Source organism: Arachis hypogaea, chromosome 6, assembly GCF_003086295.3.
Source record: "Arachis hypogaea cultivar Tifrunner chromosome 6, arahy.Tifrunner.gnm2.J5K5, whole genome shotgun sequence".
NCBI lineage: Eukaryota > Viridiplantae > Streptophyta > Magnoliopsida > Fabales > Fabaceae > Arachis > Arachis hypogaea.
The window spans coordinates 50,276,207-50,348,295 of NC_092041.1; the positions used below are offsets into that span (position 1 = coordinate 50,276,207).

Below are 72,089 nucleotides of genomic sequence, written 5' to 3' on the forward strand. Positions count from 1 at the left end.
TGACACAAGCACATGGTTAGGGACAATTTGATTTAGCCGCTTAGGCCTGGATTTTATTTCCTTGGGCCCTCCTATCCATTGATGCTCAAAGCCTTGGATCCTTTTTACCATTGCCTTTTGGTTTTAAGGGCTATTGGCTTCTTCTGCTTGCTTTTTCTTTTTCTTTCTTACAATTTTTTTTCACAAGCTTTGTTTTTTTTCACTGCTTTTTCTTGCTTCAAGAATTAATTTCATGATTTTTCAGATTATCAATAACATTTCTCTTTTTCATCATTCTTTCAAGAGCCAACAATTTTAACATTCATAAACAACAAGATCAAAAATATGCACTGCTCAAGCATTCATTCGGAAAACAAAAAGTATTGTCACCACATCAATATAATTAAACTAAATTCAAGGATGAATTCAAAACTCATGTACTTCTTGTTCTTTTGTATTAAAAATATTTTTCATTTAAGAAAGGTGAAGGATTCATGGAATTATTCATAGCCTTAAGACATAGTTACTAAATACTAATGATCATGTAGTAAAGACTCAAAACATAGACAAATATAAAGCATAAAATCAAAAAATAGAGAGATAAGAACAAGGAAGTTAAGGAATGAGTACACCTTAGTGATGGTGGCACCTTCTTATTGAAGGACCAATGGTGTTCTTGAGCTCCTCTATGTCTCTTCCTTGCCTCTGTTGCTTGATCCCTAGTGATTTTGGTGCTCCTATCCTTAGTTGCTCCCTATAATTGTGTTGAGAAAAATATATCCCTGAGGTATCTCAGGGATTTCTTGATGAGGGAATTCCTCATGCTCTTATTGAGGTCCATGAGTGGGATCTCTTGATGTGCAGTCAAATGCTCTACTACTGAGCTATGGACCCTTAAGATGAATCTCTCCATCTCCCATGACTCGGAGGTGGAAGCTTTTGTCTTCCCTTTCCTCTTTCTAGAGGTTTCTCCGGCCTTAGGTGCCATAAATAGTTATGGAAAAACAAAAAGTTATGCTTTTACCACACCAAACTTAGAATGTTGCTCGCCTTCATGCAAAAGAAAAAAGAATAGAAGAAGAAGAAGAAGAAGATATGGAGGAGAGGGAGAGATGTGTGGGTTTCGGCTATTTAAGGTGGGTTTGGGTAAGAAAGAGATTTTGAATTTGAAGGTGGTGGGGTTTATAGGGAAGAGTGGATGGATGTGATTGATGAAGGGGTAATGGAGAAGTGAGATTGATTGTTGAAGGGTATAATGTTATTGGATTGTGTGAAGAAGAGAGAAGTGGGATAGGTGGGGATCCTGTGGGATCCACAGATCCTGAGGTGATCCTGTGGGGTCCACAGATCTTTAGGTGTCAAGGATTTCTCATCCCTGCACCTTTTAGGCGTGTAAAACGCCCTCTGTATGCAATCCTGGCATTTGACGCCAAGATGTAGCTTGTTTCTGGCGTTAAACGCCCAGATGTAGCCTGTTTCTGGCATTAAAGGCCAGCTTGGTGCTTGTTTCTAGCGTTAAATGCCAGACAGATGCTTGTTTTTGGCGTTTAAATGCCAGACAGCTCTTCCTCCAGGGTGTGCTTTTTCTTCTGCTATTTTTTATTCTGTTTTTAATTTTTGCAATTATTTTGTGACTCCACATGATCATAAACATAATAAAATATAAAAGAACAATAGAGATATAGATAAATAAAAATTGGGTAACCTCCCAATAAGTGCTTCTTTAATGTCAACAGCTTAACAGTGAGCTCTCATGGACCTTTACATATGTTCAGAGCATTGTTGGGACCTTCCAACACCAAACTTAGAGTTTGAATGTGGGAGTTCAACACCAAACTTAGAGTTTGGTTGTGGCCTCCCAACACCAAACTTAGAGTTTGATTGTGGGGGCTTTGTTTGACTCTGTATTGAGAGAAGCTTTCCATGCTTCCTCTCCATGGTTGCAGAGGAAGATCCTTGAGCTTTAAACACAAGGTAGTCCCTATTCAATTGAAGGACTAGCTCTCCTCTGTCAACATTAATCACAGCTCCTGCTGTGGCTAGGAAGGGTCTTCCAAGGATGATGCATTCATCCTCATCCTTCCCAGTGTCTAAGATTATGAAATCAGCAGGGATGTAAAGGCCCTTAACCTTCACTAATATGTCCTCTACCAATCCATAAGCTTGTTATATTGACTTGTCTGCCATCTCTAATGAAATTCTTGCAGCTTGTACCTCAAAGATCCTCAGTTTCTCCATTACAGAAAATGGCATAAGATTTATACCTAATCCCAGGTCACACAGAGCCTTCTCAAAGGTCATGGTGCCTATGGTACAGTGTATTAAGAATTTACCAGGATCTTGTTTCTTTTGAGGTAAAGTTTGCTGAACCCATGTAATTAGTTCACTAATGAGCAAGGGAGGTTCACCTTCCTAAGTCTCATTACCAAATAACTTGGCATTCAGCTTCATGATGGGTTTTAGATATTGAGCAACTTGCTCTTCAGTTACATCTTCATCCTCTTCAAAGAAAGAATAGTTCTCAGAGCTCAAGAATGGCAGAAGGAAGTTTAATGGAATCTCTATGGTCTCTATATGAGCCTCAGATTCCTTTAGGTCCTTAATAGGGAATTCCTTTCTGTCTGGAGGACGTCCCATGAGGTCTTCCTCATTGGGATTCACGTCCTCCCCTTCCTCTTTGGATTCGGCCATTTTGATTATATCAATGGCCTTGCACTCTCTTTTTGGATTCTCTTCTGTATTGCTTGGGAGAGTACTAGGAGGAGTTTCAGTGATTTTCTTACTCAGCTGACCCACTTGTGCCTCCAAATTTCTAATGGAGGACCTTGTTTCACTCATGAAACTTAAAGTGGCCTTAGATAGATCAGAGACTATGTTTGCTAAGCTAGAGGGGCTTTGCTCAGAATTCTCTGTATGTTGCTGAGAAGATGATGGAAAAGGCTTGCCAATGCTAAACCTATTTCTTCCACCATTATTAAAGCCTTGTTGAGGCATTTGTTGATCCTTCCATGAGAAATTTGGATGATTTCTCCATGAGGAATTATAGTTGTTCCCATAGGGTTCACCCATGTGATTCACCTCTGCCATTGCAGGGTTCTCAGGATCATAAGCTTCTTCTTCAGAGGATGCCTCTTTAGTACTGTTGGATGCATTTTGCCATCCATTCAGACTCTGAGAAATCATGTTTACTTCATGAGTCAACATTTTGTTCTGAGCCAATATGGCATTCAGAGCATCAATTTCAAGAACTCCCTTCTTCTGAGGCGTTCCATTACTCACACGATTCCTCTCAGAGGTGTACATGAATTGGTTATTTGCAACTATGTCAATGCGTTCTTGAGCTTCTGCAGGCGTTTTCTTTAGGTGGATGGATCCACCTGCAGAATAGTCCAGTGACATCTTAGAGAATTCAGATAGATTGTAACAACCCTGGTTTTCGAGTACGCGAGATCTTTTTTGAAAGTACGGATTTCTCCAGAAGATCAGTAAGGGGAGAACCTCAGCTATATCATCAAGCATTTCAATCCTCATTGTCATTATTTCATCTTTAAGCTAGGACTCTTTTGAGGCAAGATCAATAATGTAGCCACGTAGAACCTAGTTTTTGAACCGTATCGATTAGGAGTTTTGATTCGATTTTTCATAAATAGTCTCAATTTGACGAACCGAACCCAATTCATGAGAGAAGAGAGATAATAGGGTAATATTATCATTATATTAGTATTAGAAGCTTCTTGAATAATATTATAAGTTTACCTGGTCAGTTTTAGTTAAAAACAAAAAATCGGTTTAACCGGGTTCACAGTTTACTGGTGCAGCTTAACACCAGCACTCTCTGATAATGTTTTTGCAAGTGTTCCGATACATCTAGTTTTAGTAGTTATACACCTGAGATATTTTAATATTATTTTAATCCACCTCCAAGCCAAATCACAACACACCCTACACCCCCAAGACATTCCAAGGCTGGTCATTTACTCCCTTTGGCCGAAAATAACAAGAGAGAAAAGAGAGAAACTTTCATGAACACTTAATCTTCAAAGCTTGATTTATTCTGAACTAAAACTCAAACCAAAATTCCGATTTCACCAAAATGATCCTCTCTTCTTCCGCTACATAACCATGTAACTTATTGAGGCTAGAAATAAGGTGAGATGGCTGTTCCTTTCCCCTTTCAATTCGGTTTTCAAGGAAACATGCTTAAACATGTGTTTTCTTAATGTTCTTCCTTAGGAATCATGCTTAACTTGACTTAAGGGCCAAGAAATGTTAATTTACAGCAAGTCTAAGGTGAGATATCCCTTCCTAATGTGCTGAGAGAGATTTGGTCAGTTGAGGGTTTGTGGATTTAAAGTTGTTCTTGATGTGATTTAGGAGGGAAAGGTGCTTTAAGAACACTTCAAAAAGTAATCGGATTTGGAGCAGCAAATCAAGGTAGGGTTTGACGAATTTAATCTTGATTGATTGTGTTTGAGTTGTGTGATTATGATATGGTTTGGCTGTGCTTGAAATTGATTGTTTGTCTGAGTAATTCTTGTTGAAATTTTGGTGAAATTTTGATGAAATTTGATGAAATTTAAGCTTTAAAGTTCATGTTCTTGGGGCAGCTGGAAAAATGAACACTAGAGCTTAAATTGAGGTTCAATTTGTGTTAAATTATGTAGAAAATATGGGGTTTTAGTGGCTGGGAATTTATTTTGAATTTTGATAAAAATCAGTTGCTGAAAAGACTGAAAAACGGGTAAAAACAGAGAAAAAATCTGAAAAATATATGAAGAACATGAAGAACAATTTGAGTGTGATGAAGAACAATGAATAACAGGTTTTAGATCTTAGAAAGGGCAAGGAAGTAATTATTTTGGTGTTTGAGGGGTTATTTGGTAATTTCTGAAAGTTAGGGTGGTTAAAGTAGAAATATTAAAAGTTACGGGTGGTAAAAAGTAAATTTTAAAGGTTAAAAGTAAAAGGTAAGGTAATTTTCGGAAAAAAATAAAAATAATTAATAAATAATAAAAAAATTTAAATAATAATATTTAATTATAAATAATATTTTAATAAAAAATAATAAAATAATGCGAAAAAAAGCAGTTTTCTTTAAAAGCTTTAGAAAGACAGCTTTAAGCGCAGGATCTCATAATTACCTTCATAAGACACATAGGGAGTGGTAAGAACATATTAGTGAGGCAAAGATAAATAAAAGATAAAAATTTGAAGAAAAGATAAAAATCGAAGTAAAAGTCTGTAAAGTATTAATGACAGAAAAACAGACAGAGACTAGCGAACGAACTAGGGCAACATAGTTAGTCCTTGTGTTGCGACTAGGGTTAGGTATTATATGAAAAGTTAAACTATTTCAGTATAGACTTAATGAACCTATACTTGGAACAGGCTAACTATTCATACCGAAATTTACATAAACTTTAAATACATACGTTAAACAGAAATCAGAGAAAAGTAAAAAGATACAGAGAAGAGAGTAATCAGAGCGGAGTAAAGAGAGAAAGGGAAAAGAGTGGTATGATAAAAGGTAGAGAACCTGTTGAAGGGTCATTTGTTGCTTAAAGCAACCCAAGAGGTGCTTGTTTGTTTATTTGTTGCATTAAGGCAACTCCAGAGTTATTTGTTTGTTCATCTGCTGCATTGAGGCAGTCAGATAGATGGTGGTGCGACCACTGAGAACGCTTTTCTGCGGTACAGATCCATATTTTAATTCTATAAGGCAGAGGGATTATTTTCTGCTACAGAAGTACCGTGACCACCTGTTCCATTTCTGTAGTGGCAAAGGGGTTATTTCCTGTATATAGAAGGTGTGTCGGCATACATTCCTGCAGTGGCAGATGTGTTATTTCCTGCGTGCAGTAGACCCTGTGGTGGCAGAGGGGTTATTTCCTGTACACAGGGGTATAGCCAACTGGAAAGCCATACCCATTTCAGCTGCTTCGGGTTACATCGGGAGCGGATAGAAACCGATAGATGAGCTCATTACCTGCACTAGGGCTAGACATACATCATACTTGGTTGTGTATTTTCTCTATTATGATTGTTGCATGAGTGTACGCTTTCTTTGTTTGTATTCTATTCTCCGTGTTTGTGTTTGTGTTTTACTTTCTTGTATTCTTCTGTTTGTGATCTGTTTTCTGTTTTCTCTATTTTCTCTATTTATCTGTCTTCTATTTACTACTTCTCTATATTTTGTTATTCATCTGCCAAACAACACAGAATTAATGAACTTAACTAATAACCCCGACCCTACTAAGAACTCCCCAGTTCTTACCCCTTCTCTCTCCCTTTTCCCTCCAGATGGAAGCATGAGTACCCTTCCGTAGTTTGCTGATGACCGTTCGTAAAGAGGATTCCGCTCTAGGTAGTCTTCTGAGTCTAGGAAGAATCTCGTTCTCTGTTCATATGTATATACGGTGAGACCAGCCAACGTCTGCATCCCGTTTGAACGTGAACTTTAACCTAAACCTTGTGTACGAGACTCTTGTTATGTGGCTACTTGATGAGGTACTAGAGTGACGTCATATGGCAATGACTGATCATGCATAGGAGTGATAGACGACCTTCCACCTTTTGATGACGTTCCACCTGACTTGAGTTTTGAAGACTTAGAATGTACTTTCCCTCACTTTAGTAGTTTAGAGGGACAACGTGAGTATAGAGTCTAGGCTAGCCTGGGTGCCAGCTTAGGGACTTCTTGAACAGGTCAGGGTCCGGGATGTTGAATGTATATATATGTATATAGATATTATTTAGCTATATCTAGGGGTGTTCTAACTAAAGATCTTTACTCTAATAAAGGCTGGTTCACGGAATGTTATCAATTGCTTGAGATGTATTTATGTATGGTTGTTTATAACTATTTATTCTATTATTATTTGTGAATTGCTTATGAATGATTCTGTTTATTAATCCAAACATTTTTTTTTAAAAGTACCTCGCAAACAAATTATGCTTTTAACAACGAATCAGGCTCATATAATAAATAATAGATAATAATTAGGATGACAAATTGGTAGCGCTCAGTTTCCAGTATGTCCTAGGCGTATTGAAAATTGGGTCGTTACATAGACCATCATAGAATATATCCAAAGTGGTCCACTCTGAAAGCATGTTAGAAGGACACTTTTTGGTCAACTGCTTGTATCTTTCCCAAGCTTCATAGAGGGATTCACCATCTTTTTGCCTGAAGGTCTGAACATCCACTCTAAGCTTGCTCACCTTTTGAGGAGGAAAGAACTTGGCCAAGAAGGCCGTGACCAGCTTATCCCAAGAGTCCAGGCTATCTTTAGGTTGTGAGTCCAACCATGTTCTAGCTCTGTCTCTCACAGCAAAAGGGAAAAGCATAAACCTGTAGACTTCAGGATCTACTCCATTAGTCTTAACAGTATCACAGATCTGCAAGAACTCAGTTAAAAACTGATAGGGATCTTCTGATGGAAGTCCATGAAACTTGCAGTTCTGTTGCATTAGAGCAACTAGTTGAGGCTTCAGCTCAAAATTGTTTGCTCCAATGGCAGGGATTGAGATGCTTCTTCCATAAAAATTGGAAGTAGGTGTAGTATAATCACCAAGCATCCTCCTTGCGCCTCCACCATTGTTATTGGGTTTGGCCATGTCTCTTTCTTTTTCGAGATTCTCTGTAAGGTTTTCTCTGGATTATTGTGCTTTAGCTTCTCTTAGCTTCTTCTTCAAAGTCCTTTCAAGTTCAGGATCTGCTTCAACAAGAATGTCCTTATCCTTGCTCTTACTCATATGAAAAAGAAGAGAACAAAAAAGGAAGAGGAATCCTTTATATCACAATAAAATAAAGAAGAGAAAAATTTGAACACAGAAGAGAAGAGAGGGTTCGAATTTTAAGATGAAGAGAAGTGTTAGTAAATAAATAAAATAAATAGAAAGAGATGAGAGGGAGAGAATTTTGAAAATTATTTTTAAAAAAAAGTTAGTGATTTTCGAAAATTGAGAGAAGAAATAAAATTAAAATTAAAATTTGAAACAATTAGTTAATTAAAAAGAATTTTGAAAAAGGGTAAGGTGATTTTCGAAAGATGAGAGAGAAAAGTAGTTAGGTGATTTTGAAAAAGATAAGAAATAGTAAAACAAATAAAAAGTCAATTAGTTAGTTGAAAGAGATTTAAAAATCAATTTTGAAAAGATAAGAAGCTAGAAAAGATTTTGAAATTGATTTTAAAAAAAAGATATGATTGAAAGGATATGATTGAGATTTGTTTTGAAATAGATTTGAAAAAGAAATTAAAAAGATTTTATTTTTAAAATTAAAATTAATTACTTGACTAACAAGAAACTAAAATATATGATTCTAGAATTTAAAGATTGAACCTTTCTTAACAAGAAAGTAACAAACTTCAAATTTTTTAATCAATCACATTAATTGTTAGTAAAGTTTTTGAAAATTATGAAATAAAATTAAGAAAAAGATTTTGAAAATCAATTTTAGAATTTTCGAAAAATAAGAAGAAAGATGAAAAGATTTGATTTTTGAAAGAGTTTTGAAAAGATAAGATTTTTCAAAATGAAATCTTGACTTGACTAACAAGAAACAACTTATTTTAAAAATTTTTGACTAAGTCAACCCAAAGATTTTGAAAATTTATGAGTAAAACAAGGAAAAGATATTTTTTATTTTTTTGAATTTTTAATGATGAGAGAGAAAAAGAAAAGATATCATTTTTGTGTTTTTCTCTTTTTTTTCAGTAAATAGCAAGATTGACACAAGACATGAAAAATTAAGATCAAAACACATAATGCATGCTTATTTGTTTGTGTTGTGTATAGAGCGATTGGCTTGTCTCATTTCTCATCTTGTGACTAATGAAGCTTGGAGTCCAGTTGCTATTTCCAAAGGAGGTCATCGAATTTCACACTTGATGTTTGCTTATGACCTTAGTCTTTTCTGTAAAGCAACTAGATCACAACTCACAATGGTGATGCAAACCCTGTGATGCCAGGGCATTTTGGCCAGTTTCACTGACCTTTTCTTTACTGTTTTTAGGTAATTTCATGCATTTTCTTAGGAAATAAGTTAGTTTTGGGCAAGTATTCACTCAGACCTTGATTCAAGCATACATTGTGCATTTTACATTATTTCATGAGGATTTTGCATGATTTTAATGACAAAATTGTATAATACATTACCCATGACTTGGACTAGAACTTTGATGCACTCTATTGCTTGATTTCAGGACCAAAAGGAAGCAAGGAATGGGAGGTAACTTGCAAAGTTAAGGAGAAAAGTAATTGCCAAAAACACTCTCAAAAGCCATCAACACCCACGTTAAAGAGTCACGTTAACTAAGTTAACGTGAACTCTAACGTGGAGAAGAGAAGTTGAGCCAACGTTAGGGACACTTAACATTGTCACTAACGTTGGCAATTGCTCATAAATGGCCACGTTAGAAGCCACGTTAACCTAGTTAACGTGGCCTCTAACGTTAAAGGGGGAAGAGAAGCCAACGTTAGTGACACTCAACATTGTCAATAACGTTGGCCTAAGATGCAAATAGCCACGTTAACTCCCACGTTAACTTGGTTAACGTGGGAGCTAACGTAAGAGATGGAGAGTTGTCGACAACGTTAGTGACACTCAACATTTTCACTAACGTTGGAGCAACCACACAACCCCCAAGAGCCACGTTAACCTTCACGTTAACCTGGTTAACGTGGAAGCTAACAATGAGGAATGAAGAATGAGCCAACGTTAGTGACACTCAACATTGTCACTAACGTTGGGATGGCTAAGAATGGCCACGTTAGAAGCCACGTTAACCTAGTTAACGTGGACTCTAACGTGAGACCTAGGGGCACAATTGAACGTTAGTGACAATGTTCAGTGTCACTAACGTTCTCGAAGGATGGCAGAAGCCACGTTAGAAGCCACGTTAACCTAGTTAACGTGAGCTTTAACGTGAAGCAAGAAGGGGCACACTTGAACGTTAGTGACAATGTTGAGTGTCACTAACGTTCTCGAAGGCTAACAAGGCAACGTTAAAAGCCACGTTAACCCAGTTAACGTGGGCTTTAACGTGAGGCAAAGGGGTGCATGGCAACGTTAGTGACAATGTTAAGTGTCACTAACGTTCTCGAACTTGTATTTTCACTAACTATTAAACACCCCTAACGTCTTGAGCTAAAGTCTCTGCCCACTTCACACTTTCTCTCTGCAAGTAAGCCAAGCCCAATTGAAGAAAGGAACTGCTTCAAAGATCCAAAAGCCCAAGACTTGGAGAGCTAACTAGAAGCTGAGAAGAGTAGTATATATAGGAGTAGTTTTGAAATAGAAAGGAACTTTTTGGGAGGAGAGAGAACTACTCTTGTATTTTTACTTTCTCTGCACTTCTAGCTTTATCATGTATTCTCCATCTTTGATTTTGATTTCTAGAGCTATGAACAACTAAACCCCTTTCATTGGGTTAGGGAGCTCTGTTGTAATTTGATGGATCAACACTAATTTTCTTCTTCTTCTTCTATCTTTCCTTTTGATTTTACTTGAAAGCTTTCAATCTTCATCCAATTGGATAGTGATCTTGGAAAAGAAGCTATTCAAACATGGATCTCTTCGGATCCTTGAAAGAGGAATGAAGAGATTAGCTAGAAATGCTTTCTCATGCTGGACCAAATTGAGTGTGGATGGGTATGTGGCTATAACCCTCTAAGCATTTGATTTGGGAAATGCATGTGGTATAATCAGTGACCACACTTCATCTCTTCTCATGAGCAATTGACCAAGGAATTGGCTATTGATCAAGATTTGAGAGATTGAATTGCAAGAAATTGTGATTCAATCACTTAAAATTGCCAAGGAGATCAATGAGTGCATTGATTGAGGAAGAGATGAAAATGAAATTGATCCGGAGAATGCAACATCTCCTAAGCCCAATGAACTCCCCATTTCTGATCTTACCCATTCTCTTTATTTTCTGAAATTACTTTTATGAGCAATTCCCCCATTCCCATTTACAATTCTGCTATTTACTTTCAGTCATTTACTTTCTTGCCATTTTAATTTCTGCAATTATCAACTCTATTCATGGATTCGCTCAACTAGATCATTCCTCTAATTAAAGTTGCTTGATCAATCAATCCCTGTGGGATTCGACCTCACTCCATTGTGAGTTTTTACTTGACGACAAACTCAGTACACTTGCCGAATGGGAATTTGTTGAGAGACAAGTTTTTCCCCGATCACCCTTGATCTATTTACCAAAGCTTCGGGGTTGAAAGTTAATCTATCTAAGTCTAAGGCTTTCTGCTCTAAGAATATTTCTGAAAGGAGAAAAAAGGTGTTGTCGGTGTCTCTCATATTCAATTTACTCAAAATTTGGGAAAGTATTCGGGTATCAATATTGGCCATGAGAGAACGACAAAGAGGATAGCTCATGAGGTAAGTGAAAAGATGCATGGCAGGCTAGCTAATTGGAAAGGACATCTTCTCAACAAGGCGGGTAAACTGTGTTTGGTATAATCAGTTCTGTCCTCCAAACCAATTTATCAAATTCAGGTTTCTTATCTTCCAACCTATGCTTGTGAGAGAATTGATTCGATGATGAGACAGTTCTTTTGGAAGGGTCAGGCAGATAAGAAGCGCTTAGCTCTTGTGAAGTGGGAGAAGGTTTTAACTCCTAAAAAATTTGGGGGGCCTAGGAGTTCGTGATTCATAATGTGTTGACATAGCTCTTCTCGAAATGATTGTTTGGAAACTTCTCCATAGCAAAGACAAGCTTTGGACAAAACTCCTAACCAAAAAATATTTTTCTCCTTCCAAAGTTTGAAAAAATACGAATGGAGCATCTCAGGTTTACAAGAGTTTAATGAAGGCTTATAATCACTTAAAGCATGGTTTTGTGTGGCATTGTGGGAACTTGCACTAATCATTATGGTCTGAACCATGGTCCTCTTTTGGTACTCTGGCGGATGCCTTTCTTTATGCTTATATAGCTAATCTCCATCTTTCGATTAGTGATGTGATACATAATGGAAGTTGGAATTTTAGCAAGCTATATTCTCTCCTTCCAAAAATATCAAACAATTTTTAAAAAAATTTCCACTCCTTAGTCTTTGCCATGACATTTCAAGTTGTTTCTGAAATCATTCTTCCTCTACCAATTACACCACAAAAAGTGGATACCTATGGCAAGCTAAAAGAAAGTACCACCGGGATCAGAATGCAACTGGAATTGGTTGTAGAGGATGTTTATTCCAGAGATGATAAGGTTGTTGTTGTGGCAATCCCTGCATGATGCGGTCCCACTAATGAGCTTCGGTGCACTCACAACTTGGCCACAAGTAATTCTTGTCAGTGATGTGAAAATCATCCTGAAACTACCTTGCATTGTTTCTGTGATTGTGACAAAGCATAGGCTATTTGGAATAGTCTTGGTCTATCTAATATTGTTGATGCATGCGCATCATGTATGTTTTCTATGATTTTTTAGATAAAAAATTAGTTCATAATGCCTAATCGTTGAGTATTTTTTGTGCTTAATTCATATATTGCTTTAATCTTTTTTTATTTCATGAATTGTGTAAAAAATGGGGAAAAAAGAAGCGAAAAGCACAAAATAAGTTCAAAAGAAGAAAAGATATGCTTTTGGACACGCTTTGTAGCTTGGATACACTTTGGAACTTAGGCCATGCTTTTAAAAGCTTGGCCCATGACCCATGAAAGGAAGCAACAATATCAGGGCCTGACATTTGGAATGGGCACTGGATTGAGAATTGGCAAACCCAATGGCTAGCAACGAAGCCCTGGATCTAGATTGGACAGCGGAATTGAAGTTAGCAAAACTAACGCCCAACAATTAAGCCTGGAGCTAGATTAGGCGCTGGAATGGGCACTAGAATTGAAGTTGGAATGGACAACGCCAACTACTAAGAAAGCTTTCAAAAGGATTTGCAACCTTGACCTCTTAATACTCCAACAAAGATAATTTGAGCTACAAAGCTCCAAATGAGTTGATTTCAGTTGCATTGGAAAGTAGGAATCTAGAGCTTTCCAACCATATATGGCACTACATGGTGGACACTAAATGTGAGGGAGAAAATTCTTCCCAAAAGTTCAAAGATGAAGCCCTAGCGTTAGAATGGGCATTGGATTGAGAGTTGGCAAAACCAAAGCCCAGTAATAAAGCCCTGGAGCAAGACTGGGCGCTGGAATGGGTGTTGGAATGGGCGTGGCCCTCAACAATGCCTGCGACCCTGCTAGCATGACTTGAGTTACAGAGGTCCAAATGATACGCTTCTTATTGCATTAGAAAGTAGACATCCAGGGCTTTCCAACAATGTTATACTTTATCTTCGCTTCTGGTGCACGAAATTGTGATCATCAACAATGGCGCCAAAGAATTGGAGCTCTTAAACGTGAATCATACTTTGTCAAAACTTCGCACAACTAACCAGCAAGTGCACTGGGTCGTCTAAGTAATAAACCTTACGTGAGTAAGAGTCGATCCCACGGAGATTGTTGGTATGAAGCAAGCTATGGTCATCTTGTAAATCTCAGTAAGGCGGAATCTAATGGTTATGATGGTTTTTTAATATAAAGATAAATAAAGCATAAAATAGAGATAGAGATACTTATGTAAATCATTGGTGGGAATTTCAGATAAGTGTATGGAGATGCTTTGTTCCTTCAGAATCTCTGCTTTCCTACTGCTTTCATTCAATCATTCTTACTCCTTTCTATGGCAAGCTATATGTAGGGCGTCACCATTGTCAATGGCTACTTCCCATCCTCTCAGTGAAAATGGTCCAAATGCTCTGTCACAGCACGGCTAATCATCTGTCGGTTCTTGATCATGTTGGAATAGAATCCAGTGATTCTTTTGCGTCTGTCACTACGCCCAACACTCGCGAGTTTGAAGCTCGTCACAGTCATCCTATCTCAGATCCTACTCAGAATACCACAGATAATATTTAGACTTTCCGGATCTTAGGAATGGCTGCCAATAATTCTAGCTTATACCATGAAGACTCCGATCTTTCGGAATGGAGGCTAAGAGACACGCGCTCGATCTAAGGTAGAACTGGAGTGGTTGTCAGGCACGCGTTCATAGGTGAGAATGATGATGAGTGTCACGGATCATCACATTCATCATGTTGAAGTATAACGAATATCTTAGAATAAGAATAAGCTGAATTGAATGGAAGAATAATAGTAATTGCATTAATACTCGAGGAACAGTAGAGCTCCACACCCTAATCTATGGTGTGTAGAAACTCCACCGTTGAAAATACATAAGTGAAAATAAGGTAGGCATGGCCATGAGGCCAGCCTCCAAAGTCTAAGGACTAACAATAATCAAAGATGTTCCAAAAGCTTGTCCAAAGATGAAAATACAATAGTAAAAAGTTCTATTTATACTAAACTAGTACTAGGGTTTACAGGAATAAGTCTAAGTGCAGAAATCCACTTCTTTGGCCCACTTTGGTGTGTGCTTGGGCTGAGCTTGAGCTTTACACGTGCAGAGGCTTCTCTTGGGGTTAAACGCCAAGTTGTAACATGTTTTTGGCGTTTAACTCTGATTTGTGACGTGTTTCTAGCGTTTTAATCCAGAATGCAGTATAGGACTGGCATTGAACGCCAGTTTGCGTCATCTAAACCCGAATAAAGTATGGACTATTATATATGGCTAGAAAGCCCTGGATATCTACTTTCCAACGCAATTGAGAGCGTGCCATTTGAAGTTCTGTAGCTCCATAAAATCCATTTCAAGTACAGGGAGGTCAGAATCCAACAACATCAGCAGTCCTTTTTCAGCCTGGATCAGATTTTTGCTCAGGTCCCTCAATTTCAGCCAAAAAATACCCAAACTCACAAAAAAACACACAAACTCATAGTTAAATCCAAAAATGTGAATTTTGCATAAAAACTAATAAAAATATCCCTAAAAGTAGCTAGATCCTACTAAAAACTACTTAAAAACAATGCAAAAAAGTGTATAAATTATCCGTTCATTAGTTTCCGAAACACGCTTTGTCCCCCTTTCTTTGATATGCGAGTGTTTCCATTTGTGATTTTTCTTTTACTCCTTTTTAGACTTCTCGATTGATAATTCCTTTAAACTATATAGATTTTATGAATCCACCTTGAGTCGTACCACCTTATTATCATTGACTTATGACTCGAACATAAGGATTTGAATGATAGGGTATTACAACAATGGGTGTGAGGATGCTGCTCCCACAATTTCTTGGATTGAGGTTTATGTATGATCCCAATATTCTTCTAGCATGCTGAGCATTGTTGTCATTGTGATTCTCTCCCATGTTGTGCTCTAGTTCTTTCTTAGCTTCTTCAAACTCTTCAACCTCTTCCACTAATTCAACTTCCTCTTTCTAGTTCTTTGGCTTACTCTTTCTTATCTGGTAGAGAGTTCGTTCAATTTTAGGATCAAAGTAAAGAGGTTCTTTATCTTTGCTCTACTTAAACACAAGCTACAAATAAAATTGGGATTTCCTTTATCAAAGTGAGAGGAATTCCCAGTAAGGTAATAATACAAATAGTTAAGTAACTAAAAATAAGAAGATAACAAAAACAGGTAGTTCACTAAAATCTAAAGAAAAAGTGTCTAACCTAGGTAATCAACTAACTGGTAGTTGTCAATTACAATTGATCCCTAGCAACAGTGCCAAAATCTTGAGATGGATAAAATCTGCAAGTGTACCAAATCGCATCAAGTAATACCACGGCGAGTAGGTTATCATTCCCACAAGGATCAACAGATTGAGCAAGCAATGATCAATTGATTATTCTAGTTAGACGACTAAAATTTTGAATGATGATCAATCAGTATTATAAGCTCAAATTTAAATGACTTGGTAATAAAGTAAATGTAAACAATAAATAACTGGAATGTAAATGACCGAAATGTAAATAACTAAAAAGTAAATGATTGGAATTAGTAAAGTGCAGGAAATTAATCAATGTAAATGTGCATTAAGTAAAGGCAATTATAAAGCAAGATAAGAAAGTAATGATAGTAAGAGTATTGGGTTCAGAGATGTTGAATTCTTAGGAGCAATAAATCTTATCTCTACCTCAATCATGCAATTATTGATCTCTGGCTAATCATAATTGAATGAATCCTAATTCCTTAGTAATTCAATCTCTCTTGAATTAATCAATTGTCAATTCCTTGGTCAATTACGCAGGAGAAGAGATGAAGTGCATTCTCTAATTTAGCACCACACAATCCTTAAGATCTAGAATTGGTTGATTATATGTCACGTATCAAATCCAAATCTAGAATCAGAAGAATTGAGCGAGAGAGTTTTCAAGATTAATTAGTATGATCACTCTTCCAAGTATCTCATATAATTCAATTCAGATTCAAAATATTTTCCAGCAGATTTGAACCCTTGAAATGAAGAAGAAAAACTCTTTCCTAAGAAGCAATAATGCATAAATCAAATATAGAGAATCAATCACATTAATCCATTGAATTTCAACAGAGCTCTTCCCCCAATAGAGGAGAGTTAGTGACTCATGATTAAGAGAAATTACAAAGATGAAGTAACGTGTAAAAAATGTTAAAGCCCCTAACAAAGTGTTTCCTCTAGGCTTATATACTCCATCCTAAATTACATACAAATTCAAAATTGCCAAATTCAAGTTAAATTCAACTCTAACTCAACTAGATCTCATGGGCTTTGTGATAGTCTTCAATCCTCCCATTAGAAGCCTTCATCTTCAAGAATGGCCCAAAATTTGCCTCTATTTTAACTTGTCGTGGGACGGCAAGTTAATGGTGTTGGACAACATTAGCTTTCTTGCTTCCAAATTAGCCTCAGTTAGCATTTGCCGTTGGACGGCATGAACTTGCCATTGGATGCCATCCATTCCTCCAAGACTTGTCTTAATTTTCCTCTCTGTTTAGATTTGTTATTGGATGCCACTAATTTGGCGTTAGACGTGAAATGAGTATCGTGCGTATACATGTGAAATGCATATGCATGATTTTTATTTTGACATTAGTTGTGCATACGCGCATAGGATGCGTACGCGCAACAACCTCTAAACCTTTGAATGCAAGTTAAAAACATACGTACACATGTGAAATGCGTACGCATGACATCCTTTCCTGCCACGGTTGTGCGTACGCGCATAGAATGCATAAGCATCAAAGTGCGTCATAAGGTTCAAAGTGTATCATAAGCTTTTTTTTCTACTTCTTTTGATCCTTGTTTTATTTTGTTTTTCTTTCAAAATCTCTTGAAAACCAAAATATTCAATACACATTAAAGTATTGCTCACTAATCTATGAAATCATTGCTCATAACACAATAACTATTGACTTATTGCATGAATTGTAAAAGAAAAACAACTAGAAATGCAAGTGCATCAAGCACTAACATCCACCTCACCACTTTAACCATCCGCCTCAATAGTTTAACAAGTCACATAAGCAAGTTTCGTTATTCCTTAACAGTAAATATGACAGAAGTACAGCATTGGCAGATGGAACATAGGGTCAGGAGTCAAAGTGGATCATTTTTTTTCAAGGATCACGTGGTTATTTGGGCAAATGGACAGAGATTGTGTCGGTACTTTAATCGGATAAATTAAACTTAAAGGATTTTTACTACATTTAAATAAAAATGTTTTATATAATAAAAATTAGTTATTATGTATTTATATACGTATGTTATTTTATTGATTTTTGATATATACTACATTAAAATCATGAAAATCCTTTTAATTCTCCAAATTTATGCAATGGAATCTAGGGAGTAGTTTTATTTGTAGCATCTTCTGGATTTTTTTAAATAAATAAAAAAAATTTAATTATGAAAATATGTAATTTGTAACGTTTTTACCGATTTGCACTCTATTACTTATCTCATTTACAGTGTAAACAAAACAACATTGTGTATATCTCATTTATATTGTAAACGAGATAAGACACGATATGTGAAACATGTATATCTCGTTTACATTGTAAACAACATATACACAGTGTTATTTCGTTTACACTGTAAACGAGATAAATGATAAGTTATGACGTTTACACTATAAACGAGATACGATACGACAAATTTTCAGCAGCTATAAAAGGAACTACAACCATTTGTATTCTCCAAAAATATTTCACTTCTTCTTCTCTTCCATTTTTCTTCCAAAAATTAAGAAAAAAATGTCTAGTAGTAGTGGATTTGTGGTTGTAAGTGTGTATCCCAATTGTCATATGAAAAATAGTGACACTATATGATATTTGAGTGTGATAATCCCATTCTGTTGGGCACTCGGCGAGTAAGTTCTTTGTCTGAGCTAAAGAGTCTGATATTGAGGAGCGTTTGTGCTAGAGGGAGCAAAGAGATTGGATATAGGTTACTAGCTTCAATGAAAAATGGAGTTTTTGGTTTTGTCTATTTTGGGTCCATGGCAACGAGCATGTGCACCTCATGCTTGACATCTATGGGAGAATCATGGTGAAACAAGTGATAGAACTCTCTGCAGAGGTTGGGGATGTCGGTGGTGGTTGATCTGGCCACTCAAATTTTGTACAGGATGATCCACCTTTTGCACCAACACTGTTGCACTATGCTAGTCCAGTTGAAGACATGGATGTGGATGGTGAAGAGTCCGATGAGGAGTATGTTGCCAATAGCAATGGTAATGGTTCCTAATGAAGATGATAATGAGGAGTTTATACCAGAGATGCTGATGGGGAGATTAATGTTGGTTTAGAATTTCTCAATAGAAAAGAACTTCTTCGTTGCAAGTATAGTCTAGACCGATAATTAACTCTCAATAAAAGTTTAATTTCAAGATTGTCACAATCAAGACAAGTAACCAGGAGTTTTTAAATTCCGGGTTGTTCTCCCTAGGAAATGCAATCAAGTACTTAATTATTGGCTAGGAGGGAATGGGGGTTTAGATAGCAATTAGAAAGGAATGTAAATCACAAGAAATTAAAGAAGCATGCAAGAAATTTAAACTCAAACAATTAATCAAAGGAAGGGAAATTCAAATGCTAAAAAGACCTCTTGGCAAGGATTGAGAGTTAATGGTACATATCCTAGCCATTGACCACAAACATGGATGATTATGAAGTGTTATCCTACTTAGTCAACCCTAACATCGAGGATAAGTCAAATAGGCATAATTGATCTCAATCCACAAATTTAAGCCAACTTACTAATTAACTTAGTCAAAGACTAGCATTAGTGGAAACCAAACCAACTAATAATCCTAGCCACAATCAAGAATGGAAATCAATGTCTCAAGGTCACCTAAGTCTTCAATTCCAAGCCAAGAGTGTGAAAAACTACTTTAAAACTAAAAGAGGCATTTTATCAAACACTTGAAAGGCATAAAATGAAAGCATGAAAAAATTGCAATAATAAAAAAATCTAAAGCTACCAAATGCAAGATAACAGTAATAGCAACTCAATTAAACATCAATTAACATAAGAACATCAATTTGCATTAAATGGAAATTAAAATCAACAAGGGTTCATAAGATCAAAAATGACAAAATAAAGGAAATAACAAGCAAAACTAAGAAATCAAGGATGTAATGATAAGAAATTGAAAGGAAACCTAAATCAAGACAAGTATCAAAACCTAAATCTAAGAGAAATTTAACTAATCTATCCTAAATTCTAGAGAGAAGAGAGAGTTTTTTTCTCTAGAAAATGACCTAAAACATGTTCTAAACTAAACCTGATTTCTCTCCCCTTTGTTCCTTATTGAATTAGGCTTGAAATAGCTTCAAAAATAAGTTGGATTGGACTTTGAAAGGCTAGAAATCACTACCAATATTTTGCATTTAATGAAGTCACGTTTCAGGACTTGTGCGTACACACAGTTGTGTGCGTACACACACTGGCTGAATCTCCTCTCGTGCGTACGCACGCCTGACCATGCGTATGCATGGTTGCACTAACTTCCAAAAGTGTGTATGCACGCATCACTGTGCGTACGCACAACCCTGAAAAGCTCCAAATCCTATTTCTTCATGAATTCTCTACTTTTGCATGCTTTTTCCTCACTTCTTTAATCTACATTTGCATTATAAGCCTGAAATCACTCAACAAACACTTCAAGACATCGAATGGTATTAAAGTAAATAAAATTTAGCAATTTAGGGCCTAAAAAGCATGTTTTTACTTTCAAGCACAATTTAGGAAGAAATCATGAAACTATGCTATTTTAATAAATAAATGCTAGAAAAGTCAATAAAATCCACTCAATTAAAGCAAATAAATACAATGAAATGTGGATTCATCAAACGCCGATCGACGCATCAGTTTAGTATCCTCTGCCTGCCCCGCACCCAATTTCAACCTTATCAGTTGTACCCAGTCATTATCATACATTGGATTTGGATGCGATGTACGCGAAAAATCTATTTTCCAACATGGATGGAGACGATTACAACATCGATGATGGTGTGGAGTTTAAGGTTGGTCACAGATTCAAATGTAAAGAGGAGATAATGCAAGGTGTGAAGAATTACCGCATTCCTAAAAGTACTGAGTACCAAGTTGTGGAGTCGGACGGATGGTGGACGAAATTGTGATCAACAATATTGGCTCTTTGGCATGTGCCAAAAAGACTAACTCAGCACTTTTTTTTCACAACTCCGTTCAACTTAACCAGCAAGTGTACTGGGTCGTCCAAGTAATACCTTACGTGAGTAAGGGTCGATCCCACAGAGATTGTTGGTATGAAGCAAGCTATGGTCATCTTGTAAATCTCAGTTAGGCAGATTAAATTGGTTTATGGTGAGTTCGAAAATTAATAAATAAATAGAAAATAAAAAGGGATAGAAATACTTATGTAAAGCAATAGTGGGAATTTCAGATAAGTATGTGAAGATGCTGTGCTCCTCTCGTATCTCTATTTTCTTATTACATTCATCCAATCCTTCCTACTCCTTTCCATGGCAAGCTGTATGTAGGGCATCACCGTTGTCAATGGCTACATCCCATCCTCTCAGTGAAAATGTTCCTATGCTCTGTCACAGCACGGCTAATCATCTGTCGGTTCTCAATCAGGTTGGAATAGAATCCCTTGATTCTTTTGCGCTTGTCATCACGCCCAGCCTTCAGAAGTTTGAAGCTCGTCACAGTCATTCAATCCTAGAATCCTACTCGGAATACCATAGACAAGGTTTAGACTTTCCGGATCCTCATGAATGCCGCCATCTATCTAGCTTATACCACGAATATTCTGTTGGGAAATCTAAGAGATATGCGCCCGGCCTAGAGTAGAACAGAAGTGATTGTCAGTCACGTACGTTCATAGGTGAGAATGATGATGAGTGTCACGGATCATCACATTCATCAAGGTTAAGTATAACGTATATCTTGGAATAAGGATAGAAGAGAATTGAATAGAAAGTAATAATAATTGTATTGAAACTTGAGGTACAGCAGAGCTCCACACCCTTAATCTATGGTGTGTAAAAACTCCACCGTTGAAAATACATAAGTAAAAGGTTCAGGCATGGCCGAATGGCCAGCCCTCTCCATGATCAAGTGACCGAATAGTCAAAATATTAAACTGTCAAAAGATGTCTAATACAATAGTAACTTATCCTATTTATACTAGACTAGCTACTAGGGTTTACATGAGTAAGTAATTGATGCATAAATCCACTCTCGGGGCCCACTTGGTGTATGCTTGGGCTGAGCTTGATCTATCCACGAGCTGAGGCTTCTCTTGGAGTTGAACTCCAAGTTATAACGTGTTTTGGGCGTTCAACTCCGGATCATGACGTTTTTCTGGCATTTAACTCCAGACAGCAGCATGTACTTGGCGTTCAACGCCAAGTTACGTCGTCAATTTCTGAATAAAGTATGGACTATTATATATTGCTGGAAAGCTATGGATGTCTACTTTTCAACGCCGTTGAGAGCGCGCCAATTGGAGTTCTGTAACTCCAGAAAATCCATTTCGAGTGCAAGGAGGTCAGATTCCAACAGCATCAGCAGTCCTTTGTTAGCCTCCTTCTCAGAGTTTTGCTCAGGTCCCTCAATTTCAGCCAGAAATTACCTGAAATCACAGAAAAACACACAAACTTATAGTAAAGTCCAGAAATGTTAATTTAACATAAAAACTAATGAAAACATCCCTAAAAGTAGCTTAAACTTACTAAAAACTACCTAAAAATAATACCAAAAAGCGTATAAATTATCCGCTCATCAACGGATTAAAGTGGCATGTGCATTAGTGGCAATTTGCAATAAGATGTCCTTGGAGTCTTCATGTTGCCCTCTGACAGAATCTCGAATATTGGCGAGGTTAAGTTTAATTATGGTGTAGTTTCTTATTTGTCATGATTATATTTGTTATAAATGCCTACTATGTATATTTTATTTCGTTAGGGAGATGCATAGCTTTAGAGGTGCACATACATGTTTAGCACCCACTATGTCTCAAGACCATCGACAGTTGAATAGCAATGTCATCTGTAGTATCATCCTGTCCTTGATACAGTCTAGCCCATCCATCAATATCTGTGTTCTACAAGGTGTAGTTAGGCAAAGCTATCACTTCAAACCTTCGTATAGAAAGGTCTGGATAGCGATGTAAAAGATAATTGCACAAATATACGGTGATTGGGAGGAGTCATACAATAAGGTGCCGAGGTTGCTCCAAGCATTGCAGAGTTGTACTCCTAGAACAATATGTGATTTTAGGGTTGTACCGTACTATGATGGCACTTGGTGGTACGCGACTGCAGCAATTTGATAAGGTATTATGTGCCTTTCCTATCTATATGAGGCTTTCAAGTATTAGAAGTCCTTTGTCTTCATCGATGGCACGTATCTGAAGAATTTCTGTTCGTGTTGGTCCCTACTTTGCTGAGCTATACCTATCAACCTATGGACATATGTAAGAATAAAAGTGTATCAATTTATGAAAGAGGATCTTCTTAATCGAAGAAGAAGAAAACTATAAGTACTAATAGTTACCTTGCAGCCATGGGATACGTCAGAACCTGCCTCTCAGGTGGACACCATTGAAAAAATCTATGGTATATCCAAGAGACTACAAGTGGAGTGCATCCAGCAATCTCAGTGGTGTCTCGATGTGCTGCAAAGTATAAAGAGTGGTACGTCCATGCAAACACAACAAATTCCCAAGACAAATCACGACACCTCTAAAAGTCATCCAATAGTGGCAGCTACCGGAGATGGACCTAATTATTTGACTTGTCAGTTATCAAGTAACCCCCAATCAGCATCAGTATGTAACACCTCGTGTACTTTTGGAGGGTGGCTAGATCAATGGTATCGGACATATGCCAAATCCGGTCTTAAAGCCATATTAGTTTGATGGAGAAAGACTCCTTCTTCCATACACCCTGCTGTCCACCATGAGGAGGTTGGGCATCAAATAGCTGCTCCACCCAATCCCAGGTTAAGTGCTCATACCATGTTTGAAAATTATGGAAGTACTCACCCATTAAAATATTGAATAATAATTAGAAATTGTTATCTATAAAACTATCAAAATTAAAATTAAAAATATTAAAATTAAATTATATAAAAATAAAATGAAATAAACATTTATTTAATAAATTAATTTAACTAATACTAAAATCATAGCTATCCATTAACACTGACTAAAAAAAATATCTACCAAGTTATCAAAATTAAAATTAAAAATATAGAAATCAAATTAAATAAATAACAAAATACAATGAACATTTACTTAATAAAATAATTTTATCTAATAAGTTAAACCAATCCCTATCAATTAACACTTACTAACAATACATTCTACCACCTAACATATATAACATCTATAAAAGTACGCTACCTATGATTATAAATATATGTTTATTTAACTTAAACATAAAAATAATAATACTAACCTGCCGATTGTCACGGGGATATGCCATGTCGCTTTCAGGCGGTTGATGTCCTCATCCCGTGCATCTGCACGCACCATAATTTCCGAATACCTCGATAATATGATTAAAAAAAGATAAAAGAGGGAGAAAAGTAGAAAAAATAGATAAAAAGTGACTTCAAAAGGCATTATGAACGAATTTAATATATAAGTGTGCTTCTTACTTATCTTATTTACAGTATAACAAAATAACATTATGTATATCGTGTTTTAATGGTAAACGAGATAACCACGCTACAAATCACGTGTACAAACATTATATGACCACGTCGTATCATGTCTTATCTATTTTATAATGTAAACGAGATATATACAAATAAGTAAGAGTTTAAATCGATAAAAATGTTACAAATTACATAATTTTTTTTAGATAAAATATTTTTTATTTATTTAAAAAAATTCAGCGTCTCCTCCTGGTCTTTCGTTTTCTTAGGATTTTATGCAAGCCGATACTTTCGAAATACTGCTAAAAATTAAAATGTAAATACATTTTTTAGTTGTAAAGCAAAATAAAATTCTGCAATGGACACTGTTCATATAAAAATAGCAAAAATAACTTTTCATAAAGTTATTTATTTGATCACAGTTCAAAAACGGCTATCAAAAATATAGATTAATAATAAAAAAATAAATTATGAATAAAATTTAAAATTCAAGAGAAGAAATAATTATATTAATGATTTTAATTAATATTTATTCAAACGATACAAAATTTTTTAAATTAATATCAAATAAATTTTTTTAAATTTTAATTTGACAATAAATTTTATTCAAAGACTTCAAAAATAAATAAAAATTATTAGAGTAAAAATAGAATAATTAACAATAAAATTGTTAAAATATAAATCTTTAAAAATAAAAAATATTTAAAAAGTTATAAAAAAAACTCAATTCGTAAAAGATTATTAAATTTGTAAAATAAAAAAAGTATTAAAATGATACTAAAATGAAAGTAAAAAATAATATTATAAAATTTGTAAAAAAATATCAAAATAAAACAAACTTTTCATAAAATTTTATTTAAAATTTAAATTTTAAAAAAATTAACAAATTAATAATTTTAAAAATATAATAACATTTTTTAAGAAAAATAATATTTTTAGTTTATATTATATAAAAAATTTAATACATAGTAATTTCTTTATTAAATAAATAAAATCAAAAATTTTTATATAAAAATATTTTAAACGTACTTGTTTGAGTGTTCTTATACAATACGATGAAATGTTGGATTTGTCATTATTGCATGCCAAAGGAGGAGTGCGTGGAAAGAGAATTTCCACGTAGGTTAGTTCGGTTAGTTCCTTACCTGAATAATACAGTCCTCGTTTTTAATTGTGGAGGTTATCGAAGAGACGGCAAAGCCATGCATATTCTAGAAGCAACTATCTAATCTATCTATAATATAGAGTAAGCAATCTCACACACATGTGACATGTCAGGCTTCCCCCTTTTCTGGTTTTTTTTTTTCAATTTTTTTGGTGTGTCTTTCTGAATTTGGTATCAAATTTATTCAATTTCTTAAAAATAAAAATTAAAAATTAAAAAATTAATTATTTTTATATGTTAAAATTAAATATTAATTTTAAATTTTTTTAATAAATTAGACAATTATTATTTTTATTTTTACATTTCTTTGACTGAATCGAATCTAATCACGTCACTTCTTTCTCTTTTGTTTGTTTGCATCTTGGCGCACAAAATTAAAAGAAAATTGCGATGTAGAAGGCTCTGTTACGATGTCCATATGATTCTAGTTCTATCATCCTTGTGCCCACCAATGCAAGTCCTCAAATAATTGATGATAATCTCCACTGTAGTGCCATTTTGCATATGCTCTTACATCATCAATAGCAAATTTCTTTTTTATGAAGAAAAGTTAAATTTAGGTGAGGTTTAAACTATTTGTTTTTATTAGTAAAAGTGATGTATATCCTAATTTAACAATTGTAGAAGCATATTTATACATTGTTTGTTAAAACAGTCTTTATAACGATAGAAATGACTCAATTTACGTACTTTTAGAATATATAAGTAGATATTTTAAGTTTTTATATGAGGCTATTTTTTTATATGAAAATATTATTGGTGTTTTTAATAGAAATTAGTGTTAGTGTATTTACAAATCAGTGGATATGATAGTTAGACAGGTGTAACATGTGAAGATTATACTGACTGAGCATGTGGGAAGTGTGCTGACATAGTACATGGGAGTCGTTCTGCCAGCATATGGAGAGTGTGTTAACTTAGCAAGTTGGGTGTGATATCGATGTGTCACACTTTAATTTGTTGGCAATGTAACATATGATCTGTGTGTTAAGTGCTCTTCTTATATAAGGCAAAGTTTGGTATCATTTCATCGCAAAGAGAAGAGTTCTCTGAGTGTATTTTTGGTGTGATGAGAGTACTACAAATTTGGTAGTGTATCACAATAGTGAGATTATACGAAGTACTCATGAGAGAGTGAGCTTTGTATGTGAGAATTGGTTTTCGTTTGTGGTTTCATGCACCATGACATTCATAGAGTTTTAAAATGGTCTCTGTCAAAGTATGGAGAACGATATGTTGAGGAGAGTGAGTAATATCCTATACCAAAATCTCGTTATAGTTTTCGGTGTCTAATACAGTTTGATATTATGCCGATCATTGACGAAGTAAGTATACAAAATATGTTCTATATTCACCGGCAGACTCAGGTTCGACAGCCAAAGATTAAGCTGTATGTTGTGTTTGAAAATGATTATGAATGAGTTGGTAGGATAATGAAAATGAGCTTGAATTTGATTGTAATATGCCTTCGGGTAAGATGTAGTGGTATTATCCACTTGTTTCGGGTAAGAGGCGAGAATACCAGGTAAGATGCGGTGGTGTTATCTACTTGTTCAGGTTGAGAGTTCAAAACTCCGGGTAAGATGCAAGGGTGGAATTCTATCGCTGCTTGTTTCGAGTTGAGAACTGTAACACCACTTAGGTAAGAGACAGGGTAAAGTTGTCCCCTGCTCCGGGTACGCGGGTAAGATGCAAGGATTGTGGCATTGTCTCACTTGCTCCGTATTTGGTGTTCTGTCCAGAGTTGGCTATCGAACATGTCGGGTTTGGCTTTATAACAGACAGATGAGACTCATCAGCCATAGGACAGGCATGCATCATATGCATCTATGTGACATTGTTTGAGTGTGTATATTGTAATTGGTTTGCCTATGTGAATAATTATGTTTAATTGCTAATTTGCTCTACTTGATGTAACTACTTGATTGTGTTTGAACTTTCTTACTTGTGTGTGTGACTGAAAATTGGTTGGATTGTGATAGATTGACTGTTGATTATTGAGTTATTTGGGCCTATGGCCAATTTTTGTGATGGGCCGAAGGCCATGTTTGGTTTGTGTTTCTAGTTTAGAAAAGTTTGAAAAACTAAACTGGTTCAGCATAGATTTAATGAATTTATGCTTGAAATAGCTTAGTCATTCATACTGTCTAGGAAAGACATTTAAAAAGGTTTTGGATTTTTGAAGAATTAACGGAGGTCGCTTTTAAAAAGGATTTCAAATTTTTGAGTATGAATCTTTGGTTTGGAAAAGATTCATAAGGCGTATGTTAATCACTATATTTTTAAAAACAGTTTTTTTTTTACGTATCTTATTATAACAATTCTCTAACCCGATAGTGAGAACCAGCGAAGACGATGTTCTCACTCTTCTATAAGTCTTTTCTCTTTCAGGTTATATACGACGAAGTTCAGAAGAGCTTATTTCTTTTCTGTTTAAACGATAATTTTGTATTGTTTTAGTATTTATGTTTTTTTTGCCTTTTAACTTTTCATAATTTGTAAGAGGGATAGGATTTGTTTTATGTAAAGCTTGTAAGTTAAAAATATGTATATGTATGTATATGGTTGTAAGTATGGATTTATGTTTTATTTTAAACGGTCTTTCTAAAAATACGATTTAAGTTTTAAACAGGCTCATATTTTAATATTAAATATTTTAAGAGTCGTCATAATTCCTGAACTATCAGAACGGCGCAGTCGGAAGCGTGACATTTTGATAGTTAAGATGTTACACTTTTCTCCCATCCAAAGGCGTTGAAGTAGCAATAACTTTTCACCTCCATCCATCAACGCTGGAGCAATAGAACTGTTTCTCTTCTACGCCATCAACTTCGAGCAGCAGTCGTTCTATTCATTCCATCCATTAGCATTGTTCTGTTTTGAAAAAAAAAAGCTCTCTTGTGGTTCTTTCTTGCTCTATTTTGATCGTTTACGCTATGTTTGTTTGAAGGGAAAATAAAAAGAAAGAAAAGGGAGAAAAAAATGGAAAAAATGATTATTTTTCATTGTTTAGTTTAGAAGAAAAATTAAAAAAAAAAAGCAAAAGAATAAAACCTACCAATTTTTTTTCTCCAATGTTAAAAAGAAAAGAAAAAAAACTTATTTCTTTTCTATACTTTTAATATTATCCCTTATTTTTTCTAATATATTTTATAATACAAAATAAAATTATTTTTATGATATTTTTTTATTTTTTTATCTAAATATATCTAAAAACTAATTTTTTTATTTTCTTTTTTATTTCTTTCTTTCTAACCAAATCTAACTTTAATAGTTAGGTAAAGGAAGCGATAGGAAGGGGGTGCAATAGTTTGAATTAGAGAGGGTCCAATTGGTTTCTATCTCGGATTTGGGTCAATCCTGAATGTAGGTCAGGTTTGTCTGGCTCATGCCATGTCTAAAACGAAATAGAATAGGTGATTTCACGTAGGGGTGTGCATAAGTCGGGTGAAACCGGGTTTGATGTGATTTAGATCCGACCCGAAATATGTACCAAGTCCATTTATGAGTCTCGAACCCGACCTTAAACTCGATGAAACCTATACCCTTTCGTACCACAATTATACCGGGCGAAAACCGGGCCGTTAACATTATATTATCTTGATACCTTCTTATAAGTTAGCATGTAAAAGTATCCAAATTTCTAAGACTCCAATCATTATTTGACATGGTAAAATTCACTTAGAAAAATATAACAAGAACCAACTCTTCTCTAAAATTAAAGCATAACCATAATCAATACTAATATTGCCTAATAACACCAAATATTTAAATCAATACAAATAACACAATATTATGCATTAGTCTAAAGTCTTATGCATTTTAAATATAAAACATTAACTTATAGTCTTATATATAATAACTAATAACACAAAATATTAAGGTTTACAATACTTAAATTCCACATAATAATAGCCATCATTCATCACTAATAATACAAAATATTTATTGTGTATGGTGACCGGGCCACCGAACCCGACCCGAAATAATGACTGAGTCTATTTTTGAGACCCTTACCCGGTCCTAGACCCGATGAAATCACACCAAATTAATCCCTAAAGTGTTTAGAACCAGGCCGGGTCTTCGAGTCGGGTCGGGTCATGCACACCCCTAATTTCACAAACAAAAATCGGTGCTCAGGAGAAGAATTCTTTCTAATTAATAGAAGGGTTAAGTTCGATTTTGGTCCCCAACGTAGAGGCTGCAAATCGATTTCGTCCCCAACTTTTTTTTTGCTACAAAATGGTCCCCAAATTTTCAGTTTGTTTTAAAATCGTTCTTTTTACCAATTTTATTTCTTTTATTACCAAACTACCCCCTCATTAAAAAATCATAAAATAAAATAAATATAAAAAAATAAATAAGAAAGCAAAGAAAGGGATATAGAGAAAGAAAGGGGGGAGTTGGGGCTCGAGAAAGGGGGGAAGGAGAGGGGGAGGGGGAGGGGAAGGGAAGCCGCACCGCCATCCCACCGGACCACGCACCATCACACCGCCGCCCTGCCACCTGTGATCTGCCACTATTCCTCCTCCTCACCCTCATCGGCCGCTCCTCGCCCTCACTGCCCGCCGCTTCTTCTTCTTCTTCTTCTGTGAACTGGATTTTTTTGTAGAATTTCTGAATTTTTTGTGAAATATTGTTGTTACTAAATTTGGCTTGAATTTGAAATATTGTTGGATCGGGAGAGAGAAAGAAGGGGGGTTTATGCGAAGAGAAATGGGGGGAGGGGGAGGAAAGGGAAGAAGGGGGAGGGAGGGGTGTTGAGGAAGAAGAGGGGAGGGGTTTTATGCGTAAAGTAAAGGGAAAAGGGGTTATGCGAAGGGAGAAGGGGGGAGGGGGTTCGGGAAGAAGAGGGGGAAGGGTCTTCGCCGTCGTCGTCGCCATTCTTCGCTCTTCTTTGCTTGATGGTCGTTGCTCGTCGTCGTTCGGGTGGCTCGCCGGATTCTGCTTCTGCTTCCGTCATTCTTCTTCTTCTTTCATTATATTTCTATTATATTTTTTGATTTTTTTATTATTGTTGTTTCTGGTTGATTTTGATTCTGATTGATAATATTGTTTCATTGTTATTGTTGTTGTTGTTCTGTTTTTGTTTCTGATCCTGCTTCTTTTATTTCTACTTGATTCCATTGTTTATTCATTGGTGATTTATTGTTGTTGTTGTTGTCTTGCTGCTGCTTCTGTTTGATTAATTGTTGTTATTGCTTTTGGTTCTGTTTCTGTTCTACATAATTTTGGGGAAGAAAGGAAAGAAGAGGGGAGGGAGGTGCTTCTGCTAGTACTTCTGCATAATTTTGAGGAAGAAGGGGAAAAAGAGAAGAGGGAGGAAGGGAAGGAGGAGTATTTTTGTTCGAAAGAGAATTTTAAAATTAACTAAAATGTTAGAAACCATTTTATAACAAAAAAAAAATTAGAAATAAAATCAATTTTCGACCTCTACATTAAAAACTAAAATCGAACTTAACCTTTAATAGAACCTGCAGTTAGCGTGGATGATTATCAAATTTATTGTGTTTAGACTCAATCAAATAAAAGTCAAACAAAATACACCTCTCCACATGTCAGCAATTGATTAGTGGACAGAAGATAATCATTGTAGCCATCCAACTTTAACAATCACCACAGACCGCGCACACAGTTATATATATATATATATATATATATATATATATGAATTCTCACGTATTTGTATGAGAAATAAAATCAAACACCTGCACGCCTCCACCCCAACAAAAAAGCTACATTCCCTAAATATATATATAATTAAAGATAAAGTCTATAATAACAATAATTTTATTAAATTTTGGTTAATATATAACTAACAAAAAAAATGAGTTATTAAATAAAATTTTATATTAATCTTATACCATTAAAATTATCATTAATAATTATTTGATGATCACAAATTATAAAAATTACTGCCTTTAGCACTCCTCTAAAATATATAAATAGAACCCAACATATGTAGCATACGCACAACACGTATCATTTAGTCATTTACTTCTAATCATTATTGTAGCCATTAGCCGCAATATCAGCCATGGTTTTCCAAACAAATCAACCTCACTTCATCTTATTCCCTCTAATGGCTCAAGGCCACATCATCCCCATGATGGACATTGCAAAACTCTTGGCACACCGTGGTGTCATCGTCACCATCTTCACCACACCAAAGAACGCTTCCCGTTTCAGTTCAGTTCTTTCTCGCGCCATCTCTTCCGGCCTTCAAATCCGATTAATAGAGCTCCCATTTCCATCTAAGGAAGCAGGTTTACCTGAAGGGTCTGAAAGCTTCGACATGGTGACTTCTTCAGACGCCATGGTCAATTTCTTCCATGCAATCACGTTGCTCCAAAAACCAGCAGAGGAGTTGTTCGAGCAGATCACACCGAAACCAACTTGCATTATCTCTGATTTTTGCATTCCTTGGACTTCTCAACTTGCTCAGAAGCATAACATCCCAAGAATCTCTTTCCATGGCTTTTGCTGCTTCTGCCTCCATTGCTTGTACAAGATAAACACTTCCAAGGTGCTTCCTATAATGCACAAACACTTCATTTATATAATAACTTCTGATTTTGATAGAACTGTTCGTGTATTTGTTATTAAATATAATTATTTACGTAATTCTCTATCTAATAAATTAGGTTTTGCGATAAATAGTTTTAATACATATAATTTCTCAGAGTTTCTATAATCAATATATTTAGAATTGGAAAATGCTACGTGTCCTTTAAAATTCAGTCTTTATTCAGCCTTTAAATTTAAATAATATTATTTAAATAAATTTTAGTTAAAAAACATTCTTAATTTGTAGCTAAACATATTGGTAATTAAAATTAATTTAAATTTCAAATACTAGAATTTCTCTAACTTCCTACCTATTTCATAAAATAGTTATTTTATTAGTTTTTTATTTATTTGCACGTCCCCCTCCCCTCTCTCGTGTACGTTCTTTTTTTTTCTTCTCTCTCACTGTTCTTTACAAAAATTTTTATAGAAGGGTATTATTTCTGTAAATTTATTATTTCATATTTAACATTTTATTATTATTATTATTATTGTTATTAGATGAGTCGTGCTATTTTGTTTCTATTTCGAGTGACTTACATACTAACTCAAAACTCATTCATCATTATTTTAATAAGATTATATCAACATTTGAATTAAATAATAAATAATCAGTGTATATATCAATATTCTTTTCTTCTTCTTTATTTTTTTCTTTCTTTCTTTCTTTCTTTTATTTTTTTTGAATTTTTTCATTTCTTATTTGAATATTAACGCTTTTAAAATTATTAAAATGTATGTTCGTAAAAATTAATTTTTTTCAATTGTAACACATCTAAAATTATTAAATTATACATAAAATATTTTTAAAACACATCCAAAATTATAAATCTAAAATTTAAATTTAAGCATTAAAAATAAAATTAATTTTTTATATCTTATTCGAGAAAAACTCATCTAATATTTCTCTTTTTTTAATAGTTAGATTTTTTCGTTACTTATTTTAATATTAATGCTTTTAAAAGTATTAAAATGCTTGTTTGTAAAAATTCAATTTTGTTTTCAATTGTAACACATCTAAAATTATTAAGTGATACAAAAAATATTTCTAAAACACATCCAAAATCATAAATCAAAAATTTAAATTTAAACATTAAATATAAAATTAATTTTTTTTATATCTTATTCGATAAAATTCATCTAATATTTCTCATTTTTTTTATTATTTGTTGAATTTTATCGTTACTTATTTGAACATTAATGCTTTTAAATTTATTAAAATGTATGTTTGTAAATATTGGTTATTTTTCATTTATTACACATCTAAAATTATTGACTTATATACAAAACATGTTTGAAACACATCCAAAATTTTAAGACGGTTTAAGATTTATTTTAAAATTTTAAATTCAAAATTTTGAATTATAACTAATTTGATTTTTGGATGTGTATTTAAATTGTAATTATAATATATTAATAATTAAATATATTAAATTTGAAATAGAAATTTAAAATTTAAATTTAAATTTTAAATTTCAGTTTTATTTAGTTTGTATTTTGAATGTGTATTTAATTTTAAAAAGACACTAAATCTATTTAAAATTTTTAGATATGTTTGTTTTATTTTTTTAAAATTATTGTAATAAAAGGCTGAATATTGTACAATTTTTAAAGGATACCTAGTTGAACGGTTTAGAATTTTAATTCTTGTTACGTTTAAAAATAATAATTTTAACATAAAATTAAATAAAAAACAAGATATATGTAAGTATTCAAATTTTAAACTTAAAAGAGGTTTACTTGATTTACATTTTTAAAAAAGAGACGGTTTATGATATATATGAAACAATATTTCAGCCACTTTTCTATAAATCTTTTTTATATTTCTTTTTCTTTTCATTTATAGTTTAAACAATGAATTTTTATCTTCTCTTATTTATTATCAATTACTTTAAATATTGAAAATGAAAGATATACAAAAATAGTATATAGATAGATAGTGCATATAACCTAGGCGGTGCATATATAACATTATTTTAATAAAAATATAATGGGTGATTAGAATATATTGTTTTCGATTATCATTTAATTATCAATTCAATTTTTTTAGTTTAATTTGTTTTAATAATCCAACCACATATTTTTATATTATATTTTTAAATTTTGATGATCCTTTAACTTTTTTTTTTTAACTTTAATATGATATGACCTGATATTATTTTTAATTCTTGTGTTTTGTATTCGTGTAACATTTATAGGTTGCTGCGAACATCACCTCAGAATTTGAGTACTTCACTATTCCTGGCATACCTCACCAAATTCAAGTCACCAAAAATCAGGTACCAGGGCAAATGACAGATAAATTGAAGGATTTTGGTGAGAAGATGATGGATGCTGAAATGAAGGCATATGGTGTGATCATAAACACATTTGAAGAGTTGGAGCAAGATTATGTAAATGACTACAAGAAAGAAAGGAACGGTAAGGTTTGGTGTATTGGCCCTGTTTCACTATGCAACAAAGATGAAATAGATAAGGCTCAAAGAGGTAACAAGACTTCAATCAATGAACAGAACTGCTTAGAATGGCTTGATTTGCAGCAACCCAAGTCTGTTGTTTATGCATGTCTTGGAAGCTTATGCAATCTCACCACTTCACAGCTTATAGAATTGGCATTGGCCATGGAAGCAACAAATAAACCATTTATATGGGTCATTAGGGATGGAAAGAACTTGCATGAATTGGAGAATTGGATCGAAGAAGAAGGGTTTGAAGAAAGAAACAAAGATAAAGGTCTTATAATTCGAGGTTGGGCTCCTCAGGTACTAATACTATCACACCCTGCAGTTGGAGGATTCGTAACACATTGTGGTTGGAATTCTACCTTAGAAGCGATAACGGCTGGCATGCCAATGATTACATGGCCACTGTTTGCAGATCAATTCTTGAATGAGAAGCTTGTTACTCAAGTTTTAAAGGTTGGTGTGAGCCTTGGTGTGGAGGTTGCAATGAAGTTTGGGGAGGAAGAGAAGATAGGTGTTTTGGTGAAGAAGGAAGATATTAAAAATGGAATATGCATGGTGATGGATGAAGAAGAAGAAGAGAGCAGAAAGAGAAGAGCAAGGGTCATTGAACTGAGTAAGATGGCAAAGAGAGCAGTTGAGAAAGGTGGATCTTCATATCTTAATATGAGTCTTCTTATTCAACAAATTATGAAGCATACAAGCGGTGGAGAGCAGGACTTAGAGTTAACACGTTAGCGTCTCCTGCCCTAGGGTAGGTAATAATAATGTTGAATTTATAGCACGTTAAGTGTATAATAATGGAAAATGATAGGCTAATAGCCTAATATAGGGATTCATACTTCTAGCACATGGACTGTCTTCTTCAGTTCATTTTATCCAGGAAAATTGTAATTGTTAATTATTTGCACATTTATTACAGCTTATTATAATGTAAATTGATGATCGAAAATTAATTAGAGCTCACAAATACTGATAAAGGCACTGGATCATTTAAATAATATTAAGGTGAGTGAATATTGTTCTCACAAGAATTAAAAGATTGAACAAGTAAATATCAGATTATATACCAAATTAGATTAAAATAACTTAAATTAATGAAGGCAAAACTTGTATTTTACTTAGAATCTTGAGTGTTTGAGTGCTTGTGAGATAAAAAGCTTAGATGTTGATTAAGAAAATAGTCAAATACAATGATTGTGAGAGTCAAGGACTTTATAAATGTTTATATATTTAGAAAAATCAAACCTTGTTTATTTATTTTGAAGTATGAAAAGATTTTTCATGATAAATCTTTAGTAATTGATTTTCAAATCATCGATTACTCAGTTTTTCTTTAATCAACTAGTCATCAATTAATTAATTAATTAAAGAGTTTAAACCCAAAAACTGATTTAGTTTCTAATAAAATTAAAAAATAGTCCTTAGGTTGAATTACATATCACTTATTCAAATTAGTCCTATCAAGTTGTTAAACCTTAGAAGAAAACAAAATTTTCAAAAGTTGTTCTAATCCGAATTATGTCACTTATTCAAAATTAGAGTTAATGAAAATCATGCAAGTGTCACACAATAATTGAACCACTAATTGAACCACTATATTAGAGTGATTGAAAATCATTCTCTCTTTTGATGGAATTTCTGTAGATGGATTTGATTGTTGGAGGGTGGGCTGCACATGCTCCTCTTGATGAATGTCCTCTATTGCCTCCTTTCTTGCCTTGACAGTAAACTCCTCCTTCTTGGTTTCTTCTTTCTTTTCTTCTTTTACCACCATTTCACTTCCCAAATAAATAGCCTTGCACTCCTTTCTTGGATTTAGAATTGTGTCACTGAAGCAAAATGTGTGAACCTCAGTCCATCTAACTACAGGTTTCCCGGCACGGCCAGCAGAGCAGCTGCACAAAACACACCACATTTTGAAACACAAAAATATACAAGCTTGAAGCTTGGTTCTTTAACTTAAGATAAAACTAAACAATAACTGAAGCAAGTGAAAGTCACTTGAAGCCTAAATAATGAATAAAATAGATTGCAATTTGGTTAAGCATAAATACAGCTTCTTAACATTAGATGACCAAAAATCTAGAACTGTTCCATGCTAAAATAATGAATAAATAGATTGCAACGAGCAGAAAATTCAACAAAATTCCAAATCATTAATATTGAGGGGAGCAGCAGACAGTACATTTGGGATCAATAAGTACCTGCTCAGGAAAGAAAAAATAACTTAACAAATCAAATTAAACAAACATATATAGACAAGAGGCATACTTAATAACCACAAAAGGGAAAAGACATTGGATTTATGATTGCATATGAAAATGTGAGTATGTGATTATGTGAAACTTACGATTGGCTAGTTGGCGCTTCGCCAATGCAGACGGATTCATCAGCCAATTTGAATGAAGTGCATCCTTGTCTATGGTTGAGTACAAAGCCATACAGGGTATTCCCAATTCATGAGCAGTGCGAATAGCACGAACCAGGATTTTGCCTCTGTTAGCTACCAGGATCTTGTCACCCTGGCAGGTAGCATGGAGTGCCCCAGAATGTGTTTTATGTTTGTGATTGAGTTGACAAGTTCTGGACATTGTTTGGCTGGGAAAATTCACCTTAGTTGCACCTAAGAAACTGCATTGTGAATTCTTGATTCCTCTACTTGTTCCCGCATACAAGCCCTTTCATTTTCGTTTTCAAGATCAGATTCAGATTTAGAAGGACACAAAACATGAAATTAAATCTACGTAATCAAACAATGACACATTTAGTTCAAGTAATTGGAATTTAGAAGCATGGAGCAGCGGGTGCTTACTGGTATATGGTAAAGAACAGAAAAAAGAAAGGATGTGAAGATAGGAGCAACCACTTACCATACCACTTGGCGAGTTCATCATTGGCAGGAGTGACAGCAGCAACAGCTTTCTTTGAAGGAGGAGGTGGTGCTGCCTTCTTACCAAAGAGAGCCACAGTCTTGAAGGTGGCAGGGCTAGAAGCTGATGGTGCTGACCTTGCTGTACCACTCAACTTGATGGGGTTTCCAAGCATCTCTAACACCCTAATTGAAGCCATGTTCTAACCTCAATATCCTCTGGACCTCTTTTGGCAGATCTGTGATCTGAGTCTCATCAAGATCAAGCTTCTCAAGTTTCTCCAAATTTCCAATTTCAGGTGGTAATTTCATGAAGCATTCACAACCTACATAACAGTTCTGCTGTTACCTCCAAGAGAATCCTGCAAAACCATTCAATTATAGTCAACCATGAAAAAAATAAGCGTATAAGTACTAAAAAAAAAACATCCGGTGGAGAGTATAAGTACTCAAAACTCGAAAGAATTCCTATCTTACCACTGAGAAAGATAAGAGAGGGAAAAATAAACCTTGCCCTTCAGTAGACATTGAAGTTGCTGCCGGTCCTCCTCACAAGGAAGCGGTAAAGCTGATCATGTTACACCAAATCAAAACCGTCCAAATCCATAATTTGATAAAGAACAAATAAATCTCTAAAACAGATCAAAATTTGCACAATTAAAATCAGAACCAAATAAGGATAACAAATCAACAATAATCAGAACATGTTTCAATTAAAATCAGAATAAATAAAAAACAAACAAGGAGAACAAAGCTACAATAATCGGAACATATTTTAATTAAATTCAGAACAAATCAGACCCAAACTTGGAGAACAAATCAACATTATATGTAATTAAAATCAAAACATATCAGAACCAAACAAAGAGAATAAATCAACAATAATCAGAAGTTCAGAATTAGACCTTCAAGGTTTTGGGCTCTGCCTCAGAATTTATTATGCTAGATAGCAATTCAAGACTGTTTCGTGCAACTACAAGAAGCTCTTTCTTCTCTTCAGCTGACATGTGTTGGGGACCGGAAGAAAAAGCCAAGTCATCCATAGAAACTAGTCCAGCTTCGGGAACAAGGTAGCTTGAAGGAGGGTCTAATCCCTGAAGATAAGACCCTAAATTGTGAGGAACACCGGGCGAACTTCCTCCTCCTACATCAACTGGTTCAGCCCTTTCTTGCAAATTCTGCCATCAGACACTAACTTCGCCATCCCAGTTCTCGCATAGCCAGAACATTTGCCACACACTTAGCAATACTGAGATGCTCATTGCTCCAACCTGAAACATGACTGTAAGTTCACCAAACGAGGATTGACTTCCAATTAATTCTCAAGGTATGTTTGGTTCGGGTTGAAATTTTTATGGATGAGCTCTGCATATAAATACACAGCAAACTGTTCCATGAAAATTTCTACACTATCAATAAGAATTTAGAGCTGATGAATTAAGTCACTATCACTTTCATTCAATTTTTTCTTTCCCATCCTAGAAAATTCAAAAAACCATAAATATAAATATCAGTTTATCAATAAATAATTTCCTTTCACAAATCACCAGAATAAAAAATCAAAACCAAATCCAAATTCAAACATCCAAGCATAGTTATCACGCAATCATTCTACACATAAACAAGTAGACAAAAAAGATCCAAAGAAGAAAGTAGGAATTTACCATATCTTCAACTTCTTGGAATCAGCTTTCTCCAGTGCAGCTTCAGAACCCTTTCTCTTACCATTGAGAGACTTCAAAGCCTCCTTCACAGACTCTGCAAACTCGGCGACACAGCGCTCAGACTCGTCCCTATACTTGGCAACATACTTGTGAGCTTCTCCATCGCCAGCAACCTTCTTACTTTTCTTCATCTGCTTCTTTAGAAACTCCTCCGCAACCTTCTCCAGCCGCCGCTCCCCCTCCGCCGCCTTCCACTCCTCGAGCCTCTCTCCGCGTTCACGTGCCTCAGCCTTCTCCCACTCATGTCCCTGCAAGCGTCAAAATTGTTCGTCTTCTTTTTCCCGGCCTTCATCGCCTTACCTCGAAGCAGCGATCCGAACCCTCCCATGCCGCCCTTCAGCCGCAGAAGGAGTCGCACTTTCGGGAAGATGTTGCTGCCCTCCGGCGAGCAGATGGCCGAGGAGGAGACGGTAAGAGGCTAATGGCGTAAACGACGAGGAGACGATAAGAGGCTAATGACGCTGACACTGTTGGATGCTAGGGTAGAGGTGACGAGGAGACGAGGCGGAGGGGAGGCTAACGGCGCAGCGAGGGCGGTGCTGGTGACGGCGGGGATCTGAGCTCTTTCAGGGTTGCCATTGATGAGAGTGACGGTAAGAGTTGAGAGTGAGAGAGTGCCGATCGAAGCATTTGGATGGCTAAGTTTGAGGGTTATTGGGTTAGGGGGGGGGGGGGGGTAATTAGGGTTTTTCCTTTAAAAAAAAAAACTTTTGGCCACGCTTTTAAAGCATGTCAAAAGAGTGTCAGGATATGGCCACGCTTTATAAACGTTACCGTAATGAAACTCTCTCACCACGTTTTCAAAACGTCTCTGTTTTTCTTTATGACAACGCTTTTAAAGTGTGGCCATATCTCTAATCAATTGCCACTCGTATAAAAGTATTGACCCTTTTCGCCACGCTTTTGAAGTGTGGCGAGAAAAAACGTGGCCAAATCTCTATTAAGTCGCCACTCTCACAAAAGCGTGGCCATTGACCACTAAAAGCGTGGCAAAAAAAGCGTGGCCATAGACCTTTTTCTTGTAGTGTATCCAAAGCATCTAACTCCTTTCCTTGATGATCTTTCAGAAGAGTAGAGGTATTGGTTGTTGGCCACCATCTCAATCAATTCGTGTGCTTCCTCAATAGTTCTTCATATGCAAAGATCCTCTAGTCGAGTTATCCAGTGAAACCCGTGAGGGGGGAGTGATCCCATCATAAAATATCTAAAGCTGGACCCAGTTAGAAAACATGTCTTGAGGACACTTTTTGAGCATCTATTTGTACCTCTCTCGACCTTCATAGAGGGACTCTCCTTCATGCTATCTAAAGGTCTGAACGTCCGTTCTGAGCTTAGTCAACCTCCGAGGTAGAAAGAACTTGTTTAGGAACTTGGTGACCAAGTTCTCCCATGTGACTATGCTCTCCTTGCGCTGATTATCTAGCTACTACTTAGGCTAGTCTCTCACAGCAAAAGGAAAGAGCAATAGTTGGTAAACATTAGCTGGGACGCCATTTGTCTTGACCATGTCACAAATTTGGAGGAAAATAGATATAAACAGATTCGGATCTTCCTACAGGCTCCTACTGAACTGACAATTTTGCTAAACCAATGTAACAAGCTATGGCTTTAATTCAAAATTGTTGGCATTGACAGTAGGTTTCACAATGCTACTTCCACAACTCCCTGGATTCGGATAGTGTAAGATCCGAGAGTTCTCTTAAGTGGAGGGATGTTGACAGTGTTGTTATATGCTGATGAGCGGATATTTTGTACGTTTTTTGGCATTATTTTCATATAGTTTTTGTTATTTTTTGTTTAAGTTTTATTTTATTTTCATAGGTTTTAGTGCAAAATTCACATTATTGGATTCTACTTTGAGTTTTTGCGTTTTATGATGATTTCAGGTAATTTCTGACTGAAATTGAGGAGCTTTGGAAAAGTACAAGTCAGAGACAAAGAAAGAACTGTAGATGCTGTCAGATTCTTACCTCTATACACTCGAAGGTATTACTTGAGGTCCAAATTGTGCGCTCTTAAAGACATTGAAAAGCTAACATCCAGGGCTTTCTAGCAATATATAATAATTTATACTTTGCTTTGGATATGAAGGTCCAAAACTGGTGTTCAACGCTAGTACTTCACCCTCTTCCTGGCGTTGGACGCCCAAAAGGGAGCAGCTGGTGTCCAACGCCCAAAAAGGAGTCCAAAGCTGGCGTTCAACTTCCAAGAAGGGTACTAGCTCGTGGCTTCACTCAAGCTTAGCCCAAACAATCACCAAGTGGGCTCGAAAAGTGGATTTTCGCACTACAAGACTAGTTTATCTTATTTTTGGAATTCTTAGTTGCTAGACTAGTATATATATACAAGGATCACGCCCTTGTTCAACTGATCGAGACTTTTACCTTATCTTCTTCCCCCACTTTTACTTTCGAACATTATTGTACAGTATGAGTCACTAAACATTTTCGTAGCATATCAATCCTCGTTTCTTTGACTTGTTTAGTGCCTTCGTCTGTAACCTGGAGTTTCTCCCAGATTTCTTTGGCTGTCTTGCATTTAGACACCTTTCGATACTCTTCAAAGCTGATAGCACAGTGAAGAAGGTTGATGGCTTTAGCATTCAGCTCCATTTTCTTCTTGTCGTTATCATTCCATTCAGCTTCTTCTTTTGGAGTCACCACTCCATCAGCACTTATTTTTGTTGGAATCTTAGGACCGCTTACAACAATCTTCCATATATTGTAATCAATGGATTGAATGAAGATCCTCATCCTCTCTTTCCAGTAGGCATAGTTCTTCCCGTTGAAAAAGCGAGGCCTGTTGTTTGACTGGCCTTCAGTTAGAGTATAGGCAACCATGGTTGTTCTCAAGTTGTTCGCCATTGGACCTTTACTCCAAGCGGTGAAGCTTGATTCTTGAGACGTTAGCTCCTGATATTTGTATCAATCTTATAAATAGTGAAGAGTTCTGAGAACCAACTGACCAATTGATGCCTGATCTACCTAGAATTGTGAGGCCTGCTAGTAGAGTAGTCAAGAGGAGAAAGGAAGCAATTCAACCTCCTGCACTAGTTAATGGTAACAAAGTTAGAAAGACCTTCCCGGTCACCTACAATAAATGTGAAAAAAAGGATCACTACTTCAAAACATGTAAGAAAACTCCTAAAAATTCTAATTGGCAACTAAAAAAAAAAGTAAAAAAAGGTCTGTTTGAAACTTGCACCTGTTATTTAAGATGGAAATAACAATAAATCTGTTACTATAAATGCTAATTCTGCACTAGTGGATGCTCCTCCAATTCAAGTTCAAAAGTTTATAGAATAATTGTCATTCAATTTTTATCTATGTAATTTTAGGTTTAGGGTGACTAAAATATAAAATGTCATTGGCTATTTATGTTGTGAATTGTCTTTAATATTTAATAGTTGTTTATATTTTTTGTATTTATATTTTTTGACACTGATTCAGACTAAGATTAAGAAAAATAAGAAAAACATGCTAAAAAAGCCACATACTCCACAAGATAGACATAAGAAAACGTTAAAGAAATCACATGCCTTATATAGATGGAAGATGAAAATCCTACTCATTCAATCATTTGAGAAAAGGAATTTATGAATGTCAAGCGATCACCTTTAGATTATAGGGAGGAAGTTTTTAGTCTCTATAATTTTTATTGACACCTAACACGTAACATTAACAATTCAGATTTTATTTAAGAGCAATGTTAGGATCAGTAATTTTTGTAATTAGTAGTCATTAAATAATCATTAATGATGATTTAATGGTATGAAATTAGTGTAAAATTTTATCTAATGGCTCTCCTTTCTCTACTAGTTACATGCTAGTCAAAATTTAATAAAATTGCTCATTCCCTAGACTTTTTCTTTAAAAATATTTAGAGTATGATATATCTTGCGAAAAGATTATCAAAAACAAAGATATATTTATTCAATTATTTATAAATAAAAATGATTATTTACTAAAATTAAAAAATTCAATCTCGTACTCATTGCCGGTGCAACTTTATCACCAATATGGATATTGCTCCATTTGAGTTAAACCACGTGGCGTGGCGCCTCAGATAAACCAGCACTAGACAGGGACGGACATAAGGGGGGGCGAGTGGCGGCCTCGGTCCTCCCAACTTTTTTTAATAATAATAAGTTATTATGTATATAATTTATTTTTTTTAAAAAAATTATTTAGTATTTAGTCTAGTATAAATAAAAGTCTAATCTAATTTAAATATTAATAATTTTTAATATCTAAAAAGTAAGTAACAATATTAAAGAAATTTGAAAAAGATATTATTACTAATATTTTTAATTAAATAAAAATTTTTAAATCTCATAAAGTGAATTCTTTTTTTTCTTGTGGCCGTCTTTTTTATTCATTTGATATTAATTTTCTCTGTTCAACTACTACAATTAAGAGATCTTTTTCAAGTTTCAACTATGAATATTGTGAAAAATAACTTAGAAACAAAATAAAAGATGAATTTTTTGCTAATTGTCTTTTAATTATATTGAAAAGAAAATTACTGACAAATTTGACACAAATTCTATTATCGGTGAATTTTATGATACGAAGAATTGACCACTTCGTTAGTAAAAAGTATACACATATTTTTTTACTTTAAAATATATTTTCTGTCGATATATTTTTGTAATACATTTTATATTATATAATCTTTTTACATAATTTTTAATATTATATGTGTTATTGGACCCCCATAATATCATTTCTGGATCCGTCTCTGGCACTAGATACATGCAAATTGTGACGCATGATCGAAACGACTAATAAATCCTTTAAAACGACACCCAGTATTTTAGGGTCATGTTCGGTCGTAAGATTAGATTCCTGGATCTTTCTCATTCCACGTGTCATGTATAACTCCTTCATGTCAATGGGATCAAAATTCAAAAGCCATTTTTTTCCATTTCAAAGTTTTAAAACATATACAGATATGTATCCCATAATATTTGAATAATGTTTCTGGTCACTTGACAACCGACATACATGATTTGAAAATAACAAATAATCCCTATTGATTGATTTTTTTCTCCCTTCGCTTAAACTCGAACTCGATGTATTAGTCTTATGATTTATGAACACAACGTTTTTAATTGAATTTGTCATTTGATTAGATATTTATTGAAAAAGATTAAATATTTTATGGAGCATCGTTTAAATTATACTTATATTAAAAGAAATATGCCATTTTTTTAAAAAAATTTTTAATAATGAGCATATCTTCAAAAGCCATTTTATCGAGTATGAATATATCCAATTGAGTTCCAAAAACAATTAAACACCCAAACAAATTCACATCAGGATTACTTCATGCATACATATCATTAATTTGCAGTAAAATTTAAAATTAATCTTTTAAGCAGTGTTTTGCATAAGTTTCTTAAGTTGAAAACTTTTGATATTTTTTATTATGTTAAATAAATAAATTTTTCTAATAAGTATTTTAAAAATAAATGTTAAAGATAATAAAAATGTTGTAACAAAAAATTTAAAATTGTATTAAGATAATAAAAAAAAGAGTAATACCCCAAATAGGTTCCCAAGAAATTTACCATCCGACAGTTTTGTCCCCCACAAAATTTAATTAAGATTTTGACCCTGAGGTTCTCAGATATCCCCCAAATACGTCCCCAAAACCGTTTGATCCGGTTAAAGTGGTGACGTGTCAGGTTAATTGTGACATGTCACCTTTAGGACATTTTGGTCCCCATCCACGCTGGACAAAACGACGTCGTATTGGAACCAATGGCAAAACGACGTCGTTTCGGGGAGGACAAATTCGTCCCCACTTAGACAGAGAATGCAAACGGCGTCGTTTTCATGTTGGGGACCTATTTGTCTTATAATAGTATCTTAGGGGACCTATTTGACCTATAATTCGTGATGTTAAAAAAAGTTATATTTACTTCAACGCAAATCCCTTAAAAACACATTGACATTGGTCTGTTCATTTATCAAAATAGTAACATAAACCTGAGAACTCAAACATGTTAACCACACAAATATTTGGTTTCAATAGCAACACAAACCAAATCAAGTTAAAAGAAGGTTTATTTTCTTCAACACAAACTAAACGAAATCATTTTAAATAACATAACGTCTTTTTCCTCCAACATAACAAAAGGTGGTAACATAACTAAGACAACAACTTTCACACTAATTCTTAGAAGCATTGTAAGGTCCCATATCGGTTGGGGAGGGGAACGAAGCATGCCTTATAAGGGTGTGGATACCTCTCCCTAGCATGACGCGTTTTGACGAGTGAGTGTGGGGGTCTTCGGCTAGCATCTTTATCGTCAAAGGCAAAACCGTGAGGCCTTGTGTGCCAAAGCGGACAATATCGTGCTAGCGAGTGGTTTGGGCTGTTACAGATGGTATCAGAGCCAGAGCCCGAATCGATGTGCCAGCGAGGGCGCTGGGCTCCCTTAGGGGGTGGATTGTAAGGTCCCACATCGGTTGGGGAGGGGAATGAAGCATGCCTTGTAAGGATGCGGATTCCTCTCCCTAGCATAACGCGTTTTGACGAGTGAGTGTGGGGGGTTTCGACTAGCATCCCTATCGTCAAAGGTAAAATCGTGAGGCTTTGTGTGCCAAAGCGGACAATATCGTGCTAGCGGGTGGTCTGGGATGTTACAAGCATCATTTCTTGAAAAACTGGTTCAACCTTCGTATTGGAATGAATTTGAACAACTTAGATACTGTGCCACTTGTTGCACACGAGGGTTGAACCAGTCTTTCAAGAAATGATACTTCTAAGAATTACTGTGAAAGTTGTTGTCTTAGTTATGTTACCACCTTTTGTTATGTTGGAGGAAGAAGACGTTATGTTATTTAGAATGGTTTCGTTTAGTTTGTGTTAAAGAAAATAAACCTTCTTTGACTTGATTTGGTTTGTGTTGCTATTGAAGCCAAATATTTGTGTGGTTAACATGTTTGAGTTCTCAGATTTATGTTTCCATTTTGATAAATGAACAGACCAATGTCAATGTGTTTTTAAGGGATTTGCGTTGAAGTAAATATAGCTTCTTTTAACATCACAAATTATAGGTCAAATAGGTCCCCTAAGATACTATTATAAGACAAATAGGTCCCCAACATGAAAACGACGCCGTTTGCATTCTCTGTCTAAGTGGGGACGAATTTGTCCTCCCCGAAACGACGTCGTTTTGCCACTGGTTCCAATACGACGTCGTTTTGTCCAGCGTGGATGGGGACCAAAATGTCCTAAAGGTGACATGTCACAATTGACCTGACACGTCACCACTTTAACCGGATCAAACGGTTTTGGGGACGTATTTGGGGGATATCTGAGAACCTCAGGGTCAAAATCTTAATTAAATTTTGTGGGGGACAAAACTGTCGGATGGTAAATTTCTTGGGGACCTATTTGGGGTATTACTCTAAAAAAAACAACTAATGTTTTAGAAAGAAAATCCAACTATCACTACTAGTAGAAGATGTTGATTTATATTATACAAAGGTTAGTTTTTAAGTTTAGAATAAATCTACAATCACACAGAAATTAATTTATTTATGAAAGTTAAAATAGTGATATACAATTATATTGTGTCATGGTGTGTAATTCATAAATGTAGAACTATTAAAGTCAGTAACTTACAAAATGTTAGTTATGTTTTGATTGAGCTAAAATTAAAAAAAGTTGCATGCAGTTACAAAACGCAGCATATGTTTGACAGGGGAGGAGAAGGAAGTCTCAAAACATGTCCCTGTTCCCTGCATGCCAACATATCATACAACTTTGACTATTTGGAGTTAACATGTATTTGGTAGACAAAACGCAACTTGCGTTTGGCTGCCTCCCCACCTGCATATGTGACACATGTAATGGAGAGTAGTGGAGCCGGCCCTTAAAAGCAAAATGCATGTCATGAGTGTTTTACTGTTTTTTTTTTATTTTACTTGCTGTGAGGGAGAGTTTTGAGAACGAAAGAGTTGGAGTTGATGGTGAAAGGGAGTAAGTTTGTGAGGAAGAAGAATGAATGAAGGTTTAGAACTTCATTTAGTGAAGAAAGAAAAATGATTTGTAATTTTATTTTTTTTTAAAAAATATATTATTGAATATTTGAATTATTCTTAACGAGTAAGTGATTTTTTTTAATTTTATGATGAATAAATATGTTTATTTTTATATTTTTTATTTATATATTTTAACTAATAAATTTATTATTATTATTATTATTATTATTATTATTATTATTATTATTATTATTATTATGTCTATGATATCAATAATAGTTTTTTTTATCATACTGTTAGTCAAGAACTATTATTATTATTATTATTATTATTATTATTATTATTATTATTGTTATTATTACTTATTACTAGTGATATTATTATTATTGTTCTTATTATTATGCTTAAGTTTCGGAGAAAAAAATTGTTATCATGATTAGTGAAATACTGTTTAGGATAATAATTATTATTATTTTGTAATAAAAAAAACAAATAGTATTGTTTAATAAATAAATGTTTATTATTTTTTGATAATTCATTAATATTTTTTTAATAATAAATGATACTGTTTAATAATAGAATACAGTTGATGAGGATAATAATAATTAATTGTTATTATTTTCTAATAATAAATAATATTGTTTAATGATTTTTTTATTTTTTTTGAAAATTGTTTAATAAATAAATAAATAATTTTTTAATAATAAATAAATAAATAAATATTTCTGTTAATATTTTTTGAATAATAATAAATAAATACCGTTTAAAAATATTGTTGTTATTATTTTTTGAATAAACTATTAATTGATATAATTTAGAATTTAAATAATTATAATTTTTTTGTAGGCTATTAGGAATTTGTTGCCCAAAGAACTCGATCCTCCAAATACCTTTAACGAGGTAGTTGCAGCGTCACTGGCATTCACTGGGTTTCAACACGTTTCGCGAGTAGGCGAAATGAGAGGCCATTCTGCACTTGTTCTGACGGTTACCTGAAACTGTAGGTCGATCTCGGATGAGATCTTCTATACTGATCGGAGATGACGTGTCCGGCTTGTTGGACTGGCAATGCTGCTAATCCCTCGTCACCGGAGGGTGGTGGTACTTGCAAGGGACTCCGATGCTTAAGTTAGCAAGGGTATTAAGCAGGTTTTTAGTAGAATCAGAGTTTGAGTTATACCTGGGTGCTCCAGTGTATTTATAATGGCGTAGAATGACCTTTCTTAGATAAGATAAGTTAGTTATCTTATCTTATCTTTATCTTTTGAGTAAGGTCATCTTATCTTCAAGGGAACCACCCTTCTCTCTGTAGGCTTGGGCTACCTTAGGTTTTGGGGCGCGGTCCTCCATTTGGGCCCTTTTCGGGCTTTCCTGGTGATTTGACCGAGCCCTTTGAGAAGAGGTCGTATTGTCCTAACCTGAAGAGGTCGGTCGTCTTATCAGTAGAACATCCCGGGTTGGACAGCTCGACCCAGGGTATGAACAGTGCCCCTGCTCGAGCTCGGTCTTCTGTTTTGAGGTCGAGTCTTCAGTTTTAGGACTTCGATCCTTTTATGGTGAAGCCGAACTCGAGCATTTTGTTGACTTCTTCTTTGTAGGGTTCTCCTTTGAATGCGGAACGTTTTCTTTTGAATTTTTATTCCTTTGAAAATGCGCGTCTCCTTGCTTTGGGAATGCGCGAGTGTTTAATAACCTCATTAATACTTTTAATGTTTCGTTTCTTCGTATTATTTTGAACTTCTCACAAAAATAATTTTCTCTTCTTTGTTTCATTGCTGTAACTTCCCCCTTTTTCTCTCTTGCTTTTAGTTTTTACCTGAGACTTGCATTTTCGCGTTTCTTTCTGTGACGTCATTTGGTGATTCTTGGTGTTTTTCGTTGCTCGAAAGACGATTCCGTCTCTCCGTCTTCAATCTTCTTCAAAGTTTTCTTCTTTGTTCAGGTTGGTTCTTTTTTTTTTGTTGTTCTTATTATTTTTTGGTAAAGCTTTGATTTTTCCTATATGTTGGAAAGCTTGAATCTTTTTGTACTCTTGTGCTTGTTCGTCACTGTGATGTATTTTTTCTGACTTCTTTTTGTCTTTTATGCATACTCCTAGTATTTCTCTTGATTGAGGCTTTTTAGGGATTTACATGTTTTGTTGCCCACTTATTTTATAGCTTTGTTGGGATAATGGCTTGTTTGATTCTGGGAAAGGTTGCATCTTTGATGATTTTTCCTTGGTATATTTTGTTGCTTGATAGTTTTTGTAGACTGAGACTGTAGTTGAGAGGCGGCTTTAACAATCTATTTTTCTCTTCAGAGTGTTGATAGCTACGATTTTAGGAAATTGCACGATCGGCAAAAATTCCTTCCGGCAAGTGCACCGGTTATCGTCAAGTAAAAACTCACAATAGAGTGAGGTCGAATCCCACAAGGATTGGTTGAGTGAGCAATTCGGATTAGAAGTGTGTTCTAGTTGAGCGGAATCAAGATTTAGATGAGAATTGCGGAATGTTAAATTGCATGAATTAAAGAGCGAGAAGCTAAATTGCTGAAATTAAAAAGGGATCGGGGTGATTGCATGAATTTAATTGCCGAATGTAAAGAAAAAGTGGTAGCTCAGAAATGGGGAATTCATTGGGTTTCAGGAGATATTGAGATCTCCGAATCAAAACATTTTTATCCCTTCCTCAACCAATGCATTCATTGAATTTTGCTTGGCAATCTTATATGATTGGATCCCAATCCCTTGGCTCACCAATTCTCTCTAAAAACAAACAAATTCCCAATCCCTTGGTTTAAATGTTCATAAGAAGAGATGATGCTCGATCACTGATTATACCACACAGTTTCATGAACCACAATTTGGTAGGATTACATGTCACAATATCCATCCAAACCCCAATCCAATTCACTGTGAGAAAGCTTCTCTAGCATGAATCCTCCATTCCTTTCCCAAGGTTCCGAAGGATTCCAATTATGGATAGTTTCTTTCCCAAGACAACTAACCAATGGAATTAGATCGAGAAGCTTTCTAACAAAATTCAAGAGAAAAGATTGAAGAAGAAGATAAAAACTATTATTGATTCATTGAATTACAATAGAGCTCCCTAACCCAATGAAAGGGGTTTAGTGAGTCATAGCTCTGAATTCAATTACAGAAGTGTGAAAACTAGCAAAATGATCAAAAGTCCTCTCTAACTTAAATTCTATCCTATTTATACACTTTCTAAATTGAGCTTCTGTTGTGTTTCTTGGGCTTTGAGGCCTTTCCTTGAATTCCTTTTGCTTTGGGTTTATGATCCATAATCCTGATGAGGCTGCTGATCCAATTCTGTAACATTCATTGAGCAAACTTAGTGATAAACAAGTAATGACACATGACTCAACAAATTGAAATTCCAGACTCATCAATTCTTCAGGCCCAATCCCATAAACCATGATATTCAATTGGGTTTCATACCATAGTACGTTTAAGTTAATGTTTGTGCTCAAATGCTAACTTAAACTGCAATATCTTCGGCCCAGAAACCTTTTCAATTAGTGGCGTTTAAGTTGCAGTTTAAGCTTAAACTGCAACTTAAACGCCAGACACTTCCAGTGATGCCTTTTGTGGAAGCACGTTTAAGTTCCAGTTTAAGCTTAAACTGGAACTTAAACGTTGGACACTCCTGGAGGTGGAATGGTCGAACACGTTTAAGCTTCAGTTTAACCTTAAACTGAAGCTTAAATGTGGAAATGGAAGAAAGCAACCCAGGAGTGTGAAAATGTCGAACACGTTTAAGCTTCAGTTTAAGGTTAAACTGAAGCTTAAACGTGGAAATGAAGAAAGCAACCCTGGAGGAGAATTTGGTCGAACACGTTTAAGCTTCAGTTTAAGGTTAAACTGAAGCTTAAACGTGGAAATGAGAAAGCAACCCTGGAGGAGGAAAATAGTCGAACACGTTTAAGCTCCAGTTTAAGGTTAAACTGGAGCTTAAACGTGGGAGTGCTCCCTGGTGCATTTCTCAATTCTGGCGTTTAACTTCCAGTTAAACTGGAGGTTAAACGCCAGTTTCAGCATTCCTCAGCTTTCATGATTTTGGCGTTTAAGCTCCAGTTTAAGCTTAAACTGGAGCTTAAACGCCACTTTCAGCTTTATATGGCTTGGCGGTTTAAGTTCCAGTTTAAGCTTAAACTGGAACTTAAACTCCACATGTGATATTCAAGCTTCCTTTATTGATTTTGTTGCTTCCTTGCCTAGCCTCTTCTTCCCTGAAATCATCCAAACAACTGCATCAAAGTCTTGCAAAATTTCATGAGAAATCTTCCATTCATAGCATTCAAGTAATATAACTAAAAACTCATGGAATTTGCATCAAAATCATAATGTTTGGGTGGTTCATTTCTTTGTTATTCATTTAACCATTCTTGGTTACTTTAAGCTCAAGAAAATGCATAAAACAACTAAAACTAACAAAAAAATGCTAGTGAAACTAGCCTAAGATGCCTTGGCATGAAGTGTTGATTGAAAGAAAGTATCTTCTGTTGTGGTAGCTTTTGTGGAGAACGATGATTTTCTTGGTGATCTTGTTCTTATTTACATCTTTTTTGCTTAGAGTCTTTTGCTAGGTTGTTTTAGCTTTTGTATGTTTTCTTGAGTCTTCCGCTCTGAGTCATTGCCACCAAAGGATGCCCCTGGACCTTGGTGTGTGTCTTGAGGCTTTCCTTTTACTGTTTGTATTGCTCTGGATCATATTGTCTGAGTTGTTTTAATATCGCCCGAGCTGTTTTTTGGTTAGTAATCCATTTTCTTTTCTTGTTTGTAGGATTAGTTGGCCATGTCTTCTCCCAAAAATATTGTCGAGGCATCTTCTAAGGTTCTTGAGGGGATGTCCGACTGGTTGGACTCCCTTGTGTTGCTGTGTGTATCTCTAGCTAATTTGGAATTCTGTGTGGAGCTTAGGAAACATCATCGAATATGTAGTAGTGGGGATCAAGAAAGCAACTATGAATTGGTAGCACCTGATTCTGACGAAAGGGTCTGCTTCCTTGTTTTGACCCAGGGGGAGCGTCCCTTTTTTTATGCATACGATTTTTTCTTTAGCCAGATGAACATCACCCTTCCCTTTACTTCTTTTGAGACCGACCTGTTATGGTCTTGTAATGTAGCCCCATCTCAACTTCATCCGAATTCTTAGGGTTTCATTACGATTTTTCAGTTAGTTTGTCAAGAATTTGGTGTTACGCCTTCTCAAACTCTTTTTCTGTATCTCTTTGTGTTGACCAAGCCTGAGACTACCAAAAAGAAAGCTTCTTGGATTTCTTTTACGTTGGCCCAGGGACATAAAGTTTTTTCCATGTATGATGAGTCCTTCCAGGATTTTAAGAATTACTTTTTTAAGATCCGAGCTGTTGAAGGAGCTCGTCCTTTCTTTTTGGATGAGAAGGCGAGCCCCATTTTCCCTTAGAATGGTAGAAGAACGTAGTGGTGTCTAGGTATACTTGGAAAATGTTGGACGAGGTTGAGCAGGCTTTTGTGGCTGTCTTGGAGGATATTTGGGAGGAGCCTCCCCATCTTGATACCAAGAAATTTTTGGGGGATCCGTCCCTAATCCGAACTGTGTTGGGTATTATAAATTGATATGTTTTTGTTTTGTTTTTTGCTTTCTTCTTCTTTTCTGGCTTGTAAACTGTTGTATTTTATTTTTTAGAGATGGCCAAAAATAATGACTCGATGAAGGCCTTTAAGAAGGCAAGGAAGGCTATTGCGGCTCAGAACGTCCCGGCCAAGGTGGCTGGGGAGGGGTCTCTCAGGTTTTGTCGAAGCCATCTGTTCCGAGCTCTCCTGGACCGAGGAGGATGATCCCTACTCCTCGGGTTCGTTTGGTTGATCCTTCACAGGCTTCTGCTACTACCTCTTCTTCTACCGGCGCTCCTCCTCCGAAAAAGCAAAAAACAGCTGAGCCCTTTAACCTTGATGCCCCTGAATTTGACGCTGTCGAGTTTGTGGACCAGCAAATTGGTCCTTATGGTACCATGCCTACTGACGATGTTTCTCTCCTTTGCCATTTGGACTTTATTACTCGGAGCAGTGTCAAGATGGCACACATGGGTGCGGCTTTATATTGGACTGCCCAAGATCTTCCCATTTATACTACAAAAGCCTTTATAGAGGAGGCTAAGTTGGAGTTCGACCAGATGAAGGGTTTAAAGGAGGAGCTCAAAGTGAAAGTGACCAAGCTGAAGAAGGAGTTGGAGGGCGAAAATGCTAGTTCTATTGCCTTGGCGGCTTCTGTGAGGTTGGCTGAAGACACGGCGTTAAAGCACAAGGAGAGCTATGTCACAACATATAGGGTGATGATGCGTCTTAGGGATGATTTAGAGTCTGCTCGAGCTGATTACGCCGAGCTCCAGGGTCACCTTGTAGGCAGCATACATGCTGCTTATGAGAACCTGAAGGAGCAGGTTTGAGTTCTTGCACCCGAGCTTGACCTTACTCTCTTTAGCTTGGCCAACATCGTAAAAGATGGTAAAATTGTTCCTGATGACCCTGATGATGATGATGTCGACCCTTCTTCAATGCCTGCCTCCAAAACCTCTGTTGTACCGACCTCTTTAACTCTTTCAGCTGAGGTTGGTCATCCTGAGTCAGAACCTGATTGTCAAATCTTGAACCGGGATGATGGGACAGTGGATGCGGTGCCTCTTCAGACTCGTCCTCCTTCACCCCGTGTTGATGCTGCTGAGAAGTCTTTGGATCCTCAATGATTATTCTGGATGTTTGCATAGATAGCCCGACTTGTGGGCTTTTGAACTTTTTATATTTTGTAAATGGTGTTTCTGACTTTCTGCTACTTTCTTAGTTGCTTGTTTAGCAAGTTTATTTTGAAAAACAAAGTAGTTTTCAAACTCTTGGGGCTGATTTTGCTGGCCTCTTGAGTTTGTTATTATTATAACTTGTGCTTTTTATGACATGTTTGTCTGCATCTGTCTGGTACCTTTTTAGGTTTTTTGGGAGTGTTGGAGCCTTATTGTCCGACCTCTTTGGATTGCCTTTGTATTTTCATACTTTGTGGCTTGATTCTTTTTGAGGTTGTGGATGTTTGGGTCCAACTTGTATGTCGACTTCCTCACTTTGGTCTGAAGTTATTTCTAGTAATCCTCTTTTTAGACCTTTTTCAGGTCTCTTTTAGGGATTACTTTTTATAACTTGTTTGTGGGAGGCTGACTTCATCATGTCGGTCCCTTATAAGTTATTTCTAGTAATCCTCTTTCTTGGACCTTTGTTAGGTCTCTTTCAGGGATTACTTTTTATAACTTGTTTGTAGGAGGCCGACTTCATCATGTCGGTCCCTTATAAGTTATTTCTAGTAATCCTCTTTCTTGGACCTTTGTCAGGTCTTTTTCAGGGATTACTTTTTATAACTTTTTGATTTTGGGGCCGACTTCTTTGCGTCGGTCCCTTCTAAGTTATTTTTAGTAATCCTCTTTTTTAGGGCTGGCCAAGCCTCTTTCCAGGGATTGACTTTTTATAACTTTGTTTATTGTGGTCGACTGGTCCAACTTCTCTATGTCGGCCTGTCTTTTAAGTTATTTTTAGCAACCCATTTTATTAAGACCTCGTCGGGTCCTTTCTATGGATCACTTTCAATAACTTCTTGCATTATTCTGTTTTGTTGCTTTTTCATCTTTGCCGATTTTGTCGAAGTCAGGTTTGATCCTTGTTTGGTTGATCTTTTGATGAATTTGGTTTTCATCTTTTCTTATCTTTATTGTGGTCAGACAGTGAATTTGATCTTCACTTTCTACCGATCTTGTAGCTTTATAATCGGGCGATAAATTTTTTAGCATTTCAGACTAATGCGTCTTGAGAATTTATAGAAAATCTAAAAAACTTTATTAAGAAGAAAATTCATATATATACATGTGGGAGTTTTATCCCTCTAGGTTGAGCAATTTTGTAGATCTTGGCTTGGCACCTCATTAAAAAACCTTTTCAGGAAAAAAGAGTGTACTGATGGAGTGCAGAAGCTGGTGAATTAAAAATTTATTAAAATGGTTACGTTGCAAGTATAGTTCTTAACTCACCGAAAATCTGCCTATCAATTTAGAAATATGTCACTGAAAGTTTAAATTAAAATTACTGGGAGTTTTAAGTCCCAGGTCGTCTCCTAACGAGTTGCAGAAAAATGTGCTGTTTTATTAATCAGATATTCCAAAAAGAGTTGAGCTAAGTAAATTGGGATTTAAATTGAGGAATTTTAAATAATAAAGATAAGAGGCCTTGACTGGGAATTGATTGGTTAGAATTTCTATCATTGATGGTGTGATTGTAAGATTAATTTATAATTAATAGTCGTTCTATTTGGTTATCCCTTACTAGGTAAGAGAAAGTCAAACAAGTAGAAATGCCAGATCTGTTCACAAGTTGCAACCCACTTAGTTCAAAGGGATTGGCGTCGGTGACAGGATAGCAATCCCACATTTAACCCAATTACAAATTTTTCTTTCAATCCTTCCAACTCAAGAGTTCCTTTTAATCAACTCCCCATCAAGTAATGAAACTACTCACGCATTGTAAATAAAGAATCCATGGCACATGAAAGGGAATTAAAAGAAGACATGATTATTGGAATGGAATTTAAATTAAAAAGAAATAATCCTTGCATTAATTAATCATAAAAATATCTGAATGACAAAATTGAACATAACAAAGAACATGGAAGAATAAAACCAAGTTAAGAGAACAAACTAGAGTGATGAAGTCTTGATGAGGAAAATAACTCTTCTCAATGTTCCAATGTTAAGATCAATTGAAAATTAAAATTCTTAAAACTAGAGAGAAAAAAACCTAAGAGAGTCAAAAACTAGATCTAAACTACTTAATGAAAGTTTTCTCTGTTGTTTCTGCATATTCTCTGACTCTGGTCTGCTGTTTCGGGCCGAAAACTGGGCCGAAATAGGGTCCAAAATCGCTGGTTTCAGATTCTGCAGTTTATGCAGATCGCGCATGTCACGCGATCGCGTCGTCCATGCGGACGCGTCGCTGGCGCTTTTCCTTTTCACGCGTTCGCGTCGTCCACGCTACCGCGTTGCTTGTGCTTTCCAATCCACGTGGCCGCGCAAGCCATGCGGCCGTGTCACTGCGATTTGCGCTCCTTCGCGCGGTCGCGTGAGCCATGCGACCGCGTCACTTTTCGCTGGTTATCTCCTCAAACTTTTGTGTTCCTTCCATTTTTGCTAGCTTCCTCTCCAATCTCCGTCTCATTCATGCCCTATAAAGCCTGAAACGCTTGACACACAGATTACGGCATCGAATGGAATAAAGGAGAATTAAAATTAAATAATTAAAGTCTCTGGGAAGCAATTTTCAAACATGTAATAAATTCAGGAAGGAAATCTAAATGCATGCTAAATTGATGAATAAGTGGGTAAGGATCACGACAAAACCACACAATTAAACACAATATAAACTATAAAATAGTGGTTTATCAACCTCCCCACACTTAAACATTAGCATGTCCTCATGCTAAATTGAAGGAGACAAGGAAATAAGTATGAACATGCAGAAACTCATGAAATGCAATGCAATCCTACATACATAAATAAATGCAACTATATGATTATTATCCACTTGATCAAAAGTAAATAAGTCCTTCAAAACAATTACAAATCAAATTCCACTAATTCTATCATCATATAATAAAACTGATAAAAGTGCAAGAAGATAGCTTATGAAGGCTGGAAACATGGAAATTCAAGCATTGAACCCTCACTGATAATGTATGTACGCTCTAATCTCTAGTGTATAGGGTAATCACTCTATCCTTATCTAGTCATGCTTTCTAACTTTTGTTTTTCTCCTAACCAATCAACAACAGTTAATATACCAATGCAAACATCATGAGGTCTTTTCAGGGTTGTAATGGGGCCAAGGTGCAGGTAAGGATATACATATGGCTAAGTGAGCTTTATAAATTGAATCTTTAATTAACCTAAGCTCTCACCTAATATACATATATTCTATATACTTTTAAATTCATGCCTAGCTACCCATAATTCCCTTTTTCAACCTATACTCATGTTTCAACCTGGTATTTAATTCTATCATATGTGCATTGATCTTTGAATTCTGAATTTAACATTGGGGTAATTTTGTCCCCTTATTTATTGAATATTTTTTTGAATAAATAAAGCTTATCAATGCACATAGATTTTTCATTCTTATATTTTCACATGAGTGGGTATCCAAATTTCCTTTAAATTTTCATGACACATTCCCTTAACAACTTCTGTTCCCACAATTTCCCATACTTAACTAGCACACACAATTCTATCTTAAGCTAACCAAAGATTCAATTTGGGATATGCAATTGTTTTTCAGCTTAAGGTTAGTAATGTGGTGAAATATAGAACAAATGGGGTTTTAAAAGCTCAAAGTGGTTAACAAGGGTAATTGAAAAGGGTAGGCTTGATTTGGATAAGTGAGTTTAAACAAATAATGGCCTCAATCATGTGCAAGCATGTAAATATAATAAATATTGGACATATAAGATAAAACAAAATATAGATTACAATCATAGAGAAGTAAACACACAAGAATAAAATAATTATGGTTAAATAGTGTAACCATACATAAAGGCTCAAATCTTTCACAGGTTCTGTGTTCTTTAGCTCAAACATCATGTTCCAAATACAACTCAAGCAGATTTATCATAAAAACTTTGAAAAAATTAGTGAAATTTTGTTCCAAAGATAGATTTTTTTAAAAGAAACTTATTGTCTTTTCAATCAAGTAGAACATGCATGCAACTATCCTAACCTATGCAATTTATTCTATTCTATAAAAGAAAGAAAAAATCTAACTAAAATATCCTAATTATTGGTGTCAGAGAAGAGAATTTACCTCCGGAAGTCAGGTACTGACCGACCTCTCTACACTTAAGGCTTTGCACCGTCCTCGGTGCCATCTGTCAGGAACAGGGGTGGGCTGGTGGCAGTATCTCCACAGTCGGGACCAGTATGGCTCCCGGTGCTGGTAAAAGAAGTGGAGTCCGAGGTGTCTGAGTCTCTGAAGCGTCCCTTGAGTAGCTCCTTGAGGTGTTTGAATCGGCGCTCGTTACGGCGCTCTCTCATCTTTGCTTTTTGTTCATGCCGATCTAACTTTTCAAGTATCTGTTGGAGTACTTTCTCAATGGTAGATGCTTGTGGTGTTGAAGAAGGAATATCTTCAACCGGCTCAGTAGGCTGGCTTGTAGTGGCTGCTGAAAGTCTGAGGTATTTCCCATTAGGGACATATTGATCATCCTGTGGAAGCATGACTTTGGTGTCCCCAGCTCTGCAGGAGACTCTGGCTGCGGAGACAAGATTTGAGACCAAGACGGGGAAAGGTAAGTTGCCCGCGATTTGTACATGCTCCATAGCATGCCGGATGTGTCTTGAGAGATTCAGAGGTTGCTCTATAAGGATGCACCATAGTAGAACAGCCATGTCCGCAGTGAAGGAGGACTCATGAGTGCTTGGAAAGACGTAATGGGACATGATCTGTGCCCATACGCGAGCCTCCAAGGTAAGTGCGGAAGCCAAGATTCCCTTAGGGTGGTTGCGGTGGTATCCGTAGATCCAACGGCTGCCAGGTATAGCAATGACTCTGAGAATGGAGTTCTAGTCAAATTGGTATCTCTGGCGCTGAAGGGTGGCTTCTTGAAAAGCGTCCATTCCTTCTGGAATAGGGGAAAGACTCAGAACTTGCTGAATGGCCTCTTCTGTAATGGGGACTTGCTTCTGCCGGACATAAACAGACTGCAGGGTTGGTATATAGAAGTTGGAGTAGAACTCAACTACCCAAGAAAGATTGACCTGCCTTGGCTGTTGGTGGACGAAATTGTGATTTATACTTTCACACAAATCGAATAATTACACTCCTTGTGCTCGTATGGAATTTAGAAATTGGCACGAGTGGTCACAACTCCGTTCAACTAACCAGCAAGTGTACTGGGTCGTCCAAGTAATAACCTTACGTGAGTAAGGGTCGATCCCACAGAGATTGTTGGTATGAAGCAAGCTATGGTCACTTTGCAAATCTCAGTCAGGCAGATTAAATTGGTTTATGGGATTCGAAAATAAAAATAAGAGAATAGATTATAAAAAGGATAGAAGACTTATGCAGATTCATTGGTGGGAATTTCAGATAAGCAAATGGAGATGCTGCATGGCTCAAGGACGCCTGCTCTCCTACTGCTTCTACTCAATCCTTCTTACTCCTTTCCATGGCAAGCTTTGTATAGGGGTTCACCATCAGCGGTGGCTACTTTCAATCCTCTTGGGAAAATGATCCTATGCGGCTGTCACTCGCATGGCTAATCATCTGGAGGCATCACCCATGGTTGATGGCTACATCCCATCCTCGCAGTGAAAACTAATGCTCACGCACTCTGTCACAGTACGGCTAATCACTGGTTGGTTCCCGCTCCTACTGGAATAGAATCCCTTGATTCTTTTGCGTCTGTCACTAACGCCCAGCACTTGCAAGTTTGAAGCACGTCACAGTCATTCATTACCGGAATCCTACTCGGAATACCACAGACAAGGTTAGACTTTCCGGATTCCCAGGATCCTACTCGGAATACCACAGACAAGGTGAGACTTTCCGGATCCTCATAAATGCCGCCATCTATCTAGCTTATACCACGAAGATTCTGTTGGGGAATCTAAGAGATACGCATTCAAGCTCGGTTTCATGTAGAACGGAAGTGGTTGTCAATCACGTACGTTCATAAGTGAGAATGATAATGATCGTCACTTTCACCATTACATTCATCATGTTCTTGGGTACGAATGGATATCTTGGAATAAGAATAAGAGAGATTTGAATAAAAGAAAATAGAATTGCATTAATACTTGAGGTACAGCAGAGCTCCACACCCTTAATCTATGGTGTGCAGAAACTCCACCGTTGAAAATACATAAGCAAAGGGTTCAGGCATGGCCGAATGGCCAGCCCCCCTAACGTGATCAATAGTCTCCTAGGATGAAGAATAAAACAAAACTGAGACCAAAGATGTCTAATACAATAGATAAATGTCCTATATATACTAGACTAGCTACTAGGGTTTACATGAGTAAGTAAATGATGCATAAATTCACTTCCGGGGCCCACTTGGTGTATGCTTGGGCTGAGCTTGATCAATCCACGAGCTGAGGCTTTACTTGGAGTTGAACTCTGAGTTATGACGTGTTTTGGGCGTTCAACTCCGGATCATGACGTTTTTCTGGCGTTTAACTCCAGACAGCAGCATGAACTTGGTGTTCAACGCCAAGTTACGTCGTCATTCTTCGAATAAAGTATGGACTATTATGTATTGCTGGAAAGCCCTGGATGTCTACTTTCCAATGCCGTTAAGAGCGAGCCAATTGGAGTTCTGTAGCTCCAGAAAATCCATTTCGAGTGCAGGGAGGTCAGATTCCAACAGCATCAGCAGTCCTTTTGTCAGCCTTCTTCAGAGTTTTGCTCAAATCCCTCAATTTCAGCCAGAATTTACCTGAAATCACAGAAAAACACACAAACTCATAGTAAAGTCCAGAAATATGAATTTAACATAAAAACTAATGAAAACATCCCTAAAAGTAGCTTAAACTTGCTAAAAACTATATAAAAACAATGCCAAAAAGCGTATAAATTATCCGCTCATCACAACACCAAACTTAAATTGTTGCTTGTCCCCAAGCAACTGAAAATCAAATAGGATAAAAAGAAGAGAATATACTATAAATTCCAGAATATCAATGAATATTAATTTAATTAGATGAGCGGGACTTGTAGCTTTTTGCTTCTGAACAGTTTTGGCATCTCACTTTTTCCTTTGAAGTTCAGAGTGATTGGCGTCTCTGGGAACTCAGAATTTCGGATAGTGTTATTGATTTTCCTAGTTAAGCATGTTGATTCTTGAACACAGCTACTTATGAGTCTTGACTGTGGCCCTAAGCACTTTGTTTTCCAGTATTACCACCGGATACACAAATGCCACAGACACATAACTGGGTGAACCTTTTCAGATTGTGACTTAGCTTTGCTAGAGTCCCCAGTTAGTGGTGTCCAGAACTCTTAAGCACACTCTTTTGCTTTGGATCACGACTTTAACCACTCAGTCTCAAGCTTTTCACTTGGACCTTCATGACACAAGCACATGGTTAGGGACAGCTTGATTTAGCCGCTTAGGCCTGGATTTAATTTCCTTGGGCCCTCCTATCCATTGATGCTCAAAGCCTTGGATCTTTTTTACCCTTGCCTTTTGGTTTTAAGGGCTATTGGCTTTTTCTGCTTGCTTTTTCTTTTCTTTCTATTTTTTTTCGCAACCTTTTTTTTTTCGCAAGCTTTCTTTTTCACTGCTTTTTCTTGCTTCAAGAATCAATTTCATGATTTTTTAGATCATCAATAACATTTCTCTTTGTTCATCATTCTTTCAAGAGCCAACAATTTTAACACTCATAAACAACAATATCAAAAGACATATGCACTGTTCAAGCATTCATTCAGAAAACAAAAAGTATTGTCACCACATCAATATAATTAAATTAAATTCAAGGATAAATTCGAAATTCATGTACTTCTTGTTCTTTTGAATTAAAACATTTTTCATTTAAGAGAGGTGAACGATTAATGGATTTATTCATAGCTTTAAGGCATGGTTACATACTAATGATCATGAAATAAAGACACAAAACATAGATAAACACAACATTAAAAACCGAAAACATAAAGAAATAAAGAACAAGGAATGAATCCACCTTTAGTGGCGTCTTCTTCTTGAAGGTCCAACAATGTCCTTAAGCTCTTCTATGTCCCTTCCTTGCCTTTGTTGCTCCTCCCTCATTGCTCTTTGATCTTCTCTTATTTCTTGGAGAATGATGGAGTGCTCATGATGTTCCACCCTTAATTGTTCCACATTATGGCTCAAATCTTCTAAGGAGGTATTGAGTTGCTCCCAATAGTTGTTGGGAGGAAAGTGCATTCCTTGAGGCATTTGTTGATGATGAACTTCCTCATGTTCTTCTTGAGGGCCGTGAGGAACTTCTCTTGTTTGCTCCATCCTTTTCTTGGTGATGGGCTTGTCTTCTTCAATGGAGACATCTCCATCTATAATAACTCCAGCTGAGTAACATAGATGGCAAATAAGGTGAGGGAAGGCTAGCCGTGCCATGGGTGAGGACTTGTCGGCTATTTTGTAGAGTTCATTGGATATGACTTCATGAACTTCTACTTCCTCTCCAATCATGATGCTATGGATCATGATGGCCCGATCCACAGTAACTTCAGATCGGTTGCTAGTAGGAATGATGGATCTTTGGATGAACTCCAACCATCCTCTAGCCACAGGCTTGAGATCCAGTCTTCTCAGTTGGACTGGCTTGCCTTTGGAGTCTATTCTCCACTGAGCTCCTTCCACACATATGTCCATAAGGACTTGGTCCAACCTTTGATTAAAGTTGACCCTTCTAGTGTAGGGGCGTTCATCTTCTTGCATCATGGGCAAGTGAAACGCCAACCTCACATTTTCCGGACTAAAATCTAAGTATTTCCCCCGAACCATTGTGATATAGTTCTTTGGATTCGGGTTCATACTTTGATCATGGTTCCTAGTGATCCATGCATTGGCATAGAACTCTTGAACCATCAATATTCCGACTTGTTGCATGGGGTTGGTTATGACTTCCCACCCTCTTCTTTGAATTTCATGTCGGATTTCCGGATACTCATTCTTTTTGAGCTTGAAAGGGACCTCGGGGATCACCTTCTTCTTTGCCACAACATCATAGAAGTGGTCTTGATGGCTCTTGGAGATGAATCTCTCCTTCTCCCATGACTCGGAGGTGGAAGCTTTTGTCTTCCCTTTCCCTTTTCTAGAGGATACTCCGGCCTTAGGTGCCATTGATGGTAATGGAAAAATAAAAAGCTTATGCTTTTACCACACCAAACTTAAAATTTTGCTCGCCCTCGAGCAAGAAAGAAAAGAAAAGTAGTAGAAGAAGAAGAGAATAGGGAAGAGAGGGAGAATAGGTGGTTCGGCTATGTGGGAGAATGTGGGTTTGTGATGTGTGAAAATGAAGAAGAGTGGAAGGTTATTTATAGGGAGAGGGAGGGTGGGAGTTCGGCCATTTTGGGTGGGAAAGGGTGGGAAATTGAATTTGAATTTTATGGAGGTAGGTGGGGTTTATGGGGAAGAGGAGGTTGATGTGAATGGTGAAGAAGATTGGGAATTGTGACATTGGGAATTCAAATCACAAAAATAGGATTAGAAGGTAAGGTGGGAATATGGTAGGTGGGGATCCTGTGGGGTCCACAGATCCTGAGGTGATCCTGTGGGGTCCACAGATCCTGAGGTGAAAAGAAATACCATTCCTTCACCATATAGGCTTGTAAAATGCCTTCATGCATCATTCTGGCGTTCAAACGCCCATTGGTGCATGTTCTGGGCGTTCAACGCCCATGTAATGCATGTTTCTGGCGTTGAACGCCAGTTTCATGCTTGTTCCTGGCGTTCAGCGCCAGCTTGTCCTCTCTGCGCACCTTCCTGGCGTTTAACGCCAGGTTGTTGCTTGTTTCTGGCGTTCAGCGCCAGAATGGTGCTCTGTTCTGGCGTTGAACGCCAGCCAGATGCATCTTACTGGCGTTGAACGCCAGTCTGCGCTGCCTCCAGGGTGAACAATTTTTTTCTTCTGTTTTTGACTCTGTTTTTAATTTTTTTGATTTTTTCGTGACTCCTCATGATCATGTACCTAATTAAACACAAAAATAACACTAAAACAAAATAAAATAAAATTAGATAAATAAAATTGGGTTGCCTCCCAACAAGCGCTTCTTTAATGTCAATAGCTTGATAGTGGCTCTCATGGAGCCACAAGGTGATCAGGTCAATGTTGTATAGTTATCCACACCAAACTTAGAGTTTGGATATGGGATCTTAACACCAAACTTAGAGTTTGGTTGTGGCCTCACAACACCAAACTTAGAGTTTGACTGTGTGGGCTCTTCTTGACTATGAACTGTGAGAAGCTCTTCATGCTTACTCTCTTTTGTCACAGAGGGATGGCCATGTGCCTTAAACACAAGGTAGTCCCCATTCAATTGAAGGACTAACTCACCTCTGTTGACATCTATCACAGCTCCTGCTGTGGCTAGGAAAGGTCTTCCTAGGATGATGCATTCATCATCTTCCTTCCTAGTATCTAGGATTATGAAATCAACAGGGATGTAAAGGCCTTCAACCTTTACTAGCACGTCCTCTACTATTCCATAAGCTTGTCTCATGGACTTGTCTGCCAATTGCAATGAGAACAAGGCAGGTTGTACCTCAATGATCCCCAGCTTCTCCATTACAGAGAGTGGCATAAGATTTATCCCTGACCCCAGATCACATAGAGCTTTTTCAAAGCTCATGGTGCCAATGGTACAAGGTATTAAGAACTTCCCAGGATCTTGTTTCTTTTGAGGTAGAGTTTTCTGGATCCAAGTATCTAGTTCACTAATGAGCAAGGGAGGTTCACTTTCCCAAGTCTCATTACCAAACAGCTTGGCATTCAGCTTCATAATAGCTCCTAAATATTGAGCAACTTGCTCTCCAGTCACATCTTTATCTTCTTCAGAGGAAGAATAGTCTTCAGAGCTCATGAATGGCAGAAGGAGATTTAATGGAATCTCTATGGTTTTTAGATGAGCCTCAGATTCCTTTGGATCCTTAATAGGAAACTCCTTCTTGCTTGAAGGACATCCCAGGAGGTCTTCCTCACTGGGATTTTCGTCCTCCTCCTCCTTAGTGCATTCGGCCACTTTGATTAAATCAATGGCCTTGCACTCTCCTTTTGGATTCTCTTCTGTATTGCTTGGGAGAATACTGGGAGGAGTTTCAATGACTTTCTTACTCAGCTGGCCCACTTGTGCCTCCAAATTTCTAATGGAGGATCTTGTTTCATTCATGAAACTGAAAGTGGCCTTTGACAGATCAGAGACTATATTGGCTAAATTAGAAGTGTTTTGTTCTGAATTCTCTGTCTGTTGCTGAGGAGATGATGGATATGGCTTGCTATTGCCCAGCCTATTGCGTCCACCATTGTTAAAGCCTTGTTGAGGCTTTTGTTGATCCTTCCAGGAGAAATTTGGATGATTTCTCCATGATGGATTATAGGTGTTTCCATAAGGTTCACCCATATAATTAACCTCTGCCATGGCAGGGTTCTCAGGATCATAAGCTTCTTCTGAAGCTGCCTCTCTAGTGCTGTTGGATGCATGTTGCAATCCATTCAGATTTTGAGAGATTATGTTGACCTGTTGAGTCAACATTTTGTTCTGAGCCAATATGGCATTCAGAGCATCAATTTCAAGAACTCCTTTCTTCTGAGGTATCCCATTATTCACGGAATTCCTCTCAGAGGTGTACATGAACTGATTGTTTGCAACCATGTCAATGAGTTCTTGAGCCTCTTCAGGCGTTTTCTTCAGGTGAATAGATCCACCTGCAGAATGATCCAGTGATATTTTCGAAAATTCAAAGAGACCATAGTAGAATATATCTAATAGGGTCCATTCTGAAAACATGTCAGATGGACATCTTTTGGTCAGCTGCTTGTATCTTTCCCAAGCTTCATAGAGGGATTCACCATCTTTTTGTTTGAAGGTTTGAACATCCACTCTCAGCTTGCTCAACTTTTGAGGAGGAAAGAATTTATCCAAGAAGGCATTGACCAGCTTATCCCAGGAGTCCAGGCTATCCTTAGGTTGTGAATCCAACCATATTCTAGCTCTGTCTCTTACAGCAAAAGGGAAAAGCATGAGTCTGTAGACTTCAGGATCAACTCCATTCGTCTTTACAGTCTCACAGATCTGCAAGAACTCAGTTAAGCACTGATAAGGATCTTCAGATGGAAGTCCATAAAACTTGCAGTTTTGTTGCATCAAGGCAACTAGCTGAGGTTTCAGCTCAAAGTTATTGGCTCCAATGGCAGGAATGGAGATGCTTCTTCCATCAAACTTGGATGTTGGTTTTGTGAAGTCACCAAGCATTCTCCTTGCATTATTATTATTATTATTTTCGGCTGCCATCTCCTTCTCTTGTTCGAAAATTTCTGAAAGATTGTTTCTGGATTGTTGTGATTTAGCTTCTCTTAATTTTCTCTTCAGAGTTCTTTCAGGTTCTGGATCAACTTCAACAAGAGTGCCCTTTTCCCTATTCCTGCTCATATGAAAGAGAAGAAAACAAGAAAAGAAAGAGGAATCCTCTATGTCACAGTATAGAGATTCCTTTATGTTAGTAGAAGAAGAAGGGGGTAGAAGAATCCAAATACAAGGGATATAAGAAATTCGGATTCTTAGATGAAGAGAGGTGAAGAAAAGTGTTAGTAATTAATTAATTAAATAGAATAATAGAAGAGAAGAGAAATTTCGAAAATAATTTTTGAAAATGGAGTTAGTAATTTTCGAAAATTAAAGATAAGATAAGTTTTAAAATTAAAGTTTAAAACAAAAAGAATTTTTGAAAAAGAGAGGGAGAATTTTCGAAAATTAGAGAGGGAAGAGTAGTTAGGTGGTTTTGAAAAAGATAAGAAACAAACAAAAAGTTAGTTAGTTGATTGAAAAAGATTTGAAATCAAATTTTGAAAAAGATGAGAAGATAAGAAGTTAGATAAGATATTTTGAAATCAAATTTTGAAAAAGATAAAATTTTTGAAAAAGATAAGATAAAAGATAAAAAGATATATTTGAAAAAGATATTTTGAAAAAGATTTAATTTTAAAATTGACTTAACTAACAAGAAACTACAAGATAAGATTCTAGAACTTAAAGATTGAACCTTTCTTAACAAGAAAGTAACAAACTTCAAATTTTTGAACCAATCACATTAATTGTTAGCTAATTTTCGAAAATTTGATATAAAGATAAGAAAAAGATTTTGAAAAGATAAGATTTTTAAAAATTGAAATTTTGACTTGACTTGTAAGAAACAACTAATTTTAAAAATTTTTAACCAAGTCAATCCCAAAATTTCGAAATTTTGGAGGGAAATAAGGAAAAGATATTTTTTTGATTTTTGAATTTTTAATAATGAGAGAGAAAAACAACAAAAATACTCAATGCATGAAATTTTTAGATCAAAACAATGAATGCATGCAAGAATGGTATGAATGTCAAGATGAACACCAAGAACACTTTGAAGATCATGATGAACATCAAGAACATATTTTTGAAAAATTTTTGATGCAAAGAAAACATGCAAGACACCAAACTTAGAAATCTTTAATGCATGAAAAATATCAATGCAAAAGTGCACATGAAAAACAACAAACAACACAAAACAAGAAATCATCAAGATCAAACAAGAAGTCTTGTCAAGAACAACTTGAAGATCATGAAGAACACTATGAATGCATGAGATTTTCGAAAAATGCAAGAAAAATTTTTAAAAGCATGCAATTGACACCAAACTTAAAAATTAACACAAGACTCAAACAAGAAACACAAAATATTTTTGATTTTTATGATTTTATGATTTTTTTGTATTTTTATTATATTTTTCGAAAATATACTTTAGAAAAACGAAAATAATAATAAAAAAATATTTTTGAAAGATTTTTGAAAACTTTTTTGAAAAGAAAATTACCTAATCTGAGCAACAAGATGAACCGTCAGTTGTCCATACTCGAACAATCCCCGGCAACGGCGCCAAAAACTTGGTGGACAAAATTGTGATTTATACTTTCACACAAATCGAATAATTACACTCCTTGTGCTCGTATGGAATTTAGAAATTGGCACGAGTGGTCACAACTCCGTTCAACTAACCAGCAAGTGTACTGGGTCGTCCAAGTAATAAACCTTACGTGAGTAAGGGTCGATCCCACAGAGATTGTTGGTATGAAGCAAGCTATGGTCACTTTGCAAATCTCAGTCAGGCAGATTAAATTGGTTTATGGGATTCGAAAATAAAAATAAGAGAATAGATTATAAAAAGGATAGAAGACTTATGCAGATTCATTGGTGGGAATTTCAGATAAGCAAATGGAGATGCTGCATGGCTCAAGGACGCCTGCTCTCCTACTGCTTCTACTCAATCCTTCTTACTCCTTTCCATGGCAAGCTTTGTATAGGGGTTCACCATCAGCGGTGGCTACTTTCAATCCTCTTGGGAAAATGATCCTATGCGGCTGTCACTCGCATGGCTAATCATCTGGAGGCATCACCCATGGTTGATGGCTACATCCCATCCTCGCAGTGAAAACTAATGCTCACGCACTCTGTCACAGTACGGCTAATCACTGGTTGGTTCCTGCTCCTACTGGAATAGAATCCCTTGATTCTTTTGCGTCTGTCACTAACGCCCAGCACTTGCAAGTTTGAAGCACGTCACAGTCATTCATTACCGGAATCCTACTCGGAATACCACAGACAAGGTTAGACTTTCCGGATTCCCAGGATCCTACTCGGAATACCACAGACAAGGTGAGACTTTCCGGATCCTCATAAATGCCGCCATCTATCTAGCTTATACCACGAAGATTCTGTTGGGGAATCTAAGAGATACGCATTCAAGCTCGGTTTCATGTAGAACGGAAGTGGTTGTCAATCACGTACGTTCATAAGTGAGAATGATAATGATCGTCACTTTCACCATTACATTCATCATGTTCTTGGGTACGAATGGATATCTTGGAATAAGAATAAGAGAGATTTGAATAAAAGAAAATAGAATTGCATTAATACTTGAGGTACAGCAGAGCTCCACACCCTTAATCTATGGTGTGCAGAAACTCCACCGTTGAAAATACATAAGCAAAGGGTTCAGGCATGGCCGAATGGCCAGCCCCCCTAACGTGATCAATAGTCTCCTAGGATGAAGAATAAAACAAAACTGAGACCAAAGATGTCTAATACAATAGATAAATGTCCTATATATACTAGACTAGCTACTAGGGTTTACATGAGTAAGTAAATGATGCATAAATTCACTTCCGGGGCCCACTTGGTGTATGCTTGGGCTGAGCTTGATCAATCCACGAGCTAAGGCTTTACTTGGAGTTGAACTCTGAGTTATGACGTGTTTTGGGCGTTCAACTCCGGATCATGACGTTTTTCTGGCGTTTAACTCCAGACAGCAGCATGAACTTGGCGTTCAACGCCAAGTTACGTCGTCATTCTTCGAATAAAGTATGGACTATTATATATTTCTGGAAAGCCCTGGATGTCTACTTTCCAACGCCGTTGAGAGCGCGCCAGTTGGAGTTCTGTAGCTCCAGAAAATCCATTTCGAGTGCAGGGAGGTCAGATTCCAACAGCATCAGCAGTCCTTTTGTCAGCCTTCTTCAGAGTTTTGCTCAAATCCTTCAATTTCAGCCAGAATTTACCTGAAATCACAGAAAAACACACAAACTCATAGTAAAGTCTAGAAATGTGAATTTAACATAAAAACTAATGAAAACATCCCTAAAAGTAGCTTAAACTTGCTAAAAACTATATAAAAACAATGCCAAAAAGCGTATAAATTATCCGCTCATCAGCTGTCTCCGTAGGAAACCCCATTGTCTTCGCTCAATTTGTGGCTCAACAAAGGTGGCAATATTGGGCGGGAGGATGAGAAGGTATTCATTGTTATAGTTCCTTTCTGCTAGGATAAGGAACATCTGCTCACAGTAGCGATTGGGAAATCGCGTAGTGTCCTTTGCTGGAAAGGCTTTCTCTTTGTCGTCAACCTCTATTATCCTCTTAACTCTTTTTGTTGAGGGCTTGACTGCGGTTGAAGAAGGCTCTGCCACTAATGCTCTTTTAGTTCCTCTTCTTGCTGATGGTTTGGAAGTAGCTTTCTCTTGTCCTTTCTTGGTGGCCATCCTGAAAGAAGGGAAGAGAAAGAAAATTAAATTCATAGAGATAGAGCACGGAAGAGGGTATTGTAAGTGATAGTCAATGCAAAATAAAGATAAATGGCATGAACACATGGTCCGGATTACATGTGAAAAGCTCATCAATGGAAATATAGCAAGTGCATGTAGGACAATGGAATGCAAGATGTTTATTGGCATGCATGCAAAGGCATGAGTAGCATATATCAAACATTCAATGTCCAAGTTAGGTTACCATTTGTAACAAACTAACTATCAGGGTTGTATTGATAATTAAATTTAAATAATAAAATATGAAAGGAAATTCGTGAAAAGCAAGCATTGCAGAGTAGAGTAAAGTAATATAGAAAAGTGCATAGTGCTATATGGGCTTTTTCACAAATACATGGCATGCATGGTAAACAAGATATAAAAAGTATGGAATTGAACATGCAAGCAATCCCTTAAATAGGAGAAAAATAATTGTCAAACAATTTGCAATAATCCACAAGCATATAATGAGGAATGATGACTCAAAAGGTTTCTAACACCATGTAAAAGAAGAAGAAGGAAAAATAAAGATGTGAAAAGAAAAAGAAAATAAAAAGCAAATAATAATATATATACATACTATAATAAGAATGATAGAAAAGAGAAGAAGGAAGAAGAAGGTAAAACCTTGTTAATGGTGGTGAGAGAGAGGGAAAGTGAAAGGTGAGGTAGAAGGGGAAAGGGAGAAAGAAGAAAGAAGGGGGGAAAAGAAAAAATAGGGTTTGGAGAAGAGAAAGATAAGATAAGTTGGCTTATTGGGTTGAGCTGTGCGGCGCATGCGACGCGGCCACGGAAGGCACGCGTTCGCGTGGATGCGCGTCAGGAAGGGGGGCGCAATCACGTCGGTCACGCAGTCGCGTGACCTACATTGTGCTGCTAGCGCGAGTGCAGCCTCGCTCCAGCACAACTCTCTGTTCAATATAATTCAATTGCCAAATTAAGGTGACGCGATCGCGTGGGTAATGCGATCGCATGAGTGTGCATCAGAAGTTAATTGACGCGGCCGCATCGGCGACACGGTCGCATGACCAGGATTGTGCTTCCAGCACCAATCCAGCACCACTCTCGCACAATATAGCATTGTGCACCCTTTTACGTCGAAAATGCAGGGCACGCGGCCGCGTGGAGTACGCGGTCGCGTGGAGTAAATTGTGCCTTTGGCACGACTCCAGCGTTGCTCCTGCGAAACTTTCTGTTCATTTTTATTTTTCTTCACTCCCCCTGCCACGCGGACGCGTCGCTTGGGCGATCGCGTCGCGCGGCGAAATTTTTTTTTATTTTTTTAGAAAGATAAAGACATGTAATTGAGAGAGCACGAAAGCACTAATAAAGAGAATAGTTATTTAAAGAAGAAAAACTAAAAGTGAAGAAAAGAACGATCATACCGCGGTGGGTTGTCTCCCACCAAGCACTTTGCTTTAACGTCCGTAAGTTGGACGCTCCACTAGCTCAATCTGTTGCTATGTAGGGATCTTCCAGGCGGAAGATCTTAAGCTCCTTGCTCTTCTGCACCTTCTCACCATGGTATAGCTTCAGATGGTGTCCATTAACCTTAATAAGTTCAGAACTTAAAGGATGGCTTAGGTGATAAACTCTGTACGGTTCAGCCTTCTCTATTCTGTATGGACCTTTCCATTTTGATCTCAACTTGCCGGGCATGAGCCTCAGTCGAGATTTGTAAAGGAGAACAAAATCTCTAGGTTGGAACTCTCTCTTCTTGATGTTTTGATCATGCACAACTTTCATCTTTTCCTTGTATATTCTGGAGTTCTCATAAGCTTCTAGGCGAAGGTTCTCCAGTTCCTGTAGTTGTAACTTTCTTTCAGCTCTAGCATTCTCAATCCGCATGTTGCATCTTTAACTGCCCAGAAGGCTTTGTGTTCGATTTCAACTGGGAGATGACAAGCTTTTCCATAAACTAAGCGGAAGGGACTCATCCCAATAGGTGTCTTGTATGCTGTTCTATATGCCCATAGTGCATCTTGTAGTCTGGTGCTCCAGTCTTTTCTGTGAGACTTTACTATCTTTTGCAAGATACGTTTAATTTCTCTGTTTGACACCTCGGCTTGCCCATTAGTTTGGGGATGGTAAGCTGTTGCAACTTTATGATTATCCCATGCTTCTTCATCAATCCTGTTAGTCTCCTGTTACAAAAATTGGTGCCTTGATCGCTCACGATCGCTCGTGGTGATCCAAAGCGACATATAATATGGTTTCTCACAAAGGAAACAACAGTGTTAGCATCATCAGTGCGGGTAGGAATTGCTTCCACCCATTTGGAAACATAATCTACAGCTAACAATATATAAAAATATCCACTAGAATTTGGAAATGGACCCATGAAGTCAATGCCCCAAACATCAAAAATTTCACAGAAAAGCATATATTGTT

At 36.3% G+C, this 72,089-nt stretch overlaps 2 protein-coding genes, 1 long non-coding RNA gene and 1 other non-coding gene across 7 annotated transcripts; 3 read left to right on the forward strand and 1 right to left on the reverse strand.

Moving 5' to 3' along the window:
- Positions 1-7,086: 7,086 nt before the first annotated feature.
- Positions 7,087-7,194, forward strand: LOC112699900 (small nucleolar RNA R71). The gene has a single exon (XR_003152832.1). It is a non-coding gene; the product is annotated as a small nucleolar RNA R71 (small nucleolar RNA).
- Positions 7,195-30,868: 23,674 nt separating this feature from the next.
- Positions 30,869-35,183, forward strand: LOC112696597 (UDP-glycosyltransferase 73C11). Its single transcript, XM_025749427.2, has 2 exons — positions 30,869-31,724; positions 33,964-35,183. The coding sequence occupies exons 1-2, from the start codon at positions 31,236-31,238 to the stop codon at positions 34,963-34,965; spliced, it is 1,491 nt and encodes a 496-aa protein (XP_025605212.1). The 5' UTR covers positions 30,869-31,235; the 3' UTR covers positions 34,966-35,183.
- A 538-nt stretch (positions 35,184-35,721) lies between these two features.
- Positions 35,722-39,484, reverse strand: LOC140173448 (biotin carboxylase 2, chloroplastic-like). 4 transcript variants are annotated; one of them, XM_072197009.1, is made up of 6 exons: positions 38,764-39,484; positions 38,005-38,370; positions 37,609-37,667; positions 37,101-37,461; positions 36,581-36,908; positions 35,722-36,125 (listed from the first exon to the last, which is right to left on the reverse strand). In XM_072197009.1, the coding sequence occupies exons 4-6, from the start codon at positions 37,122-37,124 to the stop codon at positions 36,094-36,096; spliced, it is 384 nt and encodes a 127-aa protein (XP_072053110.1). In that variant the 5' UTR covers positions 37,125-37,461; positions 37,609-37,667; positions 38,005-38,370; positions 38,764-39,484; the 3' UTR covers positions 35,722-36,093. The 4 variants fall into 4 exon arrangements, with proteins under 4 accessions (XP_072053110.1, XP_072053108.1, XP_072053111.1 ...); XM_072197007.1 differs by having other exon boundaries at positions 37,577-37,667; XM_072197010.1 differs by having other exon boundaries at positions 37,609-37,731.
- A 294-nt stretch (positions 39,485-39,778) lies between these two features.
- LOC140173449 (uncharacterized) lies at positions 39,779-41,302 on the forward strand. Its single transcript, XR_011862320.1, has 3 exons — positions 39,779-40,574; positions 40,710-40,809; positions 40,915-41,302. It is a non-coding gene; the product is annotated as an uncharacterized lncRNA (long non-coding RNA).
- The last annotated feature ends 30,787 nt before the right edge of the window (positions 41,303-72,089 follow it).

Coding starts and splice junctions, on each gene's coding strand:
- LOC112696597 (XM_025749427.2), top strand. CDS start 31,236: ATGGTTTTCCAAACAAATCAACCTCACTTCATCTTATTCCCTCTAATG. Junction 31,725..33,963: donor ACAAGATAAACACTTCCAAG/GTGCTTCCTATA, acceptor TAACATTTATAG/GTTGCTGCGAACATCACCTC.
- LOC140173448 (XM_072197009.1), bottom strand. CDS start 37,124: ATGATGAACTCGCCAAGTGGTATG. Junction 36,909..37,100: donor TGAACTCGCCAAGTGGTATG/GTAAGTGGTTGC, acceptor CGAAAATGAAAG/GGCTTGTATGCGGGAACAAG. Junction 36,126..36,580: donor GAAGCGCCAACTAGCCAATC/GTAAGTTTCACA, acceptor TGTTTTGTGCAG/CTGCTCTGCTGGCCGTGCCG.